The 72089-nt window shown below is 33.9% G+C and overlaps 2 protein-coding genes, 2 long non-coding RNA genes and 2 pseudogenes across 7 annotated transcripts; 3 read left to right on the forward strand and 3 right to left on the reverse strand.

Moving 5' to 3' along the window:
- Positions 1–3109: 3109 nt before the first annotated feature.
- Positions 3110–5842, reverse strand: LOC150033780 (uncharacterized). Its single transcript, XR_016532346.1, has 2 exons — positions 3875–5842; positions 3110–3577 (listed from the first exon to the last, which is right to left on the reverse strand). It is a non-coding gene; the product is annotated as an uncharacterized LOC150033780 (long non-coding RNA).
- An 876-nt stretch (positions 5843–6718) lies between these two features.
- Positions 6719–10293, forward strand: LOC120086354 (3-methyl-2-oxobutanoate hydroxymethyltransferase 2, mitochondrial-like). 3 transcript variants are annotated; one of them, XR_016532112.1, is made up of 6 exons: positions 6794–7329; positions 8268–8474; positions 8613–8759; positions 8926–8985; positions 9087–9535; positions 9624–10293. XR_016532112.1 is itself a non-coding variant. In XM_039042968.2 (5 exons), exons 1-5 carry the CDS (start codon positions 6913–6915, stop codon positions 9840–9842), a joined length of 1044 nt encoding a protein of 347 aa, XP_038898896.1. In that variant the 5' UTR covers positions 6719–6912; the 3' UTR covers positions 9843–10293. The 3 variants fall into 3 exon arrangements, 2 of the variants coding, with proteins under 2 accessions (XP_038898896.1, XP_090173957.1); XM_039042968.2 differs by lacking the exon at positions 8926–8985 and having other exon boundaries at positions 6719–7329; positions 9482–9535; XM_090317831.1 differs by lacking the exon at positions 9624–10293 and having other exon boundaries at positions 8926–9178.
- A 1193-nt stretch (positions 10294–11486) lies between these two features.
- LOC120086352 (phosphoglycolate phosphatase) lies at positions 11487–24139 on the reverse strand. Of its 2 annotated transcripts, none has more exons than XM_090317830.1 (9): positions 23824–24139; positions 21674–21789; positions 20942–21259; positions 20561–20783; positions 19454–19597; positions 19224–19348; positions 14313–14517; positions 13387–13640; positions 11487–11847 (listed from the first exon to the last, which is right to left on the reverse strand). In XM_090317830.1, the coding sequence occupies exons 2-9, from the start codon at positions 21787–21789 to the stop codon at positions 11679–11681; spliced, it is 1554 nt and encodes a 517-aa protein (XP_090173956.1). In that variant the 5' UTR covers positions 23824–24139; the 3' UTR covers positions 11487–11678. The 2 variants fall into 2 exon arrangements, with proteins under 2 accessions (XP_090173956.1, XP_038898895.1); XM_039042967.2 differs by having other exon boundaries at positions 21674–21868.
- A 5080-nt stretch (positions 24140–29219) lies between these two features.
- On the reverse strand, positions 29220–31279 carry LOC150033781 (uncharacterized). The gene is made up of 2 exons (XR_016532113.1): positions 31025–31279; positions 29220–30143 (listed from the first exon to the last, which is right to left on the reverse strand). It is a non-coding gene; the product is annotated as an uncharacterized LOC150033781 (long non-coding RNA).
- A 17731-nt stretch (positions 31280–49010) lies between these two features.
- LOC150033782 (uncharacterized) lies at positions 49011–53435 on the forward strand (annotated as a pseudogene).
- A 944-nt stretch (positions 53436–54379) lies between these two features.
- On the forward strand, positions 54380–57283 carry LOC120072829 (uncharacterized; annotated as a pseudogene).
- Positions 57284–72089: the final 14806 nt, after the last annotated feature.

Here is a 72089-nt window from a genome sequence, read left to right on the forward strand (position 1 = left end):
TTTAAGATGGAAAACCTATTCTTTAAAACCAAATAATTGGATGATTCTAAACTAGATTAAACATGCAAGAACTTAGAAAAAGTCTTCATTCAATGTAAGAAAACATAAGTTTGCAACCTAATCTACTATTATGCAAAGTAACCTAGTACAAATTGCTAACAAGAAATTAAGAGTTTGATTCGTCAATTCATCACAACTCATTTCTATTCAAGATTTAATGCAAGAATCAATCCAAGAATTGCATAAATTCATAGAATTCTCAAGAAATAACCTAATTGACAAATTCTCAAGAAATTGAACTTACTTAGCCTTGCATAGTGCTGAATTCTTCCTTCAATCCAATTAATTTACAAGGAAAGAATTAAGGAATATAAAAAGAATGGAAAGATTGATAAAATTTTGACAGAATTTCCCTAATGTGCTATGGATTTTCTCTGAATTTTTGTCTCTCTTTCGTGCAAAAATTGAAATTTGACTTTTATATCCAGGTCGTAGCATTACAACGCTAAGGAGAGCGTTACAACTCTCTTGTCGAAATCAGACCTCGAGTGTTGAGGCAAGGTTGACGCAGTATTGCGACTGTGACTTGCATGAGGCGCACGTGTACATTTTTTTATTTTTTCGTCATTTTATGTAGTGTTGCAATGCCATAAGGTAGCGTTGCGACACTACCCTATTCCAAAGCTACTGTCTTCAAGCATTGTACTGAAGCGTTGAGGTGGGGTTGTGACGCTGTTCCTACTACCAGATGCTCTAATTGAGAGGCATTTTGGTAATTTTGGTGACTCCTTTTATTGAGATGCTTTTAAGCTTCATTTTGTCATTGGGGTATTTTTCTTCCATGTGACTCCATTGCTCTCGAGATGATTTAACCTATAAAACAAGTATATTATGCATAAGAATCATATAAAATAGTTGGAATTAGGGATAGAAAACTAGCTCTTTTTTAGAGCTATCAATATACAAATGTTGCTTTTAGAATTTGCACAATTTAGATCACATAATCTAAAAACTCGCTTTCAGAAATAAAATATGCATTATCTACCAAACACATAAACTCTGAATTTGAATACATAAAATTGAATCCTAATTTCTAGGCCCTAAACTTTCAAGTTTGTTTTATTTTTAATTCTAAAATTTTCAAGCCACTTATTTTGGGGTGTTGGCAGGCTTAACCAAAAATAAATTTAAAAATGCAAGTGTGTCTATGATTTTCCTTTGCAAATAGAGCAAAAAATTTGGCCCCATCTCAAACAAAAGTTATGAAATGTCCAAAATGTCCTTAAACCCTTTAAACCATGTTGGCGCTCAAGGAAAAGGAAAACACACACGCGTTTCAAACTTTTAATATACTTCATTAATGAAGGATATATTCAGAATGTATATTATCTTGTACATCATACTCGTTAGGAAATCATCTTAATGATATATTATCGATACATTAATAATATATTTGAAATTGTATTTTTAATTAGTATTTATATATTGTTGATATACTAATATTATATTTCAAATAAATTTTAAATGAATATAGATATACTCTCGATATATTAATGTTATATTTAAAATTACATTTTGAATGAACTATTAGGATCCCTTCTAATAAGAACAATACTCAAAATACTGAATAAACTCAAGAACAGTTCAATTATAGAAATAGAGGAAAATATAATGAAATATGCTATAAACTTATAAATTATGTAACAAGATAAGCCCTAGTCTTTCGAGAGAGCTAGTCTCTCCTTTAATTTCCAATAAGGAAATTCCTTACTAAATTCTTCACACCTTTCTCTAACCCCTCTCCCCCTACTTATAACTAAAATTCATAACAAATTTACTTTCTAATTACTCATATGCCCCTTCTATTCTTTCTACTAATATTCCACTAGATTATCCCAAAATATTCCTAATAAGGAGCCTAAGAATACTCCGCCCTTCGAAGACACCTTAATTAGATCTCTCCCTCTCTCCCTCCCTCCCTCCCATATTCTCCCAGCAGCCCCATTTTTTTTCCTAATGGATTATGCCCATGGTTAACTTGTCCAAAATCAATCTTCAAGATCCATTGTCCATTTATTATAGAAATCATATATTGAGGCCCTTCTTGGGTTGGCCCAATCCTTAGCTCAACCCCATCCAACCCTAATCGCTTACCATCCTTCCTTCCCAGCTTTTCACATGTCATTGTCCCTCCTCCTAATGATCATTGTTTCTGTCGATTAGAAGGAGATAAATGGGCCTGTGATCCCAGCCCCATCCTCTTTAGCTTTGGAGAACATTTGGGTTTCAAGTAATTCCCTTGGATTCTACCCATCAAGGAATCAAGGACTCTGAAATATTTCCTCGAGCCTATCTGCAACCCTTGGAAATGGTGTTTAAATTGGAAAATGTTCCCTAATGGGCTAGGCCTATAACCAATTGATTGTTCCAAACTCAAGTCAATCTTTTGAGCTCATACACCTTTATCTTCTTTGAAAATGGCATTGAGCTTTAAACGACTCCAACCCATAATTAAGCTCCTTTTCTGTCACTCTAACCAATGGGCCTCATTGAATTTAGTAAATTCAAGCCCATTAAGCTCCCTTTTTTCTTCATAAATCTTCAAATGGCTACCTTTCCATGTTTTCAGCCTCTCCCATCTGGCCCACAACTCATTTTCCCTTAAGAACTCACTTTCCTTATTTAAACTAGGCTGTCCATTAGAAATTGATTGGGTCTTTTCATGCAAATCCAATCCCTTAATTAAATCATAAGTGTTGCTGCCACTTTTTCTAGTCCTTGGCATCGATTTGCTTGGCTGATGATTTGTGCTGGATTAAGTCAATTGAAGCTCATATTCCCTTCTGCTTTTTATCCTAGTTTTAGAAACAAAATGGGCTTTCATTAATTTCCTTGACTTCAGCCCACAAAACAGTTCAACAACACAAAATTTTCCATAATCATCTTTCTTCTCATTATACACATGAACGGGCCCATCTTCATGTCATCTGCATTTGTGTTTAAAATTGAAGTTTCTCTTCTCTAATGGGCTAGGCCCACAACTAATTTGTTGTCCAAAATCACCCACCAACTCACTTTTAATTAGCAGTCAGTTTTCATTTATAAGAGAAACAACATAATAAGCTCACTTTCTACTTTATTTCTTTCTCAGATTTTTACACATGTTTGGTCTATTGCTCCACTTTAACAACAGGAAAAAAGTTTAAAAAATCATATGCCGGCTTGTAAAAAACCAATTGGGCTTCTTCATGCAATTTAGGCCCATCATTCCCATGATAATTAAATCTACTTTTTTTCCAACCGACTCCACTTTCTGATTCTTCACGTGGGCAGCAACGTGTTTTCCCTCATCTTCATGCAATTCACCTTTTCCCCTTCTTCACCATCCATGGTAGCTCCCCTCTTGCAATTTCCAGGACGTACAAGATCATCCTTCTCCGCTGCTCATGGTCCCAAGCGATCAATTCCTTCTTCTCTTCTTCTTTCGGTTCTTCTCTCCTCTTTTCCGACCGTGTTTCCATCGGACTGTTCTTCGTTCACTTGCCACCTCGTCTTCTCTAACTTGTGATTGTAGGATCTAAAGGTAACGCTAGAAGGGGTGAATAGGGTTGACTACCAATTTTTAAAAATAATTTTATCTTCAAACAATGCTCAATAAAGTTAACCCACTAATTTGATTAAAGAAAATTTATGCAAGACAAAACTTAAATCATGCAAGCTATGATAACTTCAAATTTAAAGACAATTTGATCAAGGATAAATTTAAATAACACACTAAAAATTAAATCATGCAATTAGGAAAGATTAAAAAATAACTAAGATAAGAAGCAAAAAATTGAAAACCGAAAATAAAAGAGAGAGGAAGAGAAAAAACCGAGAATTATAGTATTTCGGCAAATTGCCTACTCCACTTTCCAAGACTCCTTCTTGGGTATTTCACTAAGTGATCCTCTTGCAGGTGAGGACCAAACCGACACACGACCCTCTTTTTCTTAGGCTAAAGAGAAACCCAAGATCCTTTTTACTGGTTCAGGATCAAACCAATTTCTTTTTCTCACAACCCAAGATGTACCCACACCTTAATACAATTCCCAGAAATTAAAAGAAAACCTCACAATATTACCTCTTGAAGACTAAATACACAAGTTGGGCACTCAAAAAAAAACTCACAAAAATAACTCTAGGCCAATTTAGGAGCAAGGAGGACAAGAATTTGAGAGTTGAGAGAATTGAGAGCTTAAGACTTGATAGCTTTTGGTGTGTCAATGAAGAGTAAAATCAAGTTGAATTTATTGGCGAGGGGGATAAATTTTGGCCATTGGATATGATTGCAAATGAAGGGTGGAGATTGAATAAAAATATAAAAGGAAAGGATTTATAATTAAGAGAGAAATTGAAAAGGAAAGGATTTGTAATTAAGAGAGGAAGTGAAAAATTGGAATTATTGAGATTTGGAGAATAAAAAAGGATTTGAAGGATGACAATTTAGGAAGGAAATCAAATTTGAAAAGGTTGAAAAATCTTAAATCGCACCACGTGTCGCCATACTATTGATCCGTGCGTCAATTAACAATTTCTCCTTCTTTTCTTTTTTTTTAATATCAGCTGTCACTTGTCATTATTTTATTCGTCCATGGTCGCCACGTCACTGCCATGTCAGCAAAAAAGTGACAGGTTGGAGCGACATGTCATCCGCCACGTCAGCTGCCACATCATCAAAATTGACTGTTTGTGTGCCACGCCAGCCGCCACATCAGCAAAGTGCCACGTGTCACTGCCACATTGGATTTCCTCTCCAATCTTCTTTTGCTTATAACTTTCTCGTTTGAACTCCGATTTGAGTGATTCAAATTGCATTCGAATCGTATTTCCGAGAAAAATGTTAGTACAAAAACTCTGAGTTTGTTATCATCAAAATACTTGGTTTGATTGAAGCCCTAATGCTAACAGTGATCGTTGGCCATCCATGACATCGCCTTCGGTAATGTTCTCCCTTGATATCTCTTGCATGGTCGTTGTTCTCCAGGCTCTCCACCACCCCTTCACGCCATTTCCAATGACCCCTTCCTCAAATTTTCATTTTCGCTTGATCTGTCATTCGCCGCTTCTTCTTCTGCCAGCGTTCTCGGTTTTCTGGCTATTTGTCTGTTGGGTATCTCCTTTTCTCATGCCTCTTCTTCCGCACACTTCTTCACCTCTCCGAACACAAGTTTGTTGTAATGTTCTCCTTCCTTTCACGCCATTCTTGTTCCACCCCTGTTTTCACCATAGATTTCTCCTTCTTCTTTCCCATTTACCTGATCAATCCATTCCCTCTCATTTTTCTGGAGGTGCCTCGGGTAGAATATTCGTCTCAGCCACTCTTCGAACTCGTCTGGATAGTTTTCGAACAAGGTTTTCCTTATCTTCTTTGATGGTTGTTAGTCTTCTCTCTTCTCTTTCTCTGTCTCTTTGCTGAGACTTCTTGATCCTTTGTTGTATTGCATTCATTTCTCTCTGCATGTCTAATAATACTTTAATCAACCGATCACGATTCATTTCTAAAATTGATGTTACAGGATGAACAACTCTGATACCAATTTGTTAAGATCCCTCCTAATAACAAAAATACTCAAGAATACCGAATAAACTCAAAAATAATTCAATTATACAAATATAGAAAAATGTAATTAAATATGCTATAAACTCATAAACTAGGGAACAAGATAAACCTTAGTCTTTCGATAGAGCTAGTCTCTCCCTTAATTCCTAATAAGGAAATTTCTTACTAAATTCTTAACACCTTTCTCTAACTCCTCTCCCAACTAAAATTCATAACAAACTTACTGTCTAATTACTCATATGCCGCTTCTATCCTCCCTACTAATATTCCACTAGATTATCCCAAAATATTCCTAATAAGGAGCCTACATTTCTTTTATAAGAGTATTTTGAGTGAATATTATTACACTATTAAAACACTTCATCATTGACACATCCTTAATGTAATTTAGAGTAGGTATATCACTGATCTACCAATAGTGTGCATCAATGACTTACCTAATATTTGGTATATTAGTAAATAGTAGCCTACCTAGCTACTGAAGGAACTCGTATAAGGTGAACCTTGAGTAGAAGCAATCGACCAAATTTCATTAATTATCAAATACAGAATTTACAGTAAACATACAAATAAATATGCATTTAAATTAAATTACAACATGCTATTCAAGAAAAAGGATTTCAAGAATTTCACCTTTGAAGACCTTTTTCTTTACGAATCCTTCCTCGAACGAATACGAACCTTTTTGAAGACTTTCTTCAAAATAACCTCAAACAAAAACCTGGACACAACCACAATGGAGTCCTCGATATTCTCAGGGTGAGAACCTAGGAGCGGTGGACTCCGACTATTTTGGTTAAGAGGAAAAGTCTTAAGGTGGAGGAAGAAGATTGAGAGTTTTCTCACAAGAAAAACTCACATAACTTTTCTGGAACAACTTTTTCTCTCTATCTTTGAAGATTGATAATTTTGAAAATTAAAATCTATTTCCATCTCAATTCTTGATTTATATATTTTTTTTAAGTATAATGGTTGAATATTTAGCTAAATTTAAAAAACAAAGATAAATTTTTAAAAACTATTTTTTTAGTTTACAAAATTTAGTTTGATTTTTTAAATCTTCTATAAAAATAGAAAGAGTGTTTACTATCTACCAAAAATGATTAGGAAGTTCATGAAAATAAAACAAATTTAGAAAGTTGTAATGCTAAAAAAAATAAAGAAGATTTGCGTGAAGTTGCCACGTGTCAGCAGCGTCAGAGTTTCCATCAGTTGTAAACCTGAAACTAATTGGAGTAAGCAACAGATTGTGAAGCGCCAATTCTAAGGAAAAGCCCTATTTCGTATTATTTCCTTGTTTCCTTCCATCAATGGCGATCTTCAACCTCTTCTCCAAGGCTGCATCTAGAACCAGAACGCGACCACTCCTCAAAACGCTTCGTAACATGAGCAATGTCCCTGAAAACGCCGTCTACGGCGGCCCCACGTCGCAGACTCCGAACCACAGAGTCACTCTCACCAATCTCAGGCAAAAGTACAAGAAAGGTGAACCGATCACCATGGTCACTGCTTATGATTATCCCTCTGGAGTCCATTTGGACATGGCCGGCATTGATATTGCTTTGGTTGGCGATTCGGCTGCCATGGTAGTGCACGGCTACGACACTACGTTGCCTATTAGCTTGGATGAAATGCTTGTTCATTGTAGGGCTGTGGCTCGTGGGGCTAGGAGGCCACTTTTGGTCGGTGATTTGCCTTTTGGTACTTATGAATCCAGCTCTGTACAGGTTTTTTCCCTTTTGCCTTTTAGGTGTTTGATGAAATGACAGCCGTCTGGTTTTATTCATATCAAGTTAGAGAAAGTCTGTTTTCTTTTTTTTTTTTTTAGATTTTTGTACTGATAATCCATGAATATTAGTGTAGAGTGAAGAAAAATGAAATCGTGATAAACATGATCATCGCTTTAGGGCTACTATGTATGACCTTCCAGCCTTAATGTGATATTGTATAAAACGTTGTACTACACAAAATGATTTCATTTTTTGGGATGGGGGCTGAGAATGGGTCATCCGTACAAGAAAAAACTTGATGTTTGAATGGGCTTTATAGGAATCTAAGGGATTCATTTGTTTCCATACTAAAAATGTAAACCATAAAACCAATTCCAAACTCTTGTGAGAATGTCTACTTTTACTAGTTGATGGAGTTATCTAAATGACTGAAAATGGGAATCTTAAATTCATATCAAAATATGTTTCATTTAGTTTCTTAGTAACTTAGTTCATCTTTGTCTCAAAATGCATAAACAGCCTGAACTTACCTGACTGGTTTTTTGTTGCTATTGTTTTCACGACCATCACTTGGTGTAAATGCTCCACTTTTTCATTAGAAAGTGGGCTGAAAGTGGGCTTTTGACCCTTTTCTTTGTAATTTCATATCATCAATAAAGTTGATTCCCATATTAATTATTAAAGGGGAAAAAACATAAACATGAACGAACTAATCTTGTGGAATAATTTTTTTTGATAGCTCAGAAAAAAGCTAGTTTAGGAACATAAGAATTAATCTTTGATGGGAAACTCGAGTGGGGATGGTGGATGTAATTGAATCGTGTGAGCAACCTTGCTTTTTAGGATGTCAAAACCTTGAACAAATCAATTCCTTCCCACTTGACGATCACCTCAAATTTTTAAAATGATTCAGACCGTGTTGCTATTATTGACAGGCTGTTGATACGGCAGTAAGAGTTCTGAAGGAAGGGGGAATGGATGCGATAAAATTGGAAGGGGGTGCACATTCTAGAATAACAGCAGCAAGAGCTATAGTTGAAGCAGGAATTGCGGTAATGGGGCACGTTGGACTTACTCCACAAGCCATTAGTGTTCTTGGAGGATTTAGACCTCAAGGGAAGAATATCGCCAGTGCTGTTAAGGTCACCCCCACTCCTCTACTGGTCTCTTCCTCTTAGTTTACTGTTTGCAGCTGTTTCGGGGGACACCATTTCTGTTGTTATGTTGCATAGCTTATCATGTTCGTTTTACCTTTTATGCTGAACAGTGCATCTTTGCAGGTGGTGGAAACTGCAATCTCTCTACAAGAAGCTGGGTGTTTCGCTGTCGTTCTAGAATGTGTTCCTCCAGAAGTTGCAGCTGCAGCTACATCTGCTCTCCGTATACCCACCATGGGCATTGGAGCAGGGCCGTTCTGTAGTGGACAAGTTAGTTGATTGCACAGATATCCTCATATATGCCATCTGTACATACACACACACACACACACATAACTGCCAACCATATTTCCTTTCCTTGAGCTTTTTGTTTGTTTCTCTTTGTTTGATCTAGCATATAATTATACCTTCAAACTATTTCTTTACCCGAGTTCAGGAATTGGAGGTTCTCTCCCAAGTTCCCAATGAGAGAAGCATCAAAGATTGTCCTTTTTTGGTATTCGAAAATGACCTCTTTTATGGTTCTTCAATTCTAGCACAATGAAATTGGAACAGAATGGACTGTAACTGTTTAAATTGTTTTGAGATTCCCTAAAGAGAGTGGACGCATCAGAACATAGAAGACATATTCAAGAGTAGCGAAATATTTCTACTGGTAAACAGTACACTTGCTAACAAGTCATGGAGGTGAAATAGCAATTTGTTAATATTTGGGTTCGAATGCTGCTCTCGCGTATTGGAAGGAGCTTATGAAGGAGAAAATGGACCTTGCATTTCACTCAATAAAGAGGAAGGATTTATGATTTATTAAATATTTCAGGCAACTTGTTGGTTTTTCATTTTCTTCTTCTCTTAAACAGAAATGTTAGTTTTATTGATACTTGTTTGATAAGGTTGTTTCGTTATGTTGCTCACCTTGTTTTTGATTACTTGACAACAACCATAGTGTCGCATATCCTCTGCAGTTGGACTAATTAATTTCTTCAACTCAGGTGCTAGTTTACCATGATCTGCTCGGCATGCTTCAACATCCGCATCATGCTAAGGTCACCATCAGGATGCACCTTCATTTCGTCTAAGTTTCTGTGTTTGTTTTAAGGCGTTTTGACTCCTGGATTGCACATGCCCTTACAGGTGACCCCGAAATTCTGTAAGCAATTTGCTCAAATTGGAGATGTCATCAACAAAGCTTTATCAGAATACAGGGAAGAAGTATCTAATGGTTCATTTCCCGGACCGCTCCACAGCCCATATAAGATCAGCGACACCGATTTCAATGGTTTCTTGAAAGAGTTACAAAATATGGGATTGGATGAGGCAGCATCTGCAGCTGCTGCTAAAGCCAACCGATGATTAAACTCAGGCCACATTTTAAGTGGCTCGCCCTCCTTGGTCTTGCTTTTTCAAGTTTTAGATAATTCATGGAATTTATAAGGTGGGACAAGCCGTTCAAAGAATCAGTAGCTGAAAAACACTTCAAACTCTTGTACATGAAGATCGCAATCAACGTTCTCTTTAGGCAATGGGTTACTTCTCAGTTAATCTCTATGATCCCCTTTTGATTAGCTGATATGAAGATGTATTTGGATTCTGAACAAAATGAGAGCACCCAAAGAAAAAGGTAAAAGAAGGAAAGCCACGGCCACATGATGATTCTGTTTCTAATCAAAGATTTAGTGGTGTAATAAGCGAGCAAAAAGCAATCTTTCTATTCTTCGTTTCGAGGACAAAATGCCAGGAATATACCTATCTAAACTTAAATTGTGTTTTTTGCTTGCAATAACAAGGGTTAAGGTTCTTAACATCTGAAATTTGCCTAGTGATCGCTTATGAGAATGGATAAAAGGGGATAACATACCCATTTAAATTAAAATTTTGGTTGAGACTGATTATTTCAAATATCATTAATCGTCTATTTGATTAATGAAGTGATTCATTTGTTATTTGTAAGTTAATGATATGATATTTTTTATTTGGTTCTTGTGATTTAAGGGGAAAAAATCCTAATGCCTAGATCCTGCCCGACATGTGTATAGCTCAACTAGTTCGTGTTAAACCACTCTGACCACCTAATACTTAAATCAATAGCTTGGTCAGGGTTGATATATCCTTAATTAGTCAGCTTAGGTTTTAACTTATTTTAGAAATCCAATCGAACCAAGTCACTTGCATTCCTACTGTTGGACACTTGCAAATTAAATTTTAAGCTAAGATATATTTCAGTCTTTTTGAATTTTTAATTTTAAATTTTAACAATTTAGTCCATGTAATTTAAAATTTTACATTAGTATATATATTTTAAAATTTTGTATCATTTAATTCCTACCATGAAAAATCCTATTAAAATTTTGTGTCAATATTATCATGCAATTTAATATTTGTAGTTTATAAACACATCTGGTCCTTGATCAAATAATTGATATACATAGGGTATTTTTAAAAATAAAAAAATATGGAAAATTATTTATACAAAATAGTAAAATTTAATCATTTTAACTTCTATAAGTGGTTTTTTTTTTTATTATTATTTTTGTAAATAGTTAACATTTTTTCTACCTACGAAAATTTTCCATATACATATGTAAGAAAACCCATTAAATTATAGTAACAATTTTCAGATAGGGATCAAATTATTACAAAAATTTAAAAATTAGAGATTATTTATGAGGATCTTATCAAACCACAAAGACTGATTTCAGAGCATATCAAACCATAGATAGAAATCACATGGACTATCTATGGAATTTTATCCAACGATGAAATTCAAACTATCAAAATAACAAAGACTTTTTTAATTATTTCTAAACTATAGGGTAATCTTAAGCTAAATATGGAAGCTGTTGTTCAATCGTATCGGAACTCGGTGCTCTCAGCTTGGCACATGGTAGCACTATTGGAATTTTATCAATTCAAAAAATTCTAATGGGTATTTGCAATTTTTCTCCGGGGGAAAAAAGGATGAATGCAATCCAACCTTCAAAGATTTAAAAAATCACATGTTCAATCTGCTATATGGATTTTCATTAGAATTCATGTGATAAGAAGCAAAAATGTACTACATTCTTCTCTCAGATTGCAATTGATAAATTCTAAACCAAATTTCAAGTTGATACAATTATTGTTTAAAAAAAAATCAGGATGCAAAAATAATGGTAAAACAACCAAATAGAAATCAGAACTATCAAACCTTCATTTCCACCTTAGTGACTGCCTGATTCCTGTATAGATGAGGCCCAAAGATCTTCCAATCAGACAGACTAGAAAGAACGATATTCCACTACTGATTTTATCGATTACTACTCTTATCAACGGCATCGTAATGTCGGATAATTCAATCAACAGGCTGAAGTAATACCTCCTGCAGTACTCATAAAATTAAGATTCTGTTAAATTAAGCCACCGAAGACGAATATATCTTTATGGAAAAAAAACACCATTTGCAAATACTAATGAGATGACTCTTCATCCTTTGGCAAGTCATTGTACCGAAGAAAAAGTAAGAGAGAGAATACGTATGGACCAAAGTAGATTTTTTCTAATGAATAATTGAACTTTCCTTGAGAAAAGAATGAAATAACAATTTTCTCAAGAACACAGGAGCGTACAGAAAATAAAGTCCACAAGAAAATGATCCAAACTATGAAAATAAGCTTCATTCAAGTATAATGAGACCCAAGATTTTTTTTTTTAGCTTAAAATAAATAAATAAAAATCCCTTCACCACTAATGCCTAAGAGAAACATGGAACCTTATGAGTTATGAGAGACTGCACATCACTTGAAATCCTCTCAAGATTATATTATTCTGAGCCGTACAGGCCCACGAAACGCCAGGTACCTCCCAACTCCAACTACCTCCCCTTCAGAACACTACTTGGGGTTGTAATCAATTTGGACACATGAAACCGAAATGCCAAATTTATTAAGAAATACATGGAACCTAACTGAACCACTATAGGTATATAACAGAACCATCTCGAAGCTCGAACCAACTAAGGTCTGGTGGTTCACTGTTTTGCTAAGCAGGCACTCACAAATTGGGAACTCGTGGCATGGTGGATACTAGTTCCAATTTCACGCCAACTAGACCATGTTATTTGATATAACTCTTGAATTTTAGTATGTGTGTGTGAATATCCTTCAGCTTGCTTTATCCGGTTTGTTCTTTTGCTAAGCTAAACCCAAATGCGACTGAAGTTCTTTGGGGTTTTTTTTTTTCATTTTCAAACAAAAACCACCAAATCGATCGTTTTCAACCTGGACTGATAAATAGTTTCAGTCAGTTTAAGGGATATTTTCAGACTCCATTTGATAACCATTTCGTTTTTTTTATTTTATATTTTTGAAAGTTAAGCCTATTCCCTCTCTATTTCTTATAATGATTTGCATATTTCCTAAATACGACGGTTGAATTCTTAGTCAAATTTCAAAAACAAAAACAAATGTTTAAAAGCTACTTTTGTTAGTTTTCAAATTTTGGCTTGATTTTTTAAACTATTGGTAAAAGATTGATAACAAATGAAGAAATTTGCTTAATTTCAAAACAAAAACCAAACACAAAGGAGTTATCAAACAGGGCCTCAGTTATTCAGTTTTCCTTGCACCCATAACACTACTCCATCTTACCATTCACTCCCACTAATATAACTCCTTCCGTACTCCGTCAGGTGATCCCAACAAACTTCAATTATTAGTTGTTAGTTCAATTATCATGTTACATTAATATTAAAACAACAATATTGATATTTAATCCCTGTTATATCAACGTCAATCAAATTGCTCCTACTAAAGCTATTTCAGAAACTGTAACCAGAAAAGTGACTGTCCACCTCAAAATTGGATTTCAGAAGTATGCATGAAAATTAGAGAATTATACGGATTATATTGAAAGAACGTACCATCCCCTTAACGCTCTCAACTCCTTGGTCCGCTTTACAGGCATGGCAAAGGAGCATATCACAACATAATATAACTGAGAAGACAAAGTTTCTCTTCTTCTGAGGATATGTTTCATCCACCAATTATCAATATTGGCCTGTCTATTGCCTGGTAGGTCAATCTGTTGACTACTAAGAGTGCATAGATCAAATCGGTCTTCATACATCGATACTATTGCCTCGATGTTTTGATACAACCATTGGTTCATAGCCACCTATCAACAAGATTCACCCTTTAAGTTTTATTCAATGTATGCAAATAATTTTGCAAAAGAAAATGTTAAACTAGAGCAGTCTATTCCTGCTACAAAACTATACAATGCAATCTTGAACAATTGAAATCATCCTTTTCTGTTTACCATCAGTTTTAATCTGACAAACGTATTTCTTTCGTATTTTAACCAATACCACTCATATTATTGTAACACGTCCTCCCTCTCCTATGCAAAAAAATCAACCAGTCCCCAAATCACCTAGAGACTTCCACAAGGGAATTTAAAAAATATAGGCAAATAAGTAATGTCCATTGCAAGGCTAAGCTCCCAAAACTTTTCCTCCAACTAAAGGGGGGAACTATTGTGTTCCAGTAGATTTTCTTCATAGATCTTCAAAGCAGAATAACATTGAAAAGTGAAATTGCAGACATTAATAAAGCTAGAGTAAAATTTTATGCAGGAACAAAATGATCAAACACAAGACTGTGAAGTATTCTTATTTCTTTTTTCCAAAATGACAATAGATGGGAAAATAAGATTCACTATTTGGCTCTAAAATGTAAGAAAAATAAAACTTGGAGTTCCCAAATTTGTCATAAAATAATAAATTAAAGAAGCTATAAGGATCCATCAACCTCATTAACTACAGGCAAAAAGTTAAAAAAATAGTACCTCGTTACGCAGTCTTTGGAGTGCACGTGTCGATAGGGTACACAATGCCAAGCCAATATTATCCACTTCATCAAAGAAACTGCTGTCAACAGAAATAAATTCTAGATACATACTTGCAATCCCATCAGCGAAGGTTATCAGCAAATCTTCTAATATTGAAATCCCATGCTTGACATACAGGCTATGGTCATAACAGCAAAAATCCCTGTTAAAAAAACAATCCCAAAATGGTCACGTTATAAGCTAGGTAGCACAAACACATGTCAGATACCTATTTGTCTAGACATGCTCCAACACGTGTCCGACACGGTAAAAAACATGTTTGAATTTGTTGCAAAAATCAAGGTAGTTGTGATGCTACTTTGAGAAAATGAAATTGACGGAAAAAATAAATGCTACAGAAGCAAATCAATATCTCAGTGTTTGTTAAACAAAGAGAAGAAAAATGAAAATGAGAGTAAAATTCAAACTTCTTATTGAAGTAGGAAAAAAATTGGTGATACATAAAATTCATGGTAGCTCACCCCTTATACAAGACAAGGATATGAACCTAATTAATACTACTAACTTACAATTGAAAACAATATTAAAAAGAGAAATTCACAAAACATTAAAAGTTTAAAAATAACAAACAACTTAAATCTTAGATCTAACATAGATCAAACTGAAAATTAAATATAATTTAAGAAATTTAAAAATTGAAATTTAGTGAACCTCAGATCTCAACTGAATTAAATGTTCTTTTTTCTAATTTCGAAAACAGCTTGGACAGGGCACTGGAAAAAAATTAACATAAAAAATAAGGGGAAAATAGCAACACGCTTATAGACTTAAGCCCTATTCTTAAAGTAGTAGAATGACATCTTCTTCTAGTTATACTCAAGTTAATCCATCATATCTTTTTAAGTTTTTAAATATCGTAAATTGATTTCCATGTCTTTAATGAATTATATTTTCATTTTATGTTAAATTTATACGTTTTATCTATAAATAAGTATTAATATAGCAATATATGTATAAATTCTATGTAAAAAGAGGGGAGGAAGTAAAAACAAATACAAAAAAAGTGTCCTCAACGTGTCCATGTCTTACTTTTTTTAGCAACATGTTACATTTGTGTTTTCACCCATGCTTCTTAGGTTAAATGACAAGTTATAGAAGAATTAAATGGATCAAGTCTAAGCCCTCGTTAAAATGTTGGGTAATTACAATGGATAGCACTTTTAGCTCTAATAATTAAGTGTGTAGCAACATTTTAAAATAAATGCAAATATAGCAAAATCTATCAGTGATAGAGTATATCGCTAATAGACTTCTATTAGTGATTGATATGGTCTATCGTGATAGACTCCTATTAGCGATATGGTATATCATTGATAAACCATGAGACCTAGATCTAAATTTTGCTCTATTTGCAATTTATTTTGTATTGTGTTATATGTGTTAACACTTTTGGTCTAATTGCTATATCTGCAATCATCCCTTCAATATTTTAAAAAACAAATAATAAGTCATTCCCTTAAAGTAATGTGCAAAAATCTCCACAAATGAAAAGTTCAATTTACAAGCAAAGCTGCACCTGTTAGGCTTTAAAGATGGCACGTAATACAAGTAATAAACACATAAGAGAACTAGTAACTACTAACTACACATGTGACATAACAACCATCATATCCTAAGCTGAGAACAATTTCCAGACGACAGAGAGACGGAAACAAATAAGCTTTAAAGAAACATGCAAGGAAACTTTCGCACGACATTAGTTTCCAATTTAGTCTACTTAAGTCGATTATATTCCCTGCCAATTTTTATTTGATGGACCAGCTGGCTCCAAACAGTTATTTCTAGAGAAGAAAGAGAACCTTTCATTGAACAATTGAGAAGTTGAAGGTTAATCATAAGCTACAACCAAAATCCTCAACTTGGAAACACCCCAGAAAACACGTACACACAAAATAAAACAGAAAACAAAATTTTAAAAAAAATAAAAAAAAATAAAAATCCCTCCATCGAAGAGCCACAGTATATATTTCAGTTAAAACTCCAACTCAATTAATCTTTCCAACTGGAAGATAATTTCTAAAGAATAATACCTAAGATCTTGGGAAAGAAAACATTATGAGGAAGCATGAGATCTGATGGATCAAATATTTCCTCTCAACTATCTGATTACCCTCTCTTGTATCTTCCTTTTGAACTATATGTTTACATTCAAAAACATGTTGATTTCTTTCTAGCCATAAACCCCAAACCAAGACTTCAATGTCCAAAACATTCAACCTGTGACCACAAAGAATATTGTAAATATCGTTTTCGGCATTCAAATTAAGAACTCACAAATTTCTGAAACAATGAAGCATGGCCTCCTCATGTTCTGTATTGAATGAGCAATGGAAAAGAAATGACCATCTCCCAAGCAAACAACAATAAAAACTCAATGTCCAAAAGAGAGATTTTCTGTTCTCTTATTGACTATGTTTAAACTCTCCGCAAAGACAAGCCAAACCAATATATCTATTTTTCTTGGACTTTTGGACTTCCATAACCTTTAAAAAAGCTACCATTTGATGTAGCAAAGCCTTAGCAAAGCAACAATGCCCACATGTAAAGCATTCTAGCACAAATAGTATAAAGAAATATGGAAACCCACCAAGTACAGGCACCATAACCATGGTATCTTTCAGTTCTAAAAAACAATTTACTGGCCACCACTCCAAACAAGGTTTCCCTTCTTCAGTAGTTGAGTTAAGGGATGAGTCCTAAAGCAGTAGCTGAAAGTACAAAAATCCCCTTTAACTCTCTAACGTTCCTTAGAATAGCCCACTCTTTCATGGCAGTGATCTTGGAAGGGCCAGCAGCCACCAATTTGAAGAAACAATATGGTGCAAGTATTCAATCTGTGGTAGTCTGAACTAACACTTCTTTGTATTGGCAACAATTCTTTGCTCCCCTCACGCCTTTGACACAACTGTTAGGTGAACCTTGAGGTCCTGAATGGTAACACTGTACACAAAAATCATCAAAGTAAACCAAAGAAAAGGTTTGTAGAAATGGCCACAACACATCATTCATAATGAACGGGAAGGTAGAAGCGTGTTGCAATGGCATTACTAAGAACTTGCTGACCTTCATGTGTTGAAAACCATTTTATGCACATCGCCTACCTTTAGCTAGATCTGGTAGTATCTTGACTTGGTTCACCTTCAAGAATACAATCACTCCATACAATTTATCCAGTCACACCTCCATGATCAGAACTGGAAATTTATTAGGTAATATGATTGGTTTAAAGCACAATAGTCCATACAAGACCCTGCCATCCCTTTTTCCAGTAAGTAGAACAAGGCTTAGAGAAAGAACCGATGCTTTGTTGCATAATCCCATCCAATATCTCCCTCACCAACTTTTCCATCTCCTCTTTTTAGAATTGTGGATAATAATAGGAATGAAAAAATGATGCCACCTGCTCAAATGGTCTACTATTCAAGCTTCCATTGAGGAAGAGGATTGGGATTTTTTTTTTTTTTTTTATATTCATCATAAAAATATTTCATTGTTGACCAACAGTTCAACTACAAGCTGGGAGCAAAGTCTATGTCTTCATTATAAGGCCCTGGAAGCCTGTTGAAAATTTGAGGCATCATATTTATAATCATACTGCACTTAGAGTTGGCAAGGGAACTGTATCCTGAAAGGATTTCTGGTTGGGGAACCAAAATCTTTAACAAAAATATCGTATTCTTTATCATCTTACACTGGAAAAGGAGGCTGCCATTGTTGATGTATGGAATCCGGTTACAAGATTATGGAATTTATTCATAAGAAATCTTAATGAGGTGGAAATTTGGTAATCAACCTCGCTTTCCCATCTTCTTCCGGCCTTTGTTACAACTAATGGATGACTTTTGGTTTTTGGTCTTTGGAGAGCACGACCTCTTTCCTTCTAGCTCATTAACTAAGAGACTCACATTTACTCAAAATCTTCCAAATGGTAATAATCCCAAAAAGGTGATGTTCTTTATTTGGGAGCTAAGCCATGCTTGCATTAATACATGTGAATAGCTCCAACGAAGATCTCCTTGGCTAGCTATCTCACCAAGTTTCTGTCACCTTTGCATGAAGAACTATGAGACAGATTCGTATTTTGCTCTCCTACCTCCTCTTTTTGGATATTTCTACAAGAATCTTTTCACTGGTTTATTACAAGACCAAAGGCTATCTTCACTCTCCATTTATCCCTCCCCAGACATCTGTTTAAAAGGAGAAAGAGATTCTATGGTGCAACTTCATTACAGACTTTTTTGGAAATTATGGATGGAAAGAAATACTTGAATTTTCTCAAATAAGCACCAACGCATCATTACTTTTATTGATTCTACATCATTTTTAGCTTTTATCTTGGAGTAATTTATCTCCTCCATTTTGTAATTACAGCTTATCTACCCTCTTTTCTCAGTGAGGTGTTTTTTTTTTTTTTGTAATTATACTCTGATAGGATATTCTTTTGTAATCTATTTCAATAATGAATGAATTGGTGTATGTTTCCTAAATAATAATAATAATAATAAGTCACAAAAAAGTTGATCTTCTTTTTTGGTAAAATATTTCATTAGATTTACCCATGTTTCTTGTTTTTCATACTAAATAGGTAACCGATAATCAGTCGTTTATATCTTATAAATAATGTTTATAAGATCGTGCATTTCATTTGTTTCTTTTAATGAAAATGTTGTTGTGCATAACATAAATATTCTGACCACAAATTAAACACGCTTACGGTATTGAAGCCCTACCAAGTAAGCAAGAATTAGAATACCAAAGTAAAATTCTGATTTCCCTTTGACTATAGAGAATAGCCTAGATATCACATTTTCATTCGCAAATGTGATGGAAGAGTAAGAAACAAAATACCTGCGAGCACCAAAACTAAGAAAGTGCATCAATTCAGCATACAGCTCTTGCTTGCCAGACTTCTTAATTCCTGGCAAAATGTTATCTTCTGCTTTAAATTTTTCAGACATCAAAGAAAGAAATGCCTGTAGACATTCAGGAAGAGAAGAGGCAAGGGTGTTAACTAGTAAAGCTACAAGAAAATGATTAAAAAAACACATTTAGAAGATAAAATTTATTCCTAGAAGTACCTTACTAGAATCATTATTTTCCATCAACAGTTCGTTTCTCAGCCAAGACATGCATACAGGCTGAGAGGATTTTTGGATAAATTCAGAAAATATTTTAGACAAATCATCCATGTTCTGAATAGTAGCATTGGAAATATTGTTGACCTGCAAAACAGACGCCAAATTAAAAGGATGCAATATTTTGCACTATGCAATTGAATTCTGAAAATCTTCAATTTCCTAAAAGGATGACCAAATTATTTGGTAAACTAAAATCTCATGAAAGCAAGGAAAGTAAGCTTTCGGTGGATGCCCACTGGAAGTGAGACTGAGAGCTGGAACCTATATTTGAGCTTAGAGGCTAGGTAGTTTCAAAGAAAGAGTACCAAGATTATTTATTCTTCCATTGCTCATACAGTATGTCCATTGGAATGCTTGCCACTCAACTACTTAGCGGACATATACTTAAAAAGCAATGCTGAATTCTTTGGATGAATGGGGTGAAAACCCCTACTTTGGGAGTTGTGGCTACAGTGTGCACAGGATCTTCTCAAAGAAAGGAAGGGAGAAAGAGAAAATACAGAATTTGACAAAACTAGAGCTTTCAATTTGTCCTCTTCGGTTAAACTTTTTTGTAACCAACTCTTCCAAGAGCAATAGAGAGATGGAGAAGCTCATGATGACAAAAGAAGAAACGGAAGCAAGCACTTATAAAGATATCATCATAATATAATTTCACATCTTAAAAAAAAAATAATAATAATAATAATAATTTTAAAAATAAATTAATTACTTTTAAAATTAGGGGAAAAAAAAAAGAACGACACACACAAGAAAGCTCATTGAAAATTTGCAGATCCCCATGTAAGGAACAGAACTTGTAATAATAGGCTATTATTTAAATAATATAATAACAAAAACAACTTGTAGTTGAAGGCTTCTAAAAAGGACAAGGGAAAAATATATTCCTCTTCTCATCAATATACAAGTTTCAACACCAGTATACAAATTTATCTTATGATGTCAAATTTATAAACTATTTACATAACAAGTAACAACCACCCAAAGATTAAAACGAACATGCAGAATATAATGTGACAAGAGGGTACAGTACAGTTAGATGCCTGCCTCTTCCTCAATCAGTTGAAAAGAAGCCCAAAGCAATCTTAACCTTGGACCCTCGCCAATTGCATTCAAGCTTAGGGGTCGCTTGGCATGACATTCTGTAAATTCAAATACCTCGCTTTCCATACTTTTCCTACGTTCAAAAGCATCTAGACAATCCAAAATTTTTCCTTTAACTACATCTAATGCATGCTTCGGATTAATTTGACCATCAGTCTTTATGCCACTGCAACAACAAATATATAAAAATAAAATATGAAACCTCAAAATAAAAGGAAGCAGACATAAAGTGCAGATAATACACATCAAATAACAATGCAGCAAACAGTAAATTATGTTAGTTAGCGACAACATATCTCAAACTTGTAAACTGTGCACCCTTACCTACCAGAAAAGGTTTGGTTATCTGAGACTGAATTGGTATGAGAGTTGATATTTCCAGGTTGATTAGACTTTGGTAGAGGTATTACTCCAGCCATATATGTTAGAAATATACTGGTCATCAGAAGCAATTGATCAATAAAAAGTGCCTCGGAGGCTGTTGTTCCATCGATGTTTACCAAAGACCTTAGGTAAGCATGCTCTCTGAAGATCTTCCTGGGAGCAGGATTTACAATTAAGTTTGAGCCACAAGGACCACCAAGCTCACGCCTTCTCCAAGTTGAAATCCTTATGAACATATCGCTCTGACAAGAGGATTTTCTAGAATACAAAAATTGAAAGAACATCAAATTGTACTTTCTACATATGAAGAACCAAAAAGAACCATGCATTCAGTTTATACTTATTGTTAAGACAAACCAAAGCTTACAAAGAAGCAAGAAATTGTTTTTGAGACACATTTTCATTAAGAGAGCATAAGGAACCATAAACAATCACCATCGAGACACAATGACACACCATTCAGTTTATTTTCTCTCTAACCTCTCAGCACTATTGCACATAAAAAATAAGTTAAAAATTTAATAGTCACTTCCTAACCTTATCAAGAATCCTAGATATTCAACAAAAAAAAACATAATTAGGGCCTTTATTAAATGTATGCAGGAAACGGAAGAAGGGTTGTCTTGAGATAAAATAAAACTAAAAGTTAGCAAATGAGCAAAATCAGTTAACCTCTGTTCTCTTTCAAAATTGAGATTGCATAGTGTGGAGCTTTTCACTTTGAATGGAGTTCTCCAAATTTGCAGCTTGATACATGGTGATGGTGTGACTGCCACATGCTCTGCCATCTGTAGAAAGTTCATCGCTTTCAATCAACACATTTAAGGGTGAAGTAGTTTTGAATGTAGTCGGGAACCATAACATGTTCTACAGTGGAAGGTAAGATAAAAGACTTAGTTTGTAAGCCTCACAGAAACAAATGAGACTCAAAAAGACAAAGGCACTTGGAAGAAAGGGGAAAACATAATTTCATTTAAAAATAAGAGGTAACCAGAACAATTTATATTCCAATTCTTGTCCAAAATAATCAATCACATATAAAGGCCAAGGAAGAGCATCCAGAAAAGGAAATTTAGCGATAGAGAAGCAAAAGAATGGCCTCTCTAATTCCATATCTTAACGGTAAATTGTCTTTCCTAATTAGGTTTTGGTCACTCTCTCTCTCTCATTTTTCTTTTCTTGATGAACATAAAACCAAAAGAATGTATGGGCCTACAAAAAGAAGAACCCACAAAAAGGAGGCGACCTACAAAAATGGCTTTCAATCAAACAAAATAAAACCTAGCGTATAATTACAAAAAAAATTAGTCACAAACACCCAAAGGGACACATTGAATCTATTCTAGGACAACACCTCACTCAAAGACCTCTCAAACCCTCTAAAAGTTCTATTGTTTCTCTCTCCCCAAGGCCTCCACAATAAAACACACCCCAACTAGCCACAAAAATCTTTCTTTCTCATGAAAAGGAGAATGAGGAAAGAATTACTCAATCATCTCTCTACAACCTCTATGCCTGGCCAAATCGAGACCAAACTCCTCGAAAAATCGGCTATAAATTGTATAAGCATAATCACAAGCCCAAAGGATATTTTATACTCTTGAAAAAACGGCTCCAAACTGCAAATATTTTTTACACCTCCTAATACAAAGCATATAACTCTCCTCACCTCCACCATAAAACTGGCTTGAAAGGCCAAAGCTCCAAAAAGTAAAATAAAATAGCATTTTGCCACATTAGTCATTATTCAGTAAAATAGCTCTTTGCCATGTTAGCCATTATAACCCTAAGAATAATCAACTCATATCAAAGTACACATCCTTCCATGTACCCAAAATTTGCAGGGATTATTTTACGTGGAACTTTTATGAAAGATATGCCAGTTCTTTGTGGTTTATCTTTGGTTTGAACCTATAAGAACTTTGTTTGATTTTGCTGGGTGGTGCAGCATGCCTAAGAAGGTGGAAGATTTCTTATAACAATGACTAGGGGACTGATATTTAAGGAGAACCCTATTTGTCAATTACATTGCGAAATCTAGGGAGTAAATGTCCAAGGCAAGTGAGACATGACGACTTTATTTTGTGGTTTCTCTTTGGTTTTCCCAAAGAATTTCTGATTACGTTGTTTCTTTTCAAGTTTTGGTAGAGCACATAATTTTCCATCGATCCCTGCCTCACAGTTAAGGTTGAACACATACTCTTCCGTCCCCATGTTGTAATCACTTTTATTCAATACAGCTTGTAGCTCTTACACGCAGACAAATGTATACAAGGAATGATAGATGAAGCTAAGCTACCATAAACAGGTGTAAAGCAATATTGATCTCAGAAACTACCCCATAAATAAAATGCAGGTAAAATGAAGAAACTGGATGCAGAATTTAGCGCAGAGATTAGGAACAATCAAGGGCTTTCAAAATTAAGATGGGCGAGTCATGTGCAGAAGAACGGGACTAAAAATATCCGGTACCTCTTTACTTCAAAGATCTAAATGTTCAATTTCCTAAAACTAATATCGCTGTTTTTCAACTTGAAATTTGTTTTCTTATACAATAATATGGCCAAGAGAAACGAAAAAAAAAACATAATGATAATGAGTCTCCAGGAATTCGCCACTGTTGCCCCAGTAAGACTGTCAAAATTTGATATCATAACATGTGCACAATCCTGAATGCTCAACAAATCGAGAATCTTACATCAACAAAATTGCATTCATCAATTTACACTTACAACTAGAACAGTTACCACTGCGCCATTGCACTCAAAACCCATTTTTCAAATCAGAAACCATACAAAATCTACAAACGTCGAGAGGTTTACCGCAAATATAAAATGGAGGCGGTGGCAATGTGGCCTTGAACTGAAGAGAATCGCTCGTGTCCTCAACTTCTATGGGTGTACAAAGAAATCACAGAGAGAGTAGAAGCCAAAACTGAATGAATGGTAGGAAAGAACATTTTTCATGAGGAAGATGAAAATGACATTAGAGAGATTGAAGTTTTAAGGCTGTGAGGCGAAGAGGAAGATTGATGTGGAAGATGAGGTTTAGAAATGTGCGTGCTCTTTTTTCCATTATGATAAACAACTCCTTATCCCAATCGCAATTCACAAAGACCAATAATGAAATTAGTTTTATGTTTTTTTCCTCTTGCAAAATTGAACTTATAGCAAAAAAAAAAAAAAAAAAAAAAAAACCGAAAAATAGCCCGAAAAGGGGACAAAATGATATTAACTTTTTTTTTTTGTTTTCTTTTTGAAAAAGAGCAATAAAGAGAAGACTAAAGCAAAGCAGCAATGTAAAAAAATAATAACATCATTAATGTGTTGTTTGGAGAACTGGAATGTAAACAAGATTATTGGAAATCTAAAGGTGTTAGGATAAGTGAAGAATCGAGGGTGAGATGGAAATAGAAACGTTAAATATGAAATGGTAGAAAAGAGGGTTGGAGCTAAAACGAATGGAATGGGTTTGTATTACAAATCGAGCCTAAATGCTTGATCCAAACATAAATTTTGGATTACATTACAATACAAACTCTAATCTCCCAAATAGCCTCTAAGAGTATGAGGGACAAACTCCAGCCAAACAACATCTAATTCTTCCTCCAAAGCCAAATAGGCAAGCTGATGAGCCAGTACATATGCCTCTTTGTAAAAGAATGTGAAGAGAAACAATCAAGGGACAAAGATTTGCTTTCTGAAGTCTCAAAGAAGAACCCTCGAGTTAGATAAATTCTCCTAAGTAGATCGTATCAAACGATTCAATCACGAAGTCATTTGGATTAAGGTTTTTTAAATCACCGGTCCATTACACTAATATTCGAATCTGGTTGAGTCTTTAAAAATGATTTTTGATGTCCTAGAGGATTTGAATTGACACTGAACCTGCACACATATTAACCAAATTCCAAAACTTCAATTGACACAAAATTTGTCGAGTAAATTGACAATGCCAAAAAATATGCAAACCTGAATCACCTCTCTGTCCACATAAACTATGCAAGTTAAGAACATCAAGTCCTTTAGAGAATAGATTTGCAAGTGTAGGAATAAATAAACTCTCCAAAAGAATAATCACATACATAAATGGATTTGTCATTCCCCACAAGGGAATCTTAGGACAAGAATATTGGAGATCGAATTGACAAATAGATATCCGATGGAATCCAATTAGATTCATATACACAAATGTTTGTCATTTTCCCACACGCCAACAAGACCTATTAACCAAGAGATCCTTACCCCACAAGAAACTATGCAAATGAACGAAAGGCAATATTCAATAAAAGAAGAAAAGAAGTAAGTAGTGGGAAAATATTGGGCCATAAGAACTTGAGAAAGAAGTGATGAAGGATGATGAACAAGTCACCATTACTTTTTAGCTAGAAAAGCCTTATTAAATAACTTGGAATCTTAGACACTTCGACTTACACAAAGACTTCATACCTGAAAGAGTAGATGACACTCTGTGCGGACCGGTATCCCAATTTTATTTTATAGAATATCTAATCGAACAGAGAATGAAAACATAAACACTTGATTTAATTTAGCATGCAATTACACAGAAAATGAAGAGGAAAAGGATATCAGAAGATCACTCACCTTTGAAGATCGAAACTCTTCATGTTCCTCTCGAAGTCACAAACTCCTCGAATTCCTTCAAACTCACGAACAACACAAAAAAAAAAAAAAAAAGAAAAGAAAAGAAAGAAAGACCTAGCAACAAATCTCCAAATTTCAAACACAACCACACAGAAACCTTAGTAATCTCGAAGAGTGGAGAATCGATGAGAATTTTGTGGGCTTCAAAATCAATTTGGAAGGGATGGTGTTCTTGATTTGAGACAGCAAAAATTCATCTTAGAATTTGTTCTGTTTTTGTGTCCTTTTTAATGCAAGAAGAAGATGGTTCAACTACCATCTCCCTTGTCCTTCCACTTCCATATTGAGAGTATAATGGGGGAGTTATCAAAATAACTCTCTCCTAATAATTGTATTATTTAATTAAAAAGTGATTTTTTTATTAATTTAATATATATATATTAAGAAATCATATGTTAATATTTAATATAACATATAGTCTATGGTTTATATGAAATCACATATAATGTAAGCTATAGTTTAATATTCTCTCATTTAACCTATAGTATTTAATATGAATCAAATTCATATTAATATTTGAACCATATTCAAATATTTGTTTTCTCTCAAATAAAATTGTGCATTATAATATATCATATACATTATTATAACTCATTGTTGAATGAGAAATTTCGGCGAATCACGAGTCGCTACATCATCAATGAAAGCTCAAGCCTATTGAAAAAATTATAAGTTGGATTGAGTTGAGTAATCAAAGTCGCTCGGGCCCAACCCAATTCAGAACCATGGTGAAAATTTGGGCTAAATTAAAGATTAAGCTCAAACCCAGTATTTCAACCCAACAACAAATGGGCCAAAACCCAACTTTAGCCCAAACTCAATTTTGGTCCAGTAAAGTAATTAGGCCCAAACCCATGTAAGGCCCATGAGAAACCTTTATAAATAGAGGCATGATCTCTTCATTTTGGAGGAGGTTGGAAGAATTGAAGGCAAAAGCTCTCTGAAGATTTGAAGTCTAAAGCTCCAAGGATCTAAAGAACATAACTCCTTCAAAACTTTAAAGATTAGAAGTCACTAAAGCTCTGAAGATCAAAAGACATATCAAAGCTCTGAAGATTAGAAGACACTAAAACTTTGAAGATCAGAAGACATATCAAAGCTCTAAAGATCAGAAGATACTAAAGCTCTGAAGATCAGAAGACATATTAAAACTCTGAAGATTTAAGCTCCCAAGATCCAAGACTCGGGTTCTCAAGTGTTGAAGACCGAAGCTTCTAAAGCTTCGAAGACTGAAGTTCTCAAATTCTGAAGAACTGAAGATCTTAACTATTTGAAGCTTTAAAGATTAGAAGATTTCAACAAACTAACCATATCTTCATAACCTACAAGCTGAAGATTCAATCTCCTCAAACCCAAGGGCCAAGACCATACCCACCTGTGAACTCTATAAATAGAGAAGCTCTCCTCATTTGAAGAGGTCAGCAATTCTACACTCCAGAGAGCTTAGAGGAAATTATCTATGATCAGAAGACTCCTTGACTTCTGAAGCTGACTATGCTTGAAGACTGAAGTCCTTTGAAGATACAAGCATTCTAAAGACTGAAGTCCTTTGAAGATACAAGCATTATGAAGACTGAAGTCCTTTGAAGATACAAGCATTATGAAGACTGAAGTCCTTTGAAGATGCAAGCATTCTAAAGATTGAAGTTCTTTGAAGATACAAGTATTCTGACCATGCTTGAAGACTGAAGTCCTTTGAAGATACAAACATTCTGACCACGCTTAAAGACTGAAGTCCTTTGAAGATACAAGCGTTCTTCCAAGACTCAAAGCTCAAAAACATCCATATGCCCTACTTCTATACATCAAGCGTACGTATTCAACTGAGAGACAATCAGAGGATTAAGTACTAGAGATTGAACCACATCACATCAAATCAACATCAACATCAACATAAACACCAACTCAAGTCCAACTCCACGAAATAAGTTTCTCTGGAAGCCTCGTGCGAACACTAATCCTCTAAGAAGATCAACAAGCCCAAAGGCCGGTCGTCCAAGAAGATCTTCAAGCCCAAAGGTCGATCGTCTAAGAAGATCAACAAGCCTAAAGGCCGATCATCCAAGAAGATCAACAAGCCAAAGGCCGATCATCCAAGAAGATTAACAAGCCCAAAAGCCGATCATCCAAAAGATCATTAAGCCCAAAGGCCAATCCTCCAAGAAGATCAACAAGCCCAAAGGTCGATCGTCCAAGAAGATCATCAAGCCCAAAGGCCGATCATCGGAGAAGAACAACAAGCCCAAAGACCGATCGTCCAAGAAGAACAAGCACAAAGATATCACCAAGAAGATCAACAAGCCCAAAGGCCGATCATCCAAGAAGAACGACAAGCCTAAAGGCCAATCATCCAAGAAGATCAACCAGCTTAAAGACTATAGTTTATTTTGAAAGCATCAAAATATTATGTATTAGAGATTGTATTCACTTTCCACAAAATTAATACAAATACAAACGTTCAAATTCCACGAATTAAGTTTCTCTAGAAACCTCATGCAAACACTCTTATTAATAATTTTATACTAATTATATCTTAATTAATTCTATTTATTAATTTGAACAATTCAAATTCATCCAAATTAATTTGATTCCCATTAATCCCAATTGAGCTAATGAGGGGACCTTATGGACCTATAGATTGAAGATCAAATGGTACTTAATTAATTAATTAATCTCTTTAATTAAACTAATCAACTTCCATTAACTATCAGTCACTTCACTAAAAACCGAAAGCTGCACTCTTCGTATTATAGATAATTTTTTGTGTCAATTGAATATAACCAATCAACATCGCATTGACCCTTCATAAATTGCTCGTAAGTATAGCTAGACCAAAATTGTTGTTTTGCACCTGTAATTACATCTAACTCCTCAAGTACCACTAATCTCTCTAATGAACAATAAATTATAATTCAACCATAACCGAACCCCTCTCGAACTAGGAGAGGGTGTGGTGCCATATTATTCAAGCCCTAGAATCAACATTTAAAAGAGCAATTTCTCTACTTATCCTAACAATAGATAATGAGTGAATTCCTTCTTGTGTAGTTGTGTTCCCAGCTCCCCAATCAAATGAATCCTTAAATGGTATGCATATTAAGTCGGTGAAACTCGCCATTCTCACTCATACAAATCAAAGGACCGCCTTCATAGGCAGAAGTTCACAACTCACTTAGGATTCAGGTCAAGTCACCTATGGTCATCCTGGTGAATTGTAAGTCTCTTCTAGCAATGGTGTTATATAGAGAGACTATTCATTTCGTGGTTCAGTCTTTATACAAAATCTTTGTGTAGAATACCCTTACTCACATGTCTCCACATAAATGATCAGGACCAGATCACTTGTAGTACTTTACAACAATTGTAACAACTACAAAGCAGACCATACTCATAGTGTCACTAGGATAGGTACCCAGCTTTATCCATCTATTATAAATTGTTTAGGTTATTACTTAAATATGATCCACCTGTATGTCTCCACATACATGTTTAAGTTACAAAAGATAACACTGGATCTTAGTTTACTAGTTTTTGTGGGTTAATGCAACTAAAAATTGAATAACATACCTCTTATTTTATTAGATAAATAAAATGTTTGTACAATACAATTATAAATTACAAGACCACGAGATTTAGAGTATCAACTCCAACAAAACCAACCCATGAATATTTCTATCTCATACAAGAGATTCCACCAAAAAACATGCCATAAGCAAATGAATCTCGTGAATAAGTAGTTTCAGAAATCGAAAGCAATTAATTGAATAATACAGTATAACCTGAATAATAAGAAGAAATTTCTTTCCCTTAACTGAGAATAGTTTCCCTTTACATCCTTGGAGTTGATGTCATACCTATTCATTGATAAAATGTATTGTACCATATTGATTATGCTAACATAAAGCAGGAAGTCCAAAGTGTTGTTTATAACAATGCATTTGTTGAACCCCAAAAATCTGGCTAAGTTGACCACAATCATTAAACTCAGTGTTTGGACTAAAAAAGATACTACGTTTATCAATATTGATGGTTTGTCTCAATGTGCATTCATAAAACACAAATTGAATGATGGAGGCCTTAGAAACTTTAGCTAAAAAAAAGTAGGTTATCATCTACAAAGAAAAATGGGAAATCACTTGATGAGAGAGCGTGAATCCTATCACTGAGCCCAAAGTTGCCACTCTGTGTAACAAACTTGGAAGTCCCTCTACATATAATAAGAATAAATAAGGTGATAGAGGATCACCCTAGTGAAGTCCTATACTAGGTACACATAAGCCATTTAACTTAAAAAGGGATCTGAACTGTAGAAATACATTGGCCAATTAGGCATTAATAAAATGCAATTCAACATAATGTGTTCTAAAATATACCCCATGCAATCCAGTAGTATACTTTACTCATATCAAGCTTTAAAGTCGTCCAACCTTTTACTACCTTGGCGTTTCGAAGTTAGATAATGTTGATAGCTCTTTTTACTGCAAAAAAATGTTTTGTGTTGCATGAATCAATATGATTATTGATGCTTAAAATTACACAAGTCAAGTCACCTACTACATTGACTCAAATATAAATCAATGTAATAGAAAGTAGTACTTGGAGTATTCCAAGGTCGATTCCTTAGGGACACAGTATGAATCAAGAATTTTAAAACTGTTCGAAAAGCTTCTCTCAATGTTGTGTAGAAGTAATTTACAAATAACTGTTTGATTAGGTATAATGCTATAACTTAGTAGACAGTAAAGATAAACTGAAGTAAAAGTTGTAGGATGAGAAGATCATTTCATAATGGTTGTAAATATATCAATTAACAAATATGCAGACTTGACTATTAGATTCCCTCTACTTTCATAGTTGCAACACTAATTTGAATTTTCTCAAATCACAATATTTTTTTAAGCGAGAAAACCTACTACACTCTTCTTCCAATGTGATATAGAACATCGAACTAGTTGGAGGTCATGTGCTAATCCAATGCGTTGACTATTGTTCCTTTATAGCTTCCGAGTGTCTTTCTTATCCCTAATAAAAACTAGTTTATTATCTCACCCTTAGTTGCTTTAAATATTTTCATACACTTACTTTTTCCAAAGATTTATGTGCTGCTACTTTACCTCGATTGGCCAAATGGAGAATAACACTTTTTAAGTTAAAGAACTTTTAAAACAAAAAGATGCAAATAGGATTCAAAGAAATATACGATTTGAAGGAACCGTGAGGTTTGAATGCGAAAACGGGATCGTCCCAATTTTAAAATTTATATAGAATTACAAATTTACAGAATAAAAATTATGGAAAACCATAATTTTATATCATGTTGTAGATAAAGAGGAAGAAATAGGGTAAGGGATTAACTTACCCTTGTAGAACAAATTCTTCACGTAATTCCTCCTCTCCAAATGGCCATGTACAATCACGATAAAAAAGTACAGAAAACCAATCTCAACGTGGACACCACCACAAGTTGAACCTCTTGTATTCTCTTTAGGGGTTTGAGAATAAGCAAAAGTGTGTGAGCTTTGCTACGATTTTTGGGAAGAGGGAGAGTTTTAGAGAGAAGAATAAAAAATTGCTAGGAAGTCGTTCTGTTATTTTCCCACACTGGACCAACATTGAAGAAGAGGATATCATCCTTCCACGTCCCTTTTAAAGAGAAATTAGGATGAGGGAGTTAGAAAATAACTCCCTCCATTTTAAATTTCAAAAATAAAATTAAAATTAAAAATAAAATAAAACCAATTTTAATTGATTTAATATATATATATTAGATTATATATTAACCACCTTAATATATAACATATAACCTATAGTTTACATTATATCAAATATAATATAACCTATTGTTTGAATTCTCTCAATAATTAAACCAAATTTATATTAAATTTAATTATATGAATCTCATCCATATAATTAATATTTGAATCAAATTCAAATACTTAATTTCTCTCAAGATAAACTTTATATTATAATATATCAAATAAATTATATTAATGATATCACATATAATTAATTTAAATTAATTATAAAATATATAATTAATTCCCTCAATTAATTTGAACAATTCAAATTAATCCAAAATTAATTCTCAATAATCATTGTTGAGCTATATAGGGGACCTTATGGACCTGTAGATTGAAGCTCGACACTCGAATAATTAATTAAACAGTCAATAGTGTGATGACCAGTCCTGAGTGTGTCCATTGGATATAACCAGTCAACAGTGAGATGACCCTTCACAAATTGCCCGTAAGTACAACTGAGCCAAAAATATTGTTTTGCCCCTGTAGTTACATCTAACTTCTTAAGTACCATTGATCCCTCCCTCTAATGAACAATAAGTCATAGTCCAACTATGACCAAACCCCTCTTGGGCCAAGAGAGGGTGTGGCGCCACATTATTCAAGTCTTCGAATCAGCCCTTAAAGGAACAATTTATCTACTTACTCTGACATTAGGGAAGGAGTGAATTCTGTCTTGTGTAGTTGTGTTCCCAGCTCCCCCAATCAGACTAATCCCCAAGATGTTAGGCTTATTGAGTAGGTAATCTGGTCACTCTCACCCATACAAATCAAAGGACCACCTTCATAGGCAGGCATAACTCACTCAGGATCTAGCTCATGTCACCTATGATCATCTTGGTGAAATGTAAGTATCTACTGTTAACAACATTATATAATGAGACTATTCATTTTATGGTCCAGTCTTATACAAACTCTTTTATATAGAACACCTCCACTCACATGTCTCTACATAATGATTAGGATCAGATCATTTGTAGGACTTTTGTAACATCTACAAAGCAAGTCATATTCGTAGTATCATCCGAATAAGGTATCCAGTCTTATCCATCTATTACAGACCATTTAAGTTATCACTTAAATATGATCCACATGTATGTCTCTACATACATGTTTTACAGAAGATAACCTTGGCTGTTAGTTTATTGGTTTTGTGGGTTAATGCTACTAAATATCGAATAAAATATCTCATGTTTTATTAAATAAATAAATTTATTTGTACATTACAATTATAAACTACAAAACCCACGAGATTTAGGACATCAACTCCAACAATGTCCCACTTGTCTTAAAGCTAATGGGGGTGTACATCATAAAAGTCACACTGATATAAAAGTACACAAAAAATTAAACTAGGGCATAATACGTGCCCAATACAAAATCTTTCACTTGCCCTTGACTAAATATGGTATGTCTCGTAGACCCATACTCTGCAGATAACCCTCAAACACTTTAGCCGTAAGGGCCTTTGTAAATGGATCAACAACCTTGTGCTTTGAAGATATATGTGTGACAATCACGTCCCCTCGATGCACAATCTCCCGAATGAGATGATATTTCCACTCTATGTGTTTTCCGCGCTTGTGACTTCTATGCTCTCGGGAATTAGCCATAACATCATTATTATCACAATAAAAGGTGATGGGCTTAGACATGTCTAGAACCACTTCTAAATCAGTCAGGAATTTCCTGAGCCACACAGTTTCCTTAGCAGCTTCACAAAGCCGCCACGTACTCAGCCTCTATAATGGAGTCAGTAATGCACCCCTGCTTGGTGCTTCTCCAAACTACTGCCCCTTCGTTAAGAGTAAACATTAATCTTGATGTGGATTTTCTAGAATTCTTATTAGTCTGGAAATCCAAGTCCATGTATCCTATAAGGATCAAATCCTTAGAACCATATACAAGCATGTAGTCTCTCATTCTCCAAAGATACTTGAGGATATTCTTAATGAAGTTCCACTGATCAAATCCTGGATTAGACTGATATCTACTGATTATTCCCACTGTATAGCAGATGTCAAGTTTAGTACATGCATACATCAGTCTACCAACAACCAAAGCATAGGAGATCCGTCTCATTTCCTCAACCTATTGAGGTTTCTTAGGACGCTGTTCCTTAGAAAAAATAACTCTATTCCTGAAAGGGAGTAAACCCCTCTTGGAGTTCTGCATCAAAAACTTGACAAGCAGATTGTCAATGTACGATGCCTAAGACGGAGCTAGTGTTTTGTTCTTCCGATCTCTAAAAATTTAAATACCTAGAGCAAACTATATCTCTCCAAAATCTTTCATTTGGAATTGAGTTGCTAGCCAATTCTTAATTTCAGTTAGCATACCTACATCATTCCCAACGAGTAGGATATCGTCTACATACAACACAAGAAAAGCTCCTAAACTGTTGATGATTTTCTTGTAAACACAAGGCTCATTAACATTCTAATCAAAGTCATAACATTTGATCACGGTATCAATATTATATTCCAAGATTGAGAAGCTTTCTTCAATCCATAAATAGACCAATTAAACTTACAAACCTTTTTCTCTTGACCTTGGATTATGAATCCCTCAGACTGCTCCATATAAGTAGTCTCCCCAAGATTGTCATTTAGAAAAGCAGTCTCGACATCCATTTGTCAAATCTCAGTCATAATATGAGACAGTGGATAGAAGTATCCGGATAGAGTTCAACATGGCAACAGGTGAGAAAGTCTCCTCATAGTCAACTCCCTCAACTTGGGTATAACCCTTTGCCACAAGTCTAACCTTGAAGGTTTGCACCTTCCCATCAGCACCTTGTTTTCTCTTACAGATCCACTTGTAACCTATAGGTTTAACCCCATCAAGTTGATTTACAAGATCCCAAACTGAACCGAAGTACATAGACTCCATTTCGAGATCCATAACTTTGATCCATTCATATTTGTCAACATCCTTTTATAGAATAATGAATCCTCAACATCTTCATCATCTATGATAGCTAGGGCTTCTATTGAACCCATATAACGAATAGATGGGGTTCGTAACCCTCCCACTATGTCAAAGCTCCCTCAACGCTTGAGGTGGGTGTGACCTACTAGATGAACCAACTTTAACAACTCTTATTGAGGTGTGGGCTCTTCAACAATTCTTTTTTAAGCTTCAGTAGTTTCACTGGAAAATTCATTCAATGCAATTTTACTGTGGGGCTTATTCTCCCTTATGTGGTTCTCTTCTAAAAAAGTAGTATTTATCGACACAAACACCTTATTATCCTTATGATCATAGAAGTAACCACCTCTTGTTCCTTTAGGGTAACCTACAAATAGGCACAATTTTGAACGAGGTTTCAATTTCTTAAGATTTTCCTCAAGCACGTATGCTAGGCAACCTCAAATCTTGAAATGACATAAACTACCTTTACGATCATTCCATAATTCTAAAGGTGTTCCAACAACACTTTTGGAAGGAACACAGTTCAAAATATAAGCTGTAGTTTATACTCATAACCCCAAATCGAGTCAGGTAAGAAAGTATAACTCATCATAGACCGAACCATGTCTAGCAGGGTTCGATTCCTCCTTTCAGATACATCATTTTGTTGAGGTGTACTAGGTGCTGAGAGTTGGGATACAATTCCATGCTCTATCAAATAGTCTTGGAATTTTAACTCCAAATATTCTCCACCTTGATCAGATCAAAATGTTTTAATCATTTTATTTAATGCATTTTCAACCTCAACTTGTACTCCTTGAAATTTTCAAGGGCTTCAGACTTATGTTGTATTTAATAAACATACCCATATCCAAAATAATCATCAGTAAAAGTGATGAAATACTCAAACCCTTCTCTTGCCTTAATATTCATCGGACCATATAGGTTCTAAAGGTTCTTTGGCCCTGTGATCTTTTCCAGTAAAGATCTTTTAGTCATTTTGCCTTCAAGACATGACTCACATACAGGTAAAGAATTTTCTTCTAACTTGCTTAGAAGTCCATTCTTGACCAGCCTCTCAATTCTATTGAGATTTATGTGTCCTAAGCTTAGGTGCCAAAGATGAACATTTTCTTGAGGAGAAATTTTCAGTCTTTTATTTTGAGTTATCGCAGTTTTAAATAGTTCAGTATTAAGGACAAGTTTAGTTGCCAACAGTCTTAACACATAAAGATTGCCTTCTAGCTTAGCAGAACAAAGTTCTATACCATTCTTAAAAATATACACTTTATTTAAAGAAAAATGTATAGGATAATTTTGTTCAATTAAACACTTTATAAAAATTAAGTTCCTCTTTAAATCAGGAACTATATATACATTGTCCAACAAAATATAAATTTTCTGTAAAGTAAGCCAAAGTCCTCCCATTGCCCTAGCTGAGTCAACATGCCTAGTTCTAACACACACATTTTCATCTCCCTAGCCTCCAGTCATCGCCAGGAACTAATTTCCTAAAATGAAGAATAAACATGGTTAGTGTCGCCTGAATCTATTATCCAGACTGAATCATAATTCTCCACTAAACAAGTCTCTTAAACAAGTTAATCACATTTACCTTGCTTGGCCTTCTTCTTTTCTTCCAAGTATTTGGGACAATTCCTCTTTCAATGTTCCTCCTGGTGCAATGGAAACAGATTCCCTTTGCAATCTTAGCCTTCTTGCTCTTTTGGGCAGCAGCTGGTGGGCTAGCTTTCCCTTTTCCACCTTTCTTCTTCTTCCACTTTTTGGTGCTGAAAAAGGAAGGCATAGACTTAGTTCCCAAGGTCAAACCTCTAAAGAAATTTTTAGAGGATGAAACAACATTTGCCTCTCCCTTTTGTTTCTTGGCTTTCATCAAAGACTGAAAAGTCTGTAGCTTGTTGAGCAAGGTGGTTAGGTTGTAGTTAATCTTGTTTATAACAACATTGCTACGGAACTGCAAGAAACTTTTAGGTAAAGTTTCCAGGATGAAGCTAACCTGACTGGCCTCATTGATGACAGACCTATTCATCTCCATCACGTTAAAGTGGACCATCATGTTGAGAACATGTTCTCAAACAGATGTCCCTTCTTACACACGAGTATTGAAGATGTATTTAAGAGCGTCATACCTGAGCTAAGCAGATAGTTGTTCGACATCCCTTGTAAGGATTCCATAATCTCACAGGCAGTGATCATGGGCTCATGCTTCTTGGCCAAGACTTCAGAAAGGCTTGCCAAGATATACGCTCAGGCCTTTTCATTTGTTCGTATCCAATGCTCGTATGCCTTCCAAAAATTTTGATAGTCCGAATCAATAAGCACTATAATTACATTTAATTTGAGTTCCAAAAGAATGCAACATAACAATTTATCAAAGTAAAAGGGTTTCAGAATTGATACCTTTGATGAATCTTCCAAATTCAAGCTTTTCTCCTTGAGTTTCAGCTTCAAATTAATAATAGACCACCAAGAGTATCTTCTCTACTATTCTCAGCCTTGGTTTGAGAGATGGAGAGTTTTTTTTTTTTTCAGAATTTCCAAAATTCCAACAATCTCATCTTCAACCTAACAAATTCTCGGCTTTTATGTAACTAATACATGCAAGCATGATGGATTTTAGTTAATGCCACTTCAAATGCACTTATTGAAGAGCTAGGTGTTAGATTGGATAAGGTGGCACCAAGATTGGAATTTTCCACTAACAAAAGTGGATTTTTCCACTAAATCAAAATTGATTTTAATTCCATTTGATTTAATTCAAATTAATCAAATATTAAATTCAATTTCTTAGATTGAATTTGAAAAATGAAAATAAATTTGATTTTAATTAATTAAATAATAATTTAATATCAAATATTAAATTAATCAAACACCTAATTTTAAACATGAATCCTATTCATGTAATCAATATTTAAATAATATAAACTCCCCATTTTTTTTAATTTAGAAAAAATTAAACGTTAATTATATCGAATATAATTATCCAAATCCTTCTTTGAAATTGAACAATTCAAATTCAAACCCTAATTTGCAATTTGAACACTTCAAATTGAGAACTTTAATTTTAATTTTGAACAATTCAAAATCACTTAATTCACTAATTCAAGGTGTTCATTTTTTACGAGCTAGTAGAGGGACCTTATGAACCTATAGATCATGAGCTCCAACGATTTGAGATTAATTGGCTAAACTCTTTAGACCGAATTAATCAATATTCGTTAACTACCAAGGCACACCATTATAGCTCGATAGTTGCACTCTCCTCATCGTAGATGTATTTTTGTCCACTTGATTTAACTATAAGCAGTAAGTCAACTCTTCACAAGTTGTTCATAATAACGGTTGAGTCAAATGTTGTTTTACCCCCCGAAATTACATCTTGCTCCTTAAGTTTTACTAATCATCTAATGAATAATTGGTTTGTGATCCCATCATTAAACCAAATCTCTCTTGGGCCAATGAGAGGGTGAGGCCCCTTGTTCAAGACTTGGATTCAACACTTAAGAGAACAACCTTTCTCCTATCCCTAAATTAGGTAGGTGTGAATTCCGTCTTGTACCCTATGTGAAGGAAATCGGACATGAGGATTTCCATGAGCAGCGGAATGATCGTTCCAAATTTCATTCGTATATGAACATTAACAATTATAGTCAAGAAATGGAAACAGACAGACTAGCATGCTTTACTATACAATCAAAGGAAAGAATACACATACCTTTGAAGACTCATCTTCAACACCCTTGATCATGAACGCTCGAATAGCAAAACGACAATCACGAACGCTCGAACAGGCTCCAAGACTGCAACCCCAATGCTTGAACAATATGAATGCTATATTGCACGATCTACAACAATCTCGAACACAACGATCACTCAGATCACGAATACAACGAACGACCTCCAATAAACTCAACTATGTCGAGTTGAGTACGATACCACCACAATGGCTAATGTGGTATTCTCGATGTGAGAATCCAGAAGTGTGGGCTTTGTGTGGACTTAGTTAGAGGAAGAGACCGGAGGAAGAACAATCTTGTAAACGATTGAACAAGTGGGAGATGGCAAAGGTCTATCGCATAGAGATTCCCAATCGTTTAACAAATTCACTACAATTGTTTAGCTAAAGGCCAACTGATTGTACTATCGTATAGATCCACTCCACGATCGTCTAGTCTCTCTTTAGCTGTCGTTTAGTAAATCTTATTTACTTGACAGCCTCCATGATAACTTTCCGAGAATAAAAACTCTCAAATCAACAACCAAAATGTATGAACTCAACCCATGTGAAATAGCTTAAACAATGAAATGAAAGGCTATACTTATACTAAATTTAGGAAAACATTTTTCCTTTTATCTCACAGTTACCATGAAACCACCAATAACCTCCCACTCAATTGTATTAGAGAAAAAGAGATTATCCAATAATTCATATTATTATAAATATACATGATAACCAACTTACCATAGTATAATTATAACCTATAGTTTTAATATTTTATCTCATGAAACATATAAACCATAACTCTTTCTCTATTTCATGGTACTTAATGTAAATCTCATTTATATTAACCCTCCACTTGATGTATGTCATACATCACACCGACCATATCATATATAATCAAATTACCTCTTGTCAATTTGAACATTTCAAATCAACAACAAGAACTGATTCTTAACTTGATTCCATTGAGCTACCAAAAGGACCTTATGAACCTGTAGCTCGAAGCTCTAATGGTACGGAAATAACTAACTAAACTCTTTAGTCACGGGATCCACCATCCTTTAACTGCCAGACACTTCACTAAAGACTGACAGTTGAACTCTCCGTACTACAGATATATTATGTGTCCATATCAACCAATCAACAGTGCGATAACCCTTCACAAATCGCTCGTAAGTACAGCTCGGCCAATAACCGTTATGCCCATGTAGTTACATCTAACTCCTTAAGTACCACTGATCCCTCTAATGAACATAAGTTATAGGCCTACTATGATTGAGTCCCTTCTTCCAAAGAGAAGCTGTGGTCACTATATTCAAGCCCCAGAATTAGTCCTTAAGGGAGCAATCTATCTACTTACCCCAGCTTCGGAGAAGGAGTAAATTCCATCTTGTGTAACTGAGTTCCTAGCTCCTAAATTAGACAAGTCCTAAAAAAGGTAGGTATGTTGAGTTGGCAATTTGGCCACTCTCACCCATACTAATCAAAGGACCGCCCTCAAAAGTAGGAGTTCCCAAAATACTCAAGATTGAGGTCATGTCACCTATGGCAATTTGGAGCTTTGTTTATTAGATATGAGTAAATGCCAGAATGAAATAACTCTTTATTTTATTTATAATAATGTATAAATTACAAACAACAAGACTCCGGGAGAATTAGGATACCAATCCCAACACTATGTCCCCAACTATTTACTAGGTCTTACCTTGAAATGGGAGGCTCATTGAGCCAACGGTGTTGAGCCAACCCTCACCTGTGTTAATCTAAGGATAATCCCGAATAAATAGGAGTTCATAGTTAGCTCAGGATTAAGGTCAAGTTACCTAGGTCATATATTCGAAACAGTTAGTCTTAAACAGTAAACAACATTATAAAGTAAAAGTGACTTATTTCTTGGTCCGATCTTATGCAAACTCATTTCATAAGATGCCTCCACTTCTCATGTCTCTATATGAATGATTCAGGATCACATCGTCTGTACTATCTACAAAGCGAGCCACATCCGATAGTGTTACCAGGATAAGGTACTCAACCTTATTCGTATACTATAGATCGTTTTGGCTATTTACTCGAACTTGACATCTTTATGTCTCCATATAAAGTTCAAGTATTCATATAACAGCTATGGATCTTAGTTTATTGGATTTAATCTTTAGAAGTACAATGTACATATTCAATAACAACTTTATTGAATAAAATGTCAAATAACATCTTTATTGATAAGTGAAAATTTTTAACTTTACAAACTGTGAGTTTAGGACGTACAACCCAACAGTACCGGAGGACATTCCTCCACCGGGACAAATCTTAGGTCATCGATGATTAGAATTGTGTTAATCATGGATTTCCAGATGATGTAATTATTGCCTGTTAACTTATCGTCGACGAGCATGTTTAAAGTAGCGGAAGTCGTTTTGTAAATTTGTTGAAACATACAATTTATTTATATTAATATTCAAGCATTACCCATTTGGAAAAACCAATCAAATTTAGCAAAATAATTTAATGCACCCTATGTGACATCTATTTTGCAATGATGTTTCAATAAGGCAAGGTAAAAGTCACCATAGGGTGATCAGGTACCCCTTTACTGAATGAGACCATATTGACCAATATACAAAACAACTCCTTATTATTGTAACTATTAGTCATCATTGTTCGGTTAAAAAACTATTAACTAGCTTAGCATTTTCTTATAAGTGTAACCCCTTATTTTAGATTCTAGAGTTTTGCCCTAATGAGCCAACTGTAGAGAAAAACCAATTGGAGCAAAAACTAAAGCATTCCTATCCATTTCTGGAGTATTAGTAAAGAGTCATGTAAATGTCACCCGTAGGGGGACAAAAGCTAAGGTGCCTCTGTAGGGATTAGATTACGCAGTGGAAGCGTTTCGATGAGGAACACCTTGCATCCTGCTATTTGATTTTACATTAAACAAAATCGTTACACTAAAAAAAATAAAATAAACATGTAAATGAGCATGCTTATAGGAAAGGATTATAATGATTCTTACCTGTGTAGATTCCCTAATGCTACGAACAGGTCTCTCCAAGGTTCCAATGAATGAATCTCCAAACGGTCTTGATCATGAACAACTCTTGAACGATCTCGAACATACCACGAGAGTGACCTCCAAACGGTCTTGATCATGAACAACTATTGAATGATCTCGAACATACCTCGAGAGTGACCTCGTTATTCTCTTAGAATTCCAATAGAGGATAGGTGGTATCTAAATATTGGGAGAGGGAGAGGAGAATAGTGTTTTCAGACAGTAAAGAGGCTCAGAGAAAATTCTGTACAATAACACTAAGGAGTTTTGTATTGTCAGAGTTTCTTTACAATGAGACTGTATTGTATGTTTTGCAAAGGGCCATAGGAAGGTTTTTATATAAGTAAGGTTAAAGCTTTTCTCTAATATATTTTTCTTTTCCTAATATATATTTTCTTTTCCTATAATTAATTAAATAAGTGTTATTTAATTAATTAGCCCAATTAAATAACACTTATTTAATTTTAATATGCACAATAATTAAATAACCAATTATACATTAAACCCAATTTAATGTATATATTTAATTATCATATATATCGCATGTATATGTGCAGTACCTCTCTATTAATTAATTCTTTATGAATCTAATTCACGTGAATTAATTAATTTGAATCTTATTCAAATATTATTTTCCAATTTAATTATAAATTATATCCGTAATTAATTATATATTAATCACATTAATATATAGTTTCCTCAAATCAATTTAAACAATTTAAATTATCCTTTTTCCTCTAGTGAGCTAACGAGGGGACCTGGTGGACCTGTAGATTAGAAGCTTCAACTATATGAGATTAATTGGCTAAACTTATTAACCAAATTAATCAATATTCGTTAATTGTGGGTACACTCTACTAAAGACCCACGACTGCACTCTTCTCACTACAGATATATTTTTGTGTTCAGAATATAAGCCAATACTAGAAAGTTAGTCATTCAAGAGTGTTCGTAACACCAACTAGGTTAAATTATCGTTTTACCCTTGGGTTACCTTTGAGTCCTTAAGTACTAGTGCTTCTCTAATGAACAACTTGTTTATGGTCCAACCAATAAACAAAAACCTCTTTCAAGCCAATGAAAGGGTAAAACCCTTTGTTAAAGTCCTGAAGACACCACGTATGGGAACACTCATCTACTTACCCTCGAGGAGGAAAGGAGTGAATTCCATTTTGTATTATTATGTTCCCAGCTCCCCACTCAGTCTCATCCCCAAAATGGTAGGCATATTGGGTTGTCGAACTGGCCACCCACACCCATGCAAATCAAATGACAATCCCTCGTGAACAAGAGTTCATAATATACTCGGGATTAAGACTAAGTCGCTTAGGTCATTCTATTGAAATAGAAACCTGACTAGTCAATGGTGTTGCATTTAGTGGTTACTATTTCACGGTCCAGTCTTATTCAAACTCATTGCATAGGATACCTCCACTCGCTATCACTTAAACAAATGTGTTGGATCATTACGTTTATATAAAAAATAAGATTGGTCGTATCCATAATATTATCAGGATAAGGTACCAAACCTTATCCCTATACTATAGACCCTTTAGGCTGTATCTTGAACATTGATTCCTGTATGTCTCCACATACAGTTCAAGATTTATAAGACAACCCTGGATGTTATTTTATTGGATTTAGAGTTATTAAGACAAAATAGACAATAATACAAGCAATAATATTTATTGACTTAACATCCATAACTCTTTATTGATGACGATCAATTAATCATTTACTATCTACGAGTTTTAGGGCATAAAAACCCAACAGCCTCGAGGCCAAGCATGAAAATATACTACAAATTAATGAGAGAGACTGTGGATGTATTGACACACATCCCGCTCCCACTTATTACAAACACTCTCTCCATTCACCTTGATATTGACCTTTATTTATGATCTCTAGGCCTTCCCGCTATGAGTCCCAGTGCAAAAGCATAAGCCTCTTTTCCCGTTCGTGACCTATAGCCAATTAAAAGAAAATGAAACTAGGTCGTAATGCATGACTACTTAACAGATGGATTCACTGCAAATACTAGCTTGGCTCATACAAAAACCACACACAAAAGAAAAGGTGCCTCGAGACCGAGTATAGATTTCATGGTGTGAACCTTGAGGGAGAAATGTGAAAAGGAAAAATGAAGTATCATATACCTCATTTTCCTCCCACTGAGTGTTTATTTAAGGTTAATTTAACTTAGAAAAATACGGGTAATTATTTTATTAAGTGATTGTTTAAACTTTCCCAAAAAGTAACACTTACTTTGGATAGTTAAATAACTTTGATTAATGTTCATGAAATATTTTAATAAAATTTAATCAATAATTGCATGCTTTTAGCAAATCTATCTAATTCACCTTTCCAGGTCAGTTTCCAGGTATGAGTGTTCCATTCCCATCAACTAATATATCTTAGCCTAGACAAAACTAGCCTTAAACAAAAGATCCCTTATAGATATGTTTATTACAAATTTAATCTTTTAATTAAAACCAATTTAATTCTATTAAACTGATTAAAAGATTAAATAAATTTCAAATCACATTAAAAATTTTGTGATCTTAGGTCTATGTGAATCATATTTTAAAACTATTTAAAAAAATGATTTAAACCTAAGTTTGCATGCAATTTTGAATTATTGATTTTAATTTCTAGTTTCATTTAATTATAAGAATTACAAAATAAATGAAACAAATAAAAACCATACATTGCATTGAATGACATACTTAATAAAATTATAACAATTATAAGCTTATCTAAAGTAATGTCATGCATCGTTCAATCCCTATTTCATTACTAAACATACATAACATTTATATACTAAAGTAATAAAATAATTAGTAACATACATACATCCATACATCCAAACTATATATTATAACCCTTATAATATAAATGATGCATGATTATGTTATTAATGCATGCAAGCATATATTATAACACTTATATTATATGATGCATGAGTATGCTATAAAAATAAATCATGCAGCAATATATATAACATTTATAATATAAATGATGCATGGATAATGCATAACCTATTGTGGGATTTTACTATATGACCTACATTATGACATATATAAATAAAATTAAACCATATATCAAATACATATTTTAAACAACAATTTATTGACTTGGATTGAACTCTTAAGTAATTAATTAAATTAATATAACCTTTATATTAATTCAATTAATGGAAAAACTAACTATTACAAATAATAGGCAAACCGGTTCAAAATAGGTGAATCGGGATCTTGAACTATATGAACCAAATTGCCCAGCACCCGAGTCACCCATGAATCGCTTGAACCAAACAAACCAGATATGAAATAGCTGAACCACGAACCGAATCGCGTGCAAACCATAAAAATCTTTCCATCTCGGAGCGTTGCAACATTGTGACCTAGCATTGCAATGCTACAGAAAATTTTTCCGTTTCGCCCTTCATAGTGTTATAATGAGACTATTCATTTCATGGTCCGGTCTTATACAAACTCTTTTGTATAGAACACCCCGGATCACATGTCTCTACATGAATGATCAGGATCAGATTATTTATAACACTTTACAACAATTGTAACATCTATAAAGCGAGTAGTATTCAGTTTGATTCTTCAATCTATCTTTCATGGATATTCTGACAAATTAAGCTATGATGGTTTGATTGATTTCTTTGATCGACCCTAATTTGTAATCTTTAGGTAGTTAATCACCTAAAGGCACAGATTAAGTAAGTTTGTGAAGTTACATTGGGATCCCATTTAATAACATTACTTTCTAACCTAGATTGATCTCGCTTAAATATTTAATTAGACGATGGAAATCGATTGTTTGGGTTAGTGTTTCCCTTAATCTTAATGCTTGTTGATTTGTTGATTAGTACAGGATTCTAACTAATTCTTTGAATTAACTCGTTCTTAAGGACTACTGGTTAGGATTCTAATCGAGTAGGCCAAGTTTTAATTGGAAATTCTCGCATTGATTTTTTTGAATAAATCCATGATAGAATCGAAAAGGAATCGAAAAAATGAAGTCAACCCGAGCTAGGTGTTTTGTTCGACTGATTGTTTTTGCACAAAATTCACTCAACTCACTCCGCACATTTTAATTCACTCACACACTTTAATTTTCATGCAAAATAAATCATCTTCACAAACCCCCCGGTTACTTCCTATAATTTTTTAAATTGAGAAATCTAAACCAGCTCTCTATGGATCGACCCCGGACTTTCCACTTGTACTACTGGTTAGTATGAGTTGCTCGTTTGGAGATTTATAAATTTTATTTGGTCAGCAAGGGTTTATAAGCGACGATAGCCCTCGTGCGTTCGACCAGACCCCCTCCCCTCCCCCCCCTCCCATTTTCAGATCCCAGAGGTGCGCTTCAACACGCTATTGAAAGAAAAGACAATTGTTGAAGATTAACCTAAGAAACCCTATCCATTGCTAGAGTTTGCGTTGTTTCGACCCCTATAATGAGACCCTCCAAGAGATGGTCGCTCTAGAACGACATGTAGGCGGACCATAGGAATCTCATGGTGCAACCTAATGGTAGAGATTGTGGGATATATTGACACGCATCCCTCTCTCAGTTACTATGAATACTTCCCCATTCACCTTGTTATTGACCCATGCAAACACCTTCCAAAGAGAGGTCGTGCCCAAGGTGGCATGAAGCCGAGCATGGATCTCACGGTGTAAACTTTTGGGATATGAGAGCTGAAATTTGATATATCATATTTACCAACATTCTCCTACTAAAGTATTATAATATTTTATTAGGATTTTATTATACTTAGTTAAAACCCCGACTAATGAATTTTTATAAGTCATTTAAATTTGCTCAATATAACATTTAATATTGAATAATTTAACAATACTTGATTTCATTTATTAAACTTTTTTAATAAAATCAATTAATTACATGCTTATAAAATATTTTCCCAATTCTTTCCCAATTCACCTTCTAGGTCGGTTCCAAAATGGATGTGTTATGTTTCCATTAGCTTAAATACCCCTTCTTAGATAGAACTTTCCTTAGACAACGGTCCCTTATAGTCAATTATTTTATAAATTTAATCTTTTATTCAAATTCATTTTAATCATATTAAAACAAAATTTAAAAAAAAAAAAGATTAACCTATTCCTAATCCCATTAGAAATAACATAAGTCAATGTTAAACAATTTAAAATTAATTGAACATATGTTTGCATGCAATCTAGATTATATATTTCGATCTATTTCATTAATACTATAACTCTTTATAAATTAATGAACTATTAAATCTTTGAAAAACTTCAAGCATTCACTACATCATTCCACTATTTATTAGAACAATTTTAATATATAATATGATGCATGGACATGCTTAGATTAATCATACATCACTAACATAACACTTATATTATGATGCATGAGCAAGCTAATTCAATCATACATCTATAAAATATAATCCTTTATATTTAGTTATGATGCATGTACATGTTTATCCTAAGGTGGGTATTCTTGATCTTTATGACATAAAATACGTAATATGAATTAAAAAAATAATTTAAAACATACAACCAATGCACAATTAAATTAAACAACAAAAATTGGATCGATTTTCGCACCCTAATGCAAAATTAATCAATTAAATTAATATAACTATTATATTAATTTAATTAATTAAAAAATTCAAATGAAAATTAGGTTAAAACATAGTTTCAGCCGAACTGCACGCGCTGCATCTCTCCGTCAAGAATTCGACTGCATTGCAACGCTACGACTGTTGCTCAACACCACTGCCTTTCAGTGTTGCAACGTTGCGATAGCAGCGTTGCGATGTCGATTGGCAAAACAATGTTCTGCATGATTTCAGCTCCAAACTTGCCTTGAACACCTCTGTTTGATCCTGATCTCTTCAGAAACCATTGCTCTATCAATTGATACGGACTTATAGACTCGGAGCATGAATTAAAAAGCCCAAAAATACAACAGGCCCTCACAATTTAATCAAATTAAAAAGTAATCTAGAGCCAAAGTTGAAAACATCCAATTTTGCAAACCAACATTCAAACATTCATAATGTAGAATAGAAACCCACCTTTAGATGATTTTGTTTCGAAAAAATACGAAGAACGTGAATGCAAGGAATTGGTTCTGATGCTAATTGAAGGGATCGAATCTTGCAGCGAAAGTGTTGTGTTAGAATGCCTTGCATCCCACAATTTGAATTTGACAATAAACAAAATCATTATACTAAACAGAATGTATAAACATGTAAATTAGCATGCATTAGGGAAAAATTAGAACGATTCTTACATTTGTAGATTCCCTAATGTCACGAACAAGCCTCTCCAAGGTTCCAACAAAAGGTTCTCCAAACGGTCTTGATCGCAAACAATTCCTTAAGTAATCTCAAACACCACCATGATAGTAACCTCATTATTCTCTGAGATTCTACTAGAAGGATAAGTGGTATCCAACTATTGGGAGAGGGAGAGGAGAATAAGGTTTTGGGGAGTAGAAAACCTTAGAGAAAATTCTACACAATAACACTAGGGAATTGGTATTGTTAGAGTTTCTCTGCAATGAGAGTTGTGTATTCAATGCATTTCCAAAGGGCCATGGGGAGGTAGAGAAGGGCCAAATACCTTTCCCAATATATTTTCCTTTTCTATAATTAATTAAATAAAATTTATTTAATTGATTAGCCCATTTAATTAAATAACGCTTATTTAATCAATTAGCCCAATTTAATAACACTTATTTAATTAGCACAACTAAATAACTAATTTAATTTGCACAATTAAATAAATTTTATTTAATTTTAATTTGCACAATAATTAAATAACTACTTATACATTAAACTTGATTCAATGTATACATTTAATTATCATATACATCTCATGTATATGTACAAAACCTCTCAATTAATTAATTCTTTGTGAACCTAATTCACTTGAATTAACTAATTTGAATCTTATTCAAATATTGCTCTCCAATTTAATTATAGATCATATCCACAATTAATTATATATTAATCACATTAATATATATAGTTTTCTTAAATTAATTTGAACAATTCAAACCATCCCTCTTAAGTATCCTCTAGAGAGCTAACGAAGGGACTTGGTGGACCTGTAGATCAGAAGCTCCATCGGTATGAGATAATTAACTAAACTCATTAACCAAATTAATCAATATTCATTAACTGTGAGTACACACCATTAAAGACCCACAGTTGCACTCTTTTAACTATAGATATATTTATATATCCATGGATATAGACAAATACTAGCAAGTTAGTCATTCAGAAGTGTTCGTAACTCCAACTGGGTCAAATTATCGTTTTACTCTTGGGTTACCTTTGGCTCCTTAAGTACTAGTGTTCCTCTAATGAACAACCTTTTTATGGTCCAACCAATAAATAGACACCCCTCTCGGGTCAATTAGAGGGTAGGGCCCTTTGTTCAAGTCTCGGAGATACCACTTAAGGGAACATTCATCTATTTACCCTCAAGGAGAGAAAAAGTAAATTCCATCTTGTATTATTATATTCCTAGCTTTCCATTTGATTTTGTCCCCAAAATGGTAGGCATATTGGGTCTGCGAACTGGCCACCCTTACCCATGAAAATCAAAGGACAATCCCTCGTGAAGAGGAGTTCATAATATACTTATTCGTACTCGAAACAATGTCGTTAATTCGACTCTAACCGAAACAAAAATATTTATAAATCACGAAAACCTACATCTTATACTAACAAGTAGTATAAGTGGTAAGTATGAGGTCGATCCATAAGGAAGCTTAAGTTTAATATTTTCTTAAGCTAAATTCAACTATGAAAGCGATAAAAATGGGGGTTTTGATAAAGCAAGGAACATACTTAAAATTAAATGATATAGAATAAATGTAAACAAGAATTGGTCAATCTCATTTCTAGTTCAAGTTAGAAATTATTTACAAATTCTATCATTGATTTCTACGAATTAATTATGCAAACGAATTGTGTGCATACAACTATTTGCTTGATTCGACCAACCTAGACTCTACAAAGGCGGACAACTAGCGAAAAATCTAATCAAGAAATTGTTCACTAGAAGAAATTCGGGCTTTAATGTCGGTTTAAAAAAAACGGATCTTTAATGTCGGTTTTAAACCGATATTGAAGATGGGCTTTAATGTCGGTTTGGTGTAATTTTTATTATTTTTCTTATTTTATTAAATAATAAGATCCTATATCCGATTTTTGCACGCCGCCTTCTTCTCTCTTACACCCAAACCCTATCTCGTTCGCCCGTCCTTCACCCTTCTTCGCTCATCCGTCGATCTCCTTCACGTCGTGCCCGTGTCCGTCGATCTCCTTCACGCCCTACCCTTGTCCGTGAATCTGTTTAGCAAATATAAAATATAGAAAACAGAGGGAGTCAGAGGAACAACAACATTCTGCTAAGATTTCTAAGTTTTTTTGTTGAACAGCCCCATCATCATCATCCTCCTTCTTTTGTTCTTCCTTTGTTTGTACCTGCTGATTCCTCCAAAACTTCCAACATCTTGTCAACATTTCCTGATTCAACTTTTTCTACATTACCCAGTGAGCCTTTTCACTTCTTTATTTCTCTGAATTAAATCATATTTTCTTAACTAATTTCTCCTGATATATTTTAGTTGGTTTGATTACATATTTTTCATACTTGCCAACTACTTGTGATGATTTAATACATCACAAGTAGTTTATTAGTTAAATCATTTTTGGACAATGTTTACAGAAACTTAGATACTAATGTCTGCATGAGAAGTTATAACTGCATGAGAAGTTATAAGTTTACCAAATAAACGACAAGTATCTAAGTTTCTAAGTTTAATGCTTTTCTCATCACAAGTACTAATGCTTTTCTGATTTAATACATCTCAACAATAAACGACATCTGCACAATGAATTAAATCATTTTTCATGTTTACAGAAACTTAGATACTCATTGCCTAATGGTATGTTTTGGACAATGTTTCATATTTGCCAACTACTTGTGATGTATGCCCACCGGCTAGACCAAAAGCATTTATCTTTTGCATCAAATAAACATGTTGTTGCTTATGTTTTTGAACTAATACATTGTGATGTTTGGGGACTACATCATGTTGCTTCTCATGCTAGTTATCGTTGTTTTGTATTCATTGTTAGCTTTTCTTGAAGTATTTATAGAAAGAGTCTTAACTTTAAGGACATGGTTTATTGTGATATTTGTTTGGATTGATGGAATTTGGAACTTTGCTAAGTTTTTGTTTTTTGGCTTTTCTTTTCATCGATAGGAACTGAGTCCTTGATATTGACTCATACAAAACACGGTCTAAGGACACAGTTTATTGTGATATTTGTTTGGATTGATATTTGTTTTGATTTAATACTTGATTTTGAGTAAAGTTTTTCATTTGTTAGGTTCAAGTTTGACGTGTAAGACTAAATTTTGATTCTTGGGGATTTGGAAGGAAGATAGGAAGATTGCATTGGACGTGTTTTAAGAAGGTTGACAAGTGGAGAAGGTGCACTCAACACAAAAAGGACTTCATAACAACATTAATAACAAGGACAAGGTAATATTTATAAGATGCTTATCTTAAAAGTCTATTTGTTCTAAATTTGTTGATGTTGCATATTTTACAATCATAATTTTATGCTTTTAAATTTTCACTTGTTATTTATTATTTTTTTTTTGTAGATTAAGTTGTATATTTTACAATCATGGATAAGTCATGGATGAAAATGAATAGAATGTTAGCTAAGTATGGTTTAGGGGTCGAGATGTTTATTAAAAATGGTCTACAACATTCAAATATACCGAATGTCATGAGTTGTCCATGTTTGAGGTATGTTAATGCAAAGACTCTAGATGTGAACAAAATAAGAGAACACTTATTTTTTAATGGTATAGATCAAAGTTATCAGATATGGATTTTTCACGGTGAATCATTACCGATTAAGAGAAACAATGAAAATGTGTCTACTAGTGAAAGAGACGAAGTTGATGAGGATGATGTTGATGTTGATGACACAATTGGAATGTTTAAGGCTGCATACAATAACTATTTTAGTGGAAAATCCAATAATTTTGAAGAATTATCAAATGATGTGAAGAAACCATTGTACCCAAATTGTAAAACTTTTTCCAAAATATCTACATTGGTAAAGTTATATAACTTAAAAGCTAAATTTGGATGGAGCGATCAGAGTTTCACTAAGTTGTTGGAATTAATTCATGACATATTACCTAGTCCTAATGAAATTCCAACTTCTACTTATGAAGCAAAAAAAATGTTGGATACTCTTGGAATGAAGTACGAGAAGATTCATGCATGTAGAAATGATTGTTGCTTGTTTAGAAAAGAACTCTCTTATGCAATTGTATGCCCCATTTGTGATACGTAAAGATGGAAGCTTCAAAAAAATTTAAACGAAAGGGCTAAGAATATCCCAACAAAAGTCATGTGGTATTTCTCCCCAATTCCAAGATTTGAAATAATGTTTCGAAGTAAAGAAACAGCCAGTTTATTGACGTGACATGGTAAAAAAAAAAAAAAAGAAACATATGGTTTATTAAAACATCCCAAAGATGCCCTATCGTGGAAAAAAAATAGACAATTTGTGGCCAGAGTTTGGGTCAGAACCTAGAAATCTTCGTCTTGCTCTTTCGACAGATGCGGTAAATCCACATGGAGATCTTAGTAGTAAATATAGTTGTTGGCCAGTGATGTTAGTGACGTACAATCTACCTCCATGGTTATGCATGAAGCGAAAATTTTTTATGTTGACTACACTAATATCTGGTCCTAAACAACCGGGAAATGACATTGATGTTTATTTAGCTCCGTTAGTAGATGACTTGAAAAAACTTTGGAAAGATGGGATAGGATGTTACGATGCATATGAAGAACAACGTTTCATGCTTAAAGCCATTTTATTATGGACTATTAATGATTTTCCTACGTATGGTAACTTGTGTGGTTGTATGGTTAAAGGATATCATGCATGTCCAATTTGTGGAGAGAATACTTCATCCACTTATTTATCAAAATGGAAGAGGATGGCATATCTCGGGCATCGCAAGTTTTTACCCTGCCATCTCTATATAGGAAACAAAAGAAAGCTTTTAATGGCACACAAGAATTAGAATTTGGTCGAGAACCATTGAGTAGGGAAGAAATTCTTGCAGAAACAAGTAAGTATCAATATTCATTTGGTAAGAAAAGTATCAAAGAAAAGAAAAGTGGAGATAGCACTTCAACTTATTGGAAGAAAAAATCTATTCTTTTCGAGTTAGAATACTGGAAGTATCTTGACGTGCGACATTGTTTTGACGTGATGCACATTGAAAAGAATGTATGTGCAAATCTTATTGGCACATTGCTTGATATTCCTGGTAAAACAAATGATGGAATAAAGACTTGATTAGATTTGGTGGAACTGAACATTAGATCAGAGTTAGCCCCTCAAGTAGGAGAGAAAAAAGTCTTTTTACCTCCCGCATGTTATACATTAACACAAGCTGCGAAATTGAGCTTTTGTAAGGTACTATCATAAATTAAAGTACCTGAAGGCTATTCATCGAACATTCAAAGTTTAGTGTCGCTCACAGATTTGAAACTTTACGGACTTAAGTCGCATGACCATCACGTTCTTATGCAACAATTATTACCGATAGCCATTCGTGATATTTTACCCAAACATGTAAGACTTGCAATTACTCACCTATGCTTCTTCTTTAATGTTATATGTTGCAAGGCAATCAATTCATCTCAGTTAAAGGGTATGCAAGAGGATATCGTTGTCACTTTATGCCTCTTAGAGAAGTATTTTCCTCCATCATTCTTCATAATAATGGTACACCTTATAGTGCATCTCGTAAGAGAAGTTGAGTTTTGTGGACCTGTTTATTTGATGTGGATGTATCCTTTTGAATGATACTTGAAAGTGTTGAAAACTTATGTACAAAATAGAAATCGACCAGAAGGATGTGTTAGAAAAAATTATATTGTTGAAGAGACTATAGAGTTTTGTTCTAAATTCGTATCTGGTGTTAATTCTATTGGGCTAAACTCATCAACAAAGAAAGCGAATTCAAACATTAATAGAGCATTGTCAACTGCTTCTTTTATTAGATCGAGTAAGGATGAATTGGATCAAAATCATCTTTATGTCATTCAAAATGTAAATGATGTGCTTCCTTACGTCGAATATGTAGATCTCCATCTTATTCTCGTTTTAGGTTACTTGATTATTAAATAATCTACTAACTTTGTCATTTATAATAGGCAACATAAGTATTTTGTCTAAGCTCAATTTTGGTAAAAATAAAAGTAGAAAGTGGCCTCAAGAAGAGCATAATTGTACATTCGTTGTCCACATGGGTAATCTCTAGAGACCTACTATTTGATGTGTAATTAAATGTTAACTACTAAAATATTATGAAATATATCGTAGGTTGCACTAGCTCTCAAAGTTCCCAAAAATTCCATATCGCCTTCTCTGAGATGGATAGCTAATGGACCTTGTCCAAATGTGGCAAAATATTCTAGTTATATGGTCAATGGTTACTACTATCACACAAAGAATCGCGATGATGTTAGGAGGGTTCAAAATAGTAGAGTTAGTATAACGGCTACCACAATGCAAGTCTCTAGTACTAAGGATAGAAGGTCCGTCATATCAGATATGACCTTTTATGGTGTAATACAAGAAATATGGGAGCTTGACTATCATGGATTATCATTTATTTTATTCAAATGTAATTGGGTTGAGAATAAAACTAGAGTCAAAACAGACGAATTTGGGTTTACTATTGTGGACCTCAAATGTATTGGACATAAATCAGACCCATTTATTTTAGCCTTTCAAACAAAACAAGTGTTCTATGTAAAAGATCCCGCAAATTCGAGTTGGTCAATTATTTTAACATCTCCACAACGAACAATTGAGGATGATTTTTATGAAGATGAAATAGGAGATATGCTACAAGAGTGTGGTTATGGAGGTATGCAAAGAATGCCCAATGTTGATACATTTACTGAGATTGATGATACAACATCCACATACATTAGACATGTCGATGGGTTGATAAATAATGTATTAAACATGGTATGTCATTTACTATGGTTATATGTATTTAGATATTAAGATTATATGTTTTTGTGTGAGTAATGTTTTTTTTTTTTTTTTTTGTGCAGATTGACATGGAAACTTCAACAAGTAGCAGCGAGGATGATAGAAATATGATCCCACAAAAACATAGCAGAATAAGTATACCACGTGGCCTAACTACAATGTCTGAGTTGGCACAAATAAGGACATCTTGGCAACGGTTGACCATCGATTATAATGAACATGGACAACCGGTTGGATCTGGAGCAAAGAAGATGTAGAGTTATATAGGAGTATGTGTTCGACAACAAATTCCTATAACGTATGATTCTTGGAAAAAAGTTCCAAACCATTTAAAAGACAAACTTTTTTATTGTGTAGCGGTATGTTTTCTAAACTTTTAATTCATGTGCATAATAGTTTATTAATTTATTGATTAACTACTTTTTTCATTGTGCAGATGTCGTTCAATGTGGACTTTAAGTCCAAACATTGTATACTAATGTTTGCATCTAGGAAGTTTTGGACTTTCAAGACAACATTGACTCAAAAGTTCATACTTCCATTTAAGGATGAACCCTCGGTCTTGCAATTTCCACCCCAACAATATTCTCATATAGAGCAAGATCATTGGACATTGTTCGTCAATGAATGATTAAGTGAAGAATGGGAGGTAAGTCATTCACAATAAATTACATGTCAACATTATCATTGTTTTGATAGGTAACTTCAACTAGATTTGTTGTACAGAAAATCAGTCGTGTTAAAAAAGAAAGACATGCGAAATGTGTATATAATCACCACATTTCTCGGAAGGGCTATGCGAATCTTGCCCAAGAATTAGTGAGTTATTCGACTTAAATTAAATCTTTTATTCTAATATGTTTATGCTAATTAAATATGTATGTTCATGTAGAACCTATCGAATGGCCCTTCTTATCGGGCGACTTTATGGAAAGAAGCAAGAAAAGGAAAGAATAATGAATACTTTGATGAAGTTACTCGAGAATGTGCCAACCAGATTGTAAGTATATATTATGCAAAATTTAAGATGACATATATATAAGTTTAAGATGATATAGATATTGTGTGAAAATTATAATATGTTTTACAGGATAAATTGGTTGAAGTTCATGAAGGTGAAGATGTTCTCACCGAAGCATTGGGTACAGAAGAACATTGGGGACGTGTTAGAGGAATGGGTGATTTTGTTTCCCATTCTCAATATTTCAAATTAGTAAAACCAAAGTCCTCTATTAGCCAAGAAATTGAAGGAAGCTCTAGTAAAAAAAAATTTGACATGGTAAAGAGAAAGAACTCACAGCAGACAATCTCATCAGTCCAAATCATCTGTTGGAAGTGTTGCACTAAGTGCATTTGAAGAAGATACTGAAAAGATGTCTAAAGAAGAAAATACTGAGAAGATGTCTAAAGAATATTTGGAGGTAATTTATTTATTGTGACTTTTAAATTTTAATCATATTGTACGTGCTTAACCATGCATGACATAAGTACTTTTAAATTTATTAAGGGGACACCATGCTATAGGAACCGTAGATAATATTGTTGCAGTAGCCACAAAATTTGATGATGATGCTTAACTGTTAAAGTTCTGATTGACATTGTCATTGGAGAAGATTTGCCTATACTAATTCCTGTGAAGGGTAAAATAGAGTTCTTAAAGCAAGCAATGGGCAACTTCGTAAAATGGCCTCGTGAACTTGTAGTTATGGTTGACGAGAAAAAAGTATGTTTCCTTTTCAGTATATAAGTTTGGTTATTTATTATTTTTCCTACTTTGAATTTTTGAAACTTTGGTTATGGTAGGATCATTCACCAATTAAGAGCTTCAGCCAGTCCTCCAAATCTAATAACGCTAATGGTACTATCAAACTATTGAACGGACATGCCATGGATAACATGAACGATGTAGACATGATCCGTATCTCTTTGGACGAGCATATATTTGGAAGAGACAAATTTATTTATTTAGGCAGCGATGATCTGCTCCAATATTGCAATATGGTTGAAATAGGCTACATGTGTATTTTGACATACATTGCGTAAGTATTACTCATCTAGATTCACTCATGTATACTTTGTTTCATGTCGATAAATAATAACTTTTACTTTGTTTAGGTATCTTTGGGATGAACGTGATCGTGATATTACGAAGAAGTTTTTTATAATTGATCAAGCAAGAATATTGCCACACATGAAGTCTCAAGATATCCGATCCAAAAATTTAGCCAATCAACTAGAATTGGCTAATTTAGACAAATTAGCCCTCATTCCATATAACATAGGGTAAGTAGATACAAGTTCTTAAGTTATTTTTAATTTGCATTATACACGTACTAATATTTCAAAATTGTTGCTTATTATAGTTATCATTGGATATTAATTGTAATCAATCTACAAGAAAATTGTGTTTATGTTTTAGACTCTCTTCGAAGTAAGGTTCAAGAGGATTTTCATGGAGTTATAAATATGTAAGTGTAATTAAACTTTCTTAGCTCTTAATTGAAGTATTTATGTTTAATTAATGTTTTTAAACTATTTAGTGGATTGAAAACATGGCAAGCCAAGCACGATCTCCAACACTATCGGTCTTCTCCAAAATGGAAACTTGTAAAGGTAAATTTGTATTAATTTTTTAACAATTTATGTTCATTCGACTTCTTTATAACAATTTAACAATTGTTTTCAACTTCTTTATATGTCGTGCCCTCGTCAATTAGTTTCTGTAGGATGTGGGTACTATGTGCAAAAGTATATACACGAAATAGTGCATAATCCTACTACTCCCATTACTAACCTCGTACGTAAATTATTTATTTTTTATATAGTACTAGCTTTAATTTAATAAATGGACGTAAATTTATGTTGAATTTATCTTCTTCTTTTTTTCCTTTTTGTAGTTCAATACAAAAGATGCATATACGCAAGGAGAAATCGACGTAATTCGGACCCAATGGGCAAGTTTTGTTGCCTGATTTGCGTAAGGATGTAATTCTTGTTTTTTTTGTCTCAATAGAATGTAAATGTTAGCTTAGAATGAATGTAAATTTATCTAACCATGATCTTTGTGAATGGAATTAGTATTAATATGATATTTGTGAATGAGAGAAATGATGGCTTGGTGTAAATATTCTATGAAAGTCTGGTTCTGGTATTGTGATTCTTGTTTGTAGATAAATTCATAGGTGGAAGACATGATCTGTTTATTATTGGAAGCTGTATTCATGGTATTGTGATTCTTGTTTATTCATGGAATTAGTACTAATTTATATTTGTGAATGAGAGAAATGATGGCTTTAGTGTAAGCTGTATTCTATAAAAGTCTGGTTCTGGTATTGTGATTCTTGTTTATTCATGGAATTAATACTAATTGATATTTGTGAATGAGAGAAATGATGGCTTTAGTGTAAGCTGTATTCTATGAAAGTCTAGTTCTGGTATTGTTTTGCAAATTTTGATGGATAAATTCATAGGTAGAAGATAAATATTGATGAGTATATGTAATGGATTGGAAATATTGATTCTTGTTTGTGGATAAATTCATAGGTGGAAGACAAATATTGATGGGCTCGCCATGCAAATTTTTTTTATACTTTTTAATATAAAACAATGACGGACATTTCCTGATCCAACACGAGACATATAATGTCGTTTTTAACTTATTTGACCAAAAAAATTGATTCGGCAACAAGATTTTAAAAAAACGGACAGATTCGAGCTTCAATGTCGGTTAAGAATTTAAAAAAAGACTTTAATGTCGGTTGCAATTGACATTAAAGACCTTTAATGTCGGTTGCAACTGAAAGGCTTTAATCACTAAAGGTCTTTAATGTCGGTTGCAACCGACATTGAAGGCTGTGTTATTGGTGTTATTGAATCCCTTTAATGTCGGTTTAAAACCGACATTAAAGACAGCTGACATTAAAGGGCTTTAATAACACTATCTTTAATGTCAGTTTAAAATCGACATTAAAGCCCAAATTTCTTCTAGTGGTTCTAAACATTGATTAAAGTTAGAAAGGCCTAACTCTAATCAACCTTTATGCCTCTAATCCTATTGGGTTCGATGACGTCCATATAGGATAGAAAACATATGCATAAAGTTCGAGAACTCAATTTCATCAATTAATCGTCAAGATATTCATATTCAATTAACCAAAATTATCTTCAAATGTAGAAATTTATGTATTCTAGAAATAGCCATCAAATACAAAATTAACTACTGCCACTTGGTAGAACTTAGCTAGACATTCTTATATATAAATACATCCAAGCAACATATCCAATCAAGATTGTAGCAAAACGAAGAATCTTGGCTGTACATGCTTAAAAGATAGAGATTACTAAACATGCTTTTAGAAGTTCAAATTGACTTAAGGAAGCATACATTCAAATTGTAATGAGTAAAGAAAAGTAGAAAACTCAAGAAATATAAAAAGAATTCCTGAACTAGAAACAAGATCGAAGAAATTATTTCACAAATTCATTGACAGATCCATGAGGAAATCCAATACATTGCTTACAAATCAAAGAAAGAAATGAAAATCTAACTAATTGGAAATGAAATTACCAAGGAGTTGAAATTATCTTGAGAGAAACTCCGGACTCCATGAGAAAATTTTGCCTCCGTTTTTTCCAGAAATGAAAGAAAGCGTTTTATAATCGTAGGCGAAGCGTCGCGACGCTAAGTTTAGCATTGAAACACTGCCTTGTTTTATAGCAAATGGGTGCATTTTGTCTTTAAGTGTTGCTCAACACTTCTGGTAGGGTTGTGACGCTGCTCATGATGGCATTTTGGTAATTATTTTGATTCTCTTCAATTTTATTGATTTCTTGGTTCTTTTTTATCCTTTTTAGTCTAAACTTCTTGAAACGATTTTTAATTACTCTGGAGACTATTTTACCTACAAAATGAACATTAAAAGCAAACAAATAACATAACTTTGAGGAAATTAACATAGAAAATATATCTCTCTTCAAGACCTATCAATACTCAGGATTAAGACTAAGTCGCCTACGTCGTCCTATTGAAATTGGAACCTAACTAGTCAATGGTGTTACATCTAGTTGTTACTAGTTTGTGGTCCAGTATTATGCAAACTCATTGCATAGATACCCCCACTCGCGTGTCAACTACACGAATGCGTTGGATCATTACATTTGTATCAAATACAAAGTGGATCATATCCATAGTGTTACCAGGATAAGGTACACAACCTTATCCCTATACTACAGACTTTTAGGCTATATCTTGATCATTGATCCTTGTATGAATCCACAGTTTTATGATGGCAGATGATAATTTTTGGGGTTGATGTCCTAAATCTCCTAGGGTTCTATAGTTTATATTTGTAATGTACAAACATTTTATTTATGTAATAAACTTTGTGATGTTTTATTTCAATCCCCTCCTCCCCTCTCTCAATCCCTTCCTCCTCTAATCCAAAATAGCCAGAGCTCACACTCATGGGTTCTCTATCTGAGAATACTGAGGTCTTCAATTGATGGTGTCCCAATTGGCCTTTTTGGTTGTCATTCATGATTTACATTGAGAAGGGTTTGTACGTGAAAAAGGTCTTCAAAGGTAAAAGTTTCTGAAATCCTAATTCTTTCTTTCGTTTGCATGTTGTATCCTTTTAAATTAAATGCATGATTTGTTTTCTTTTCTCTGTAAAATTTTTTTCTGTAAAATTTTGAGAATTGGGACGATCCTTTGCTTCCGCTCAAGGACCCTTCATTGGGATCTTTCAATTGGTATCAAAGCTAATTTTTTTAATGACTCAATTTTTCCAAAAATTTTCAACATAAATTTTATAGTTTTGGTGGGTTACTGCATTCAATTTGTTCATGTGATGTGCTATATTGAATGGGATTTACAATTAATGAATGTTTACAGGATTAGGCAGCATAGATCGCCTCTGGTGAAACAGGGCCAAAATCGAAAGTGTTTCGAAGAAGTTCGAAACTGTATAGTGGGCGATTGTACAATAGCATCGTGACACTGTGCCCTAGCGTCATGACGCTGCGATGCAGGGGACGAAGGTCATCTCTGGAGCATTGTGATGTTAGGGCACAACGTCATGACGCTTCGAGATGGAGATGACGTGCAGTCCAGTTCCAATTTGACACGGTTCGTGGTCTGCTGGTCCGGTTCGATTTGATGTCTCTCTAGTTCAAGTTGGTTGGGTTCTTCTAGACCAGTTCATGGCTGGTTCGAGACATTTTTGGTCTGGTTCGGGCACCTCAAGGCTTGGTTCACCTGTTTTAAACCAGATGGATATTTATTTGTAATAGTTAGTTTTCTTTTAGGTGTCTAATCCCGTCCGTTAATTATTTTTTTTTAAACATATGATGTATGAATATTATTTATATTTATATGCCATAAAATATGTCATATAGTATAAAATCCCACTATAGGTTATGCATTTAATTTCATGCATAATTTATATTATAAGTGTTATAATATATGTATATGCATGATTTAATTAATATAGCATGCCCATGCATCCTACAATATAAAAGTTATAATATATGCATGCATACATCAATAGTATATTCATGCATTATCTATATTATAATTGTTATAATATATGGTTTGATGTATGTTTAGTTGTATGTTATAGTTTGTTTATTACTTTGTCGTATAATTATTATATATGTTAGTAATGAAATGAAATTGCATGAAGCATGACACTACTTTAGGTTAATTTATAAATATTATATTTTACTAAAGTATGTCAATGCATGCACTGTATGGTTTTAATTATTTCATTTCTTTATAATTGTTATAACCAAATGAAATTAGAATTAAAATCAATAATTCAGATATGCGTGCAAACCTTAGGTTATATTCATCTTTTAAAATTGTTTTAAAATATGATTGAGATAGACCTAAGATCACGTTTCTAATGAGATTAGAAATCTTAATTTAATCTCTTAATCGGTTCAATAGGATTAAATAGATTCATAATAAAAGATTTAAAATGTAACAATATATCTATAAAGGATCTTTTGTCTAAGGTGAGTTCTGTCTAGGTTGGGGTATTTAAGTTGACAGAAACGTAACACCTCTATCTAGGAACTTATTTGAAAAGGTGAATTAGATAGATTTGTTACATGCATGCAAGTTTGATTAAAGTTTATTAAAAAGTTTAATAGACCTTAATCAAAATTATTTAACTATCCAAAGACAAATGTTGTTTTTAGGCAAATTAAATATTCACTTAGATAAAATCAATAGTCGAATTATCCTAAATTAATTAACCCTAGGTAAAACACTCAATGGGAGAAAAATTGGGTATATGGTACTTCATTTTGTCCTTTTCACGTTTCTCCTCAAAATTCACACCGTGAGGTTTATACTCGGCCTCGAGACACCATAGGTGTTCCCCTACGGGCGACATTTGTATAGATCAATATCAAGGTGAATAGAGAGAATGTTTATAGTAAGAGGGAGCGGGACGTGTGATAACGCATCCCTCGGTCTCTCTCATTAGGTTGAAGTAAAGTTCCGTGCATGGCCTTATGGCACCATAGGTACCCCCTAAAGGATGGCATTTTTGCATGACGCTTTATTCGATCTCTAGAAATGGACAGAGTTGCTTTAGTTTCATGTCCCAATCGGTTGGCTCATTGAGGCAGAACTCTAGAACCTAAAATGAGGGGTTACACTTACAAGAATTGTTAATCAAGTTAAAAAAATTTGGACCGAACAATAGTGACTGTTAGTTACAGTGACAAGGTGTTGTTTCTGTCTAATGGTTGAAAATATCTCATTTCAGTGAAAGGGCACTTGATCACCCTATGGTGACTTTTGTCTTACCTCACTAAAACATCATTACCTCACTAAAACATCATTGCAAATTTGCTAAAACTTATTGGTTGTCTTAGTGGTTTAATGCAATCATTCTAATAACAAATAATTTGTATGTTTTAGCAAATTTATTTCAATATGACTTCTGCGACATTAAATCTATCGCTGTTGAAAAGTTAACAGGAAAAAATTACATTTCCTGGAAAAAAACACGATCAACACAATTTTAATCATCGATCACCTTCGTTTTGTCCTGATTGAGGACTGTCCTCCCATTCTAGTTCCCAATGCTGCTCGAACTGTTCGAGAAGCATATGAGCGTTGGACACGAACAAATGAAAAGGCCTGAGTGTATATCTTGGCTAGTCTTTCTGAAGTCTTGGCAAAGAAGCATAAGCCCATACTCACAACCTATGAGATCATGGAGTCCCTGGAGGGAATGTTTGGACAATCGTCCACACAGCTCAGGCATAACGCTCTCAAACACATCTTCAATGCACGTATGCAAGAAGGGGCATCTGTTCGAGAACATGTTCTCAACATGATGGTCCACTTCAACGTGGTAGAGATGAATGGGTCCGTCATCGATGAAGCCAGCCAGGTTAGCTTTATTTTGGAATAAGTTTCCTTAATTTCCATAGTTATGCTATTTTGAACAGGATTAACTACAACCTAACCACCCTCCTCAACAAGCTACAGGCTTTCCAATCGTTGATGGAAAATAAGGAACAGAAGGGTGAAGCAAATGTTACTTCATCCTCTAAGAAGTTCCACAGAGGTTCAACCTTTTGGACAAAGTTTGTACCTTCTTCCTTCGACAACAAAAAGTGGAAGAAGAAGAAAGGTGGAAAGGAGAAAGCTAACCCACTGGCCGCTGCTAAAAAGAAATTCAAGGTTGCAAAAGGAATCTATTTTCATTGCAACCAAGATGGGCATTAGAAGAGGAACTGCCCCAAATACTTGGTAGAAAAGAGGAAGGCCGAGTAAGGTATATTTGATTTTCTTGTATTGTTTAATGGAAAATGATGATTCAGCTTGAATTATAGATTCTAGCGCCATTAACCACGTTTGTTCTTCATTTCAGGGAATTAGTTCCTAGTGGTAACTTGATGCTGGTGAGATGACGAAGCAGGTTGGAACTGGGCAATCATCTCGACTGTGGCAGTGGGAGGTCTCCAATTGACTTTAGAGAATACATTCATTTTATTAGACAATGTATATGTAGTTTCTGGTTTAAAAAGAAACCTAATTTCTGTAAAGTGTTTACTTGAACAAAAATATTGTATAAATTTCTCTGTAAAAAAGTTTTTATTTCAAATAATGGTGTCAATATTTATTCAGCAGAACTGGAAAATAATTTATATGTGCTAAGGCCGTTAGCAACTAATTCCCTCCATAACACTGAATATTTAAAACTGCGGTAACTCAACATAAAAGGCTTAAAATTTCTCCTAAAGAAAATGCCTAACTTTGGCACCTAAGACTAAGACACATTAATCTCAATATGATTGAGAGATTGATGAAGAATGGACTTCTAAGCGAGTTAGAAGAAAATTCCTTACATGTGTATGAGTCATGTCTTGAAAGAAAAATGACTAAAAGACCTTTTACTGGAAAAGGTCACAAGGTCAAAGAACCTCTAATGTTGGTATATTCAGACCTTTGTGGTCCGATGAATGTAAAAGCTAGGGAAGGTTATGAATATTTCATCACTTTTACTGATGATTATTCAAGATATGGTATGTTTATTTAATGCAACATAAATCTGAATTTTTTGAAAAGTTCAAAGAATTCAAGGTTGAAGTTCAAAATGCATTAAGTAAAAAAAATAAAAATATTTCGATCTAATCAAGGTGGAGAGTTTATGGATCTGACATTCCAAAACTATTTGATAGAACATGGAATTGCATCCCAACTCTCAGCACCTGGTACACCTCAGCAGAATGGTGTATCAAAAAGGAGAAATCGAACCCTATTGGATATGGTTCGATTTATGATGAGTTACGCTTCCTTACTTGACTCTTTTTGGGATTATGCAGTAGAGACAACATCGTATATTTTGAACTGCATTTCATCCAAGAGTGTTACCCAAACACCTTTGGAGTTATGGAATGGTTGTAAAGCTAGCTTAAGTCATTTCATAATTTGGGGTTGCCCAGCACATGTGCTTGAGGCTAATCCTAAGAAACTGGAATCTTGTTCAAAATTGTGCCAATTTGTAGGCTACTCAAAAGGAACAAGAGGTGGTTACTTCTTTGACCCAAAAGAAAATCAAAGTGTTTGTATCGACAAACACTACTTTTCTTGGAGAAGACCACATAAGGAAGCACAAGACTCACGGTAAAATTTTGTTGAATAAACTTTCTAAAGAAACTATTGAACCTTCAACAAGAGTTGTTGAAGAACCCAATACCTCAACAAGAGTTGTTGAAGTTGGATCATCTAGTAGGTCAAATCCACCTCAAGTATTGAGGGAACCTCGACACAGTGGAAGGGTTGTGAACCCACCTATCCGTTACATGGGTTTAACTGAAATCCTTGCTATGGTAGCTGACGGAGATGTTGGGGATTCATTGTCATCCAAAAGGCAATGAGGGATGTTGACAAAGATGAGTGGATCAAAGCTATGAATCTCAAGATGGAGTCGATGTACTTCAATTCAATATGGGATCTAATAGATCAACCTGATGGGGGTAAAACTAGCATCGTGGCACTCTAGGATAGCATCACGACACTCTAGGATAGCATCGCGACACTTCCCTCTTGAAGACCCTTATCATGCCCGAATCTGCCGCAATGCAGCACTATGCTCTGATTGAGAGTAGTGACGCTCTATCATAAAGACTGCTCTCGGGTCTAAAATATGGGACAGCGTAGCTATGTTATCCGTTGTAAATATTAGGAACAACATATATATCATCTAATAACATGTATTGTTTCTTGTTCAAAATTAACTTGAGTCTACCTACAACAAAAATTGAAATGGTCGCTTCATTACCAACTCGAAAAGTCATCTCTTCATCTTCCAATTGTCTCTAGGAATTAATTCACTGGGAGGAATAACAAACATGGTTATTGACCCATGAATCAATTATCCAGATAGAATCATCATTATCCACTAAATACGTTTCTAAGACAAGTAAATCAGATTTATTGTCATTGGATTTCTTTCTTTTATGGAGAACAGTGGGATCAACTTCAAACCCCTTACCATAAACTCCAAGCTTTATCTCAGAAGTTGAACCACTTTGATAAACTTCACAAGAGTTGGTAATATTTGCCTCCCCTATTTGTCCCTTGACATTCATTATGGACTGAAATTCATTTAGGGAGCTGGCATTACTAGTTTCGTCAAAATCAACCTCATCGTGCTTGAATTGTAAGGACTCTCACTTAAACAATTCTTGTAATGATTGCATGATCTGAAGTGCAGTGACTATGCTATCATATCTTTTGGCTCTGACAGGTATGCTTGCCAAAATTTAAACTCAGGCCTTAGTATTGGCCTTTGTCCATCTTTCATATGCATCATGAGTATTTCATGTTGCATCAAGGTTTAGATTGAAGGACGTTCCTCAATCAAGACAAAATTTAGCTCGTCAACCACGAAAATAGTCTTAAGAAAAATTTTCCATGTTGTATAATTAGCTTTGGTTAAATTTATAGAGGCTAATGATGAAAAAACTGAACTTGACATATTGTTGAAGTAAAATAAATTAATTTATATTAGAATTTAGCATAACTCCTATAAATCCAACCAAGTTTAGAAAAAATTTAATGAATCCCATTTTACATCTTATTTTGAAATGATGCTTCAGTGAATTCGGATAAAAGCGACCGAAGGATGGTTAGTCACCTCTTCATTGAATTGAGACACTCTCAGTCAATCATTACACTAAAACAACTGTTATTCTTATAATAATTAATCACCATTTATTTTATCAAGAAATCATTAGCTTACATAATAATTTCCTGTAAGTGTGATCCTCCATTTTAGACCCTAGAGTTCTGCCTCAATGAGCCAATCGATGGGAAAAACTAATTGGGGAAAAAACTCAAACGATCCTATTCATTTCTGGAGTTCGCCCTAATATTGACCTAAAGTACAAACCATTCGAAGGGGGATGCTCCCAGGGTGCCTCGAGTCTGTGCAAGAAGATATCATGATGCAAACCAATGAAGGAGACCATAGGACATATTGACACACATCCTTCTCCCATTTACTATAAATACTTTCTCCATTCACTTAGATATTGACCCATGCAAACATCATCCGAAGGGGGACGCTCTGGCCTTGAGCCTCACGGTGTGAACTTTAAGGGAAAACATGAGTGGAAAAATAACATATATATACATCTTTTTCCTCCCACTAAGTATTTTAAAACATAGGATTTATTACTTAGGTAAATCCAGCTAACAATTTAACTAAATGATTGTTAAATTTGCTTAATATAACTCATATATTGGATAATTTAACAATAATGATTCTAGCTTATTAAAAACTTTAATAAATCTAATCATTTATTGCATGCTTATAACATAATTTTCTATTCACTTCCAGGTCGATTCCCAGGTAGGGGTGTTCTGTTTCTGTTGGCTTAAATACCCCAGCCTAGACAAAATCTTCCTTAAACAAAGATCCTTTATAGACAATTATATTATAAATTTAATCTTTTATTTAATCAATTTTATCCTATTAAAGAGAAAAAAATATTGATTTAATTATAATCTCATTAGAACAATTGTAACATAGGTCTATGTGAAATTAATTTTAATCTATGTTTGCATGCAACTCTTGATTATAGATTTTAATTTGAATTTTTTATTTTATAACACTATAAAGTTTTAAGAAACAATTAAAATATATAAACATGCATCAAGTGACATACATGAAATATAACAATTATAATTTTCATGTAGTGTCATACTTCACGCATTCCCATTTTCATTACGTAATATAACTCTTATATTATAAAGTAATGAAAATAAATACATATCCAATATCCAAACTATATAATAAAACAATTATAATATAGTATGATATGTTATCATGCATACAATCATATAATATAACATTTATATTAAATATGATGCATGAGCATGCTTAATTTATCATGCAACCATATTATATAACACTTATATTAAATATGATGCATGATAATATGTTTATCTTATAGTGGAATTTTAAACTATATGACATACATTATGTAATATAATACAATTAAATCATACATCACATGTATAAATTACAAATAGCAACATTAAACAAAAAATTGACATCCTAAACAATTAATTAAATTAATATAACTCTTATATTAATTCAATTAACCAAAAAGCTGTTAAATTATATAATAATTTGAAAAAGCCTAAAAACTACTCCTTGAAACTGCTACCACGCTAAAAAACACAATCTGGAGGTCTCTTGGCACGCACACATCTTAATTAGAGCATAACGATGCTCCACGACAGTGTCGTTACGCTGGCTTTTACCTTATCGTAGCATAAAGTTATGCTACCGGGAGCATAGTTACATTGGTCTGGAGCTTGCCATAACGTAATGCTACACTTTGCCTCAACGTTGCATCTTTGCTATCGAGCATAGCTATACTAGGCATTTTGCCTTACAGCGTAACACGCAGCGTAATCACATTACGCCTTACACTCCAAGGCTGAATGCAACATTTGGTTCAGTCCTTTGTCTGATTTATGTCGTTCTTGCTCTAAATTTCTCCAAATTGAAGCCTGATTCTTGGTAAACACTTCACTATGAGCGACACAAACTTATTGACTCAATTGCAAGAAAATAAATGCCCAAAAAATATCGGGCCCTTATAAAACGAATTGAATTAAAGTAATAAACTAATTCCAATTTTTTAAACAGCTAAGAGAAAACCCAAGCAAATATTCACAATGCAGTGCTGATACCCACCAAAAAGTCTAAAATCAAGTTACAAAATAGAATTCATAGACACGATTTGGCTCTTTTGATATTAATTGAAGGGATTGAAATTTCCACAACAGAAGCGTTTGAATGTTAGGTGTCTCGAATTTCATTTTATAAACTTAACAAATATAGAGGAAGATGGAAACTAGAAGATAAACATATTGTCCTGAGCATGCTTTCTACAAAATAATACAGAGAAAAAAAGGGAAACCGTGTACTAAACCTTGAAGAATCGTTCTTCTCGCTTCCTCTTCAGTGAACACAAACAGTGAGATCATGAACTTCTCCATCACACTTCTCCCGAACATAGCCTCGTAAGAAGATCACGAACACGACAATGAGGACTCTCCCACAATGTTAGCTTGTTATTCTCAAAGTGTGATTCAAGGAGAGTTTGGTGAGCTTCCTTGATAATTTTAGTGAAAGGAAGTGAGTGATTGATAGAGTTTTTCCAGAGGAGAAGAAGACCAAGGCACAAAGATATTCTGTCTAAAATTTCACGTGAAAAATGAAAATCTCTACCAAAATCCTCTATAATGGTTTCTTGAGAGATGTGAGAGTGGGGGAACTATTCCATAACTCCCTCCACAAACTAATCCATAACTCCCAAGGATTTATTATTTTGAATTCAAAAATTAAAAATTATATTAACCAGCTTAATATAATTTAAACCATATATTCTATCTTATATAATATATAACCTATAATTTATTATATCACATATAATACAACCTATAGTTTATGTCCTCTTATATAACCTATAGTATTAATATGAATCATATTTATATTAGTTTTAACCTATAGTTTATATATAAATCATATTCATATAATTACTATTTGAATCATATTCAAATATTTATTTCTCTTATAAAACTTTATATTATAATGTATCAACATACATTATATTAATTGTATCACATACAATTAATTTCCTTTAATTAATTTAAGCAATTCAAATTAATCTAAAATTAATTTGATTCTCATTAATCATTATTGAGCTAACAAGGGGACCTTATAGACCTACAAATTGAAGCTCCAATGACATGAGATTAATTAATTAAACCCTTTAATTAAATTAATCAACATTCATTAACTGTCGATCACTTCACTAAAGATCGACAACAGTACTCTTTGCACTATAAATATATTTCTGTGTCTATTGGATCTAACCAATCAACAATACGTCAACCCTTCACAAATTGCTTGTACGTACAGCAGAATCAAAATTATCGTTTTACCTCTATAGTTACATTTAACTCCTTAAGTACCACCGATCCATTATAATCCAACTATAACGAAATCCCTCTCGAGCTAAGAGAAGGTGAGGTGCCTTATTGTTCAAGACCCGAAATCAGCACTTAAGGGAGCAATTTGTCTACTTACCTTAATAATGAGAAAGAGTAATTTCTTCTTGAGTGGTGGTGTTCCTAGCTCTCCAATCAAACAATTCTTTAAAATGGTAAGCATATTTAGTCGGAGAACCTAGTCACTCTCACTCATGCAGATCAAAGGATCACCCTCATAGGTAGAAGTTCGCAACTCACTCAAGACTGAGGTCAAGTCACTTATGATCATTGTTGTAAAATGTAAGTCTCTTTTAGTAACGTTGTTATAAAAAGAGATTAATTATTTTGTAGTCCGGTCTTATACAAACTCTTTGTATAGGATATCCCGTTCACATGTCTCCACATGAATAATCAGAATCAGATCATTTGTAATACTTTAATTATAACAATTACAAAGTGGGTTGTATCCTAAGTCTCACCAGGATAAGGTACCCAGCCTTATCCATCTACTATAAACCATTTAGATTATTACTTAAACATGATCCACTTGTATGTCACTACATACATATTTAAGCTACGTAAAATAACATAAGATCTTAGTTTATTAGATTGAGTTAATGCACATATAAAATAATGTATATTTTATTAATAATAATTTGTTTATACAAGCTTACAAACTACAAGAATATAAGAGATTTAGAACATCAATCCCAACAAAGAATGATTTAAAGTAAATGTATGGATGATTTTCAAAGGAAATTCTATTGAAACGCTCTTAAAATATGTGTTATTTACCTCTTATTTAGAGTCATTTTTATTGGATTTAATGTGTTTGCTAGTGGTTTTCAGGGAATTATCATGAAAACGAGTGTTCAAATCCAAAAGAACCAAAATGGGGCCAAAATCATCAAGAAAAGTCAAGAAAGGGTTAAAACCCCTAAAAATAGTGCAGTTTTAATCTTCATTTCTTGTTTAATTGAACAAAAGTATTCTCTTTCCTTTTTTGAAAATAAAGTGTTTCTCTTTAAGAATGGAATGAAGATAGGCGTCGCTTCAATGGAAAGTAACCTGTATATACTAATGTCGTTAGTTACAAAGGGCTGGCCTAAATACTTAAATATTCAGAACGACAACAATGACTAAGAGATAAAGAATTTCTCCTAAAGAAAATGTCCACCTTTGGCATCTAAGGTTAGGACATATTAATCTCAATAGGATTGAGAGATTGGTTAAAAGTGGCTCTAAATGGTTTAAAAGAAAACTTTTATCTGCGTGTGAGTCATGCCTTGAAGGCAAAATGACAAAACGACCTCTTCCTGGAAAAGGTTATAGAGCCATATAGACCTTGGACCCTATACATTCAAATCTTTGTGGTTCGATGAATGTAAAGCAAGAGAAGGGTATGAATATTTCATCTCTTTCATAGATGATTATTCAAGATATGAGTATCTTTACCTAATGCAATATAAGTCTGAACCTCTTGAAAAGTTCAAGGAGTATAAGATTGAGGTTGAAAACTTATTAGGTAAAAAGATAAAAACACTTCGATCTAATTGTGGTGGAGAGTATATGGACATGAAGTTTATAGGACTATATGATAAAACATAGAATAATGTCCTAACTCTCAACTTCTGGTACACCTCAACAAAATGGTGTATTGGAAAGGAGAAATAGAACCCTGTTGGACATGGTTCAGTCTATGATGAGTTATGCTCAACTTCCTGACTTGTTTTGGGGATATGCAGTAGAGACTGGAGTTTATATTTTGAATATCCATAAAAAATTGTTGCTAAAATACCTTTTGATCTATGGAGAAGTCGAAAAAATCGTTTGCTCCACTTCAGAATTTAGAAACGCCTGACACGTGCTAATGAAAAATCCCAAAAAGTTGGAAACTCGTTCGAAAGTATGCCTATTTGTAGGCTACCCCAAGGAAACGAGAGGTAGGTACTTCTTTGATCCTCAAGATAATAAAGTGTTGTTTCAACAATTGCCACCTTTTTAGAAGAAGACCACATGAGGGACCACAAACAAAAAAGTAAAATAGTATTAAGGGAAATTTCCAATGAAACTACTAAGACTTCAACAAGGGATGTTGAAGGGCTAATACATTAACAAAAGTTGTTAATGTTAGTTCATCTAGTCAAGCACATCCATCTCAAGTGTTGAGATTGCTTCGACATAGTGGAAGGGTTATTAACCCACATGTTCATTACATGGATTTAACATAAGCGCAAGACATCATATCTAATAATGGAATTGAGGATCCATTGCCTTACAAGCAAGCAATGGAAGATGTTGACAAGGATGAATGGATTAAAGCCATGAATCAAGAAATAGAGTCTATGTATTTTAATTCTATCTAGGAGATTGTAGATCAACATGATGGGGTAAAACCTATAGCTTGTAAATGGATGTTTAAGAGAAAAAGGGGTGTAGATGGAAAGGTATAGACCTTTAAAGCTAGACTAGTGACAAAGGATTACATACAGGTTGAGGGAGTGGACTATGAAGAAACTTCCTCATCTGTTGTCATGCTAAAGTCTATTCAGATTCTCTTGTCCATAGTCACATATTATGATTATGAGTATGAAAAATGGATGTTAAAACTGCCTTTTTGAATGATAATTTTGAAGAGATCATCTACATGAATCAACCAGAGGGATTCGTTGAGCAAGGTCAAGAGTAAAATGTTTGCAAGCTTAATCCATCTATATATGGACTGAAACAAGCACCTC

The sequence above is a fragment of the Benincasa hispida genome, chromosome 9 (assembly GCF_027475165.1).
Source record: "Benincasa hispida cultivar pf3 chromosome 9, pf3_genome.v1.1, whole genome shotgun sequence".
In the NCBI taxonomy this organism is placed as follows: domain Eukaryota; kingdom Viridiplantae; phylum Streptophyta; class Magnoliopsida; order Cucurbitales; family Cucurbitaceae; genus Benincasa; species Benincasa hispida.

Coding starts and splice junctions, on each gene's coding strand:
- LOC120086354 (XM_039042968.2), top strand. CDS start 6,913: ATGGCGATCTTCAACCTCTTCTCCAAGGCTGCATCTAGAACCAGAACG. Junction 8,475..8,612: donor ATATCGCCAGTGCTGTTAAG/GTCACCCCCACT, acceptor GCATCTTTGCAG/GTGGTGGAAACTGCAATCTC. Junction 8,760..9,481: donor GGCCGTTCTGTAGTGGACAA/GTTAGTTGATTG, acceptor TCTTCAACTCAG/GTGCTAGTTTACCATGATCT.
- LOC120086352 (XM_039042967.2), bottom strand. CDS start 21,804: ATGAACTTTCTACAGATGGCAGAGCATGTGGCAGTCACACCATCACCA. Junction 19,598..20,560: donor TTCAACTGATTGAGGAAGAG/GCAGGCATCTAA, acceptor TCTGTTTTGCAG/GTCAACAATATTTCCAATGC. Junction 14,518..19,223: donor CTTAGTTTTGGTGCTCGCAG/GTATTTTGTTTC, acceptor TTTTTTTAACAG/GGATTTTTGCTGTTATGACC.